Raw genomic sequence first — 72,089 nt, 5'->3', positions numbered from 1 at the left:
GCAGCAGAAACTAACACAACATTGTAAAACAACTATACCCCAACTTAAAAAAAAAAAGTCAATGACTGAACAAAAAGAAATGGTAAACTACATGACAGTGGATGCACCTCTGCAACGCCTACAAAGCTTTCCAAATAGTGTAATTATTATTTACTTATTTACTTCTTTCTCAATAAGGAGGACAATTTTATAAAATGAGACAGATCGTAAATGAAAAAAATAAAAGAAAACCCACCAAACTAGCTCAACTATTTTATATAAACAAACCTTGTTATGTGAAAATCATTTAACTATTTTATTACCTGTAGCTGCTGCTGTCTACCTACCTGGTTCCAAAGATGACCACAGCTTTTTTATCTTCATTTCCCAAAGCATTACTTGTTTACCTTCATGCACATTATAGCTTTATCAAAGTTTATGGACAGTGGAATACATTTACAGCCCTCTACAGAAAGGATAAAATTTCACACTAAAATTTATTTCCTAATCCTCATGACCACTTCCCACACATGGACCTCTTATTTGTTGGCCATGTATCTTGTTGAGGTCTGTCCTGATGACATGATTCTCTCCCATGTTTGTTCTCTTCATAACAAACACTTTCAAACATCCCAAATTCAGTTTTCTTAATTTTGCAGAAAAAGTAACCTCCCTATTTAAGTCAATCATCTCACCAATATATTAGCCCTAAAGGTCTTCCTTTCTTGACACAAGAAACCCATGAAACTGTTTCCCTAAAGATGCAAACAATGACAACAAAAGTAATACACAGCATGAGAGATAATCATATATCCCCCTGTAATAAATAACAGTCAAGCTACAAATTAAAAACATTACCTCATAGTACACTTTTACTGAAACAAATAGAATAGAATGAAGTGGATGTAAGTAGTATACAAAAGTAGTAGACCTGAAATTAGGAGGCTAACATTTCAGTCTAGATTTTTCTTTATGAATCTATGATTTTAAATCATTAACCATTCTGAACTTCATTTTATCATCTATGAAATAAATATATTATATGATCTGTCATGTACTGCTTTCACTGTAAAAAGGTAAAAAGGAAACACTTGCCAAAAGCTAGATGCAAAATATTCACAGATACAAAATGAATTGCAGTCAAAACCTTTATAGAAACTTCAATCTCTGGCATTTAAAGGAAACATATTCTTCCCTCTCAGACAAAGGAAACGTGGGAATAGAAGCAGAGTATCTGATTCATGCTTCTAATAGCAAGTGGTGGATAAGCACACCTCAATGAAACAATGTTACACTAGTGTTATCCAGCTGATTTTGATTATTGGTCTCTGATTATATCAAGGGTGTGTCAAATTTGATCACTTGGAGACCATTTTCTTTTTCCAGTAAAAATTAAAAGTTTGAAATGACATTAAAAAGATATAACAGAGATACTACATTTCTAATTTAATGTTATTGCTAAACATGAAAAATGGGAGATAGATACTGTGCAAATACTTAGGGAAAAAAAAAAGTCCCAGATGGAAAAATTGGAAACAAATCATGTAGAGAAAACTCAAATTTTCTTAATCATGTTATGAAAAAAAAAACCAGAATAATAGGGCTGCAACTAAAAATATTTTATTAAACACAGAATCGTTTTGTCACATAAATAACTGCACAGACAGATGCTCTTTGATCAAAACTTTCTCCTACTCAGAGTTTTTCTCAGAGCAAGTTTAATGTCTTTGTTCCTCAAGCTGTAAATTAAGGGATTCAGCAAGGGAACCGTATTGCTATAAAAGACAGAAGAGATTTTTCCCTCATCCATAGACACAGAAGAAGATGGTTTGAGATACATAAATGCAATTGATCCAAAGAAGAGAGAAACAGCAATTATGTGGGAACTTCAGGTGCCAAAGGCTATAGATCTTTCCTCTGTGGAGCTGAACTGGAGTATGTTGGAGAGGATGAAACCATAAGAGACAAAGATGGTAAGACTGGGCGCAGTGACATTGAAGCCTGCCACAATGAATACTACCAGCTCACTGACAGGTGCTTGAAGAGCTGGAGCAGAGGCATGATATCACGCATGTAATGATTAATGATATTTGCATCACAGAAGGTCAGTCTCAGCATGCATCCAGTGTGAGCCATGGCACCAAAAAATGCCATCAAGAACAAAGCAAGCATAAGGCTGGAATACACTTTAGGAGACCTGGAAATGTTGTACAAAAGTGGGTTACTGATGGCCACATAGCGATCATAGGCCATTGATGTCACCACATAGCATTCAGAAATACAAAAAAACCCAGAAAAAGTAGAGCTGAGTCATGCACTCAATATAGGAGATAATATTATTTTTTGACATGAAGTTAATCAGCATTTTGGTCGTAAACACAGTAGAATAAAAGAAATCTATGAAGGACAAGTTAAAGAGGAAAAAGTACATGGGGGTATGTAGGTGTGAATTCAGCCAAATTAGGATTCTCAACCCCAATTTCCCATCACAGTGAACATATACATTACTAGAAACAGAAAGAATGGGGGGAGTTGGAAATCTGGTTGGTCTGTTAATCCCACCAAAATGAACTGAGTCATGAAAGAGCCATTTGCAGGAGCCATTCTTCTCTAAGGGGATCTGCGAGCACAGAAGAAAATATTTAAATTGGGAAAAACATCTTTTCTCACAACATCTCATACATAGTGATGTATGCATAGGGAATGACTCAGACCAGCCCAACCTGGACACATAGAATTTCTTTACCATTGCCATGGAGATGAGACATATGAACTTTCCCTTGTAAGGTCTTTATAAAGTAAGTAGCATAAATCATCAAAGTATATTAGCCTACAGAATGAAGGGAACTGCTGCTATATGCAGACATAACTGTTGGAAAAACAAAGGATAAGGGAAAAGAAGTTTGAACCAGGACAGAATTTTCCTTCTCTCATCTCATCATTTCTTCTTCAGACACTTGGACCCTCCCCTTGCAGTGAAATTGGAGGCAGCAACCCCAAAAAGCCTGGTGCTTGCTTCTAATGCACATTAGACCTGAAGAGGTAGGAACCAAAGAAACTGTCATATCTTAGTTCCTCGGTCTTCATTTCAAACAAGGAAAATATAAATTTGAATGGAAGTCAGAAACTCCCCCTCCTTAAGCCAGAATCCCAGTGATTTCTTCTCATTGTTGCTATCCCCCTGGTTTAGGAAGGGCAATTTCAGGTTCAGAGGATTTGGTGTCTTTTATTCTAAGAAAATGCCACCTGCAATTAACGTCTGATATTCCCTGGAAATTCTTCAGAAATATAGGTCATAATCTTGATTATGACTTTGTGTCCTATCAAGAAGCAAAAAACAAACAATCTCTATTATTATCATTTCTGCCATAAGTTACAAAAGAATTCATGTGAGTGTAACAGCAAAATGTATTGTTATCAAAAAGGCAGCCGCTTGTTCAGTCTATTCCCCAGGGAAGAGTTTCTAGGTGTAACAGGGAACTAAGGGGGTTGTATTTATACCTAGACCACAACGTCATTAGTTCCTTATGGAATCAACATTTTACTTAAGTTTTTCTTTTACTGTAGGGATTGTTCATCCTCCAAGGAAGAGCCAAAATTAACTCCCATTTCCCATCAGCAAGATGGCAGAAGAGGAAGCCCTAGAATCTCCTTCCCTGCATGAACACACTAATTCAAAAACAATTTATGTACACAATCACTTAGAAATCTAAAACTTAGTTGAGTTGCACACAGTTTAAGCATGATACCGTTATGTTGAAACTATTAAGAAAACTTGAGATACACTCCTGCCATATACCTATGGTAGCCCAGAACCATGTGAAAAAATCCCCCCTCCCCCTGCTTCCCAAATTCTCCCTGGGGATTGAAAGAGATGTGCAACACATCCAAAGCCCCAACTTTTCTAGGGGTCATCCAGAAGATTGGCTTTCTGTGTCAGAAAGCTGCAGGGACACTGGATATGACATATTTAGCTGCCTGAGGAGAGAGAGCAGAGATAGCAGTTTGGGCTAGAATTCACGATAGCCCCTCCTCCTGGCTTAACACAGCTAGAAGTAGAAATCACTTTTCATACAGCTTCTCCTTGGTGAAGGACAATATGCACCAGGCATCCAATGAACCAACATGTCAAGAGGCTGCCTGAACAACTGACTTTAGTCTCCCCTATTTTTGGAGCCTGATGGAACCTGAAATCCTCCAGATGCCTGGGAGCCACTAAAAACAAAGAAAGTGGATTATACTATCACAAGGTTGAGAGGTCTGCTTTTTCTAGCCAGGCTTATTGATATGAGTCTTCTCCAGCACAAAGCCAGTTCATGAGGACTAAGATAGGTTTCTATTTTGTCTATGTGCAGACAGGAGCGCAGAAAGTCAAGGAAAAATGAAGGAAAGTCCAATTAAATTCCAAAACAAACAAACAAATTACAAAAAAAATAACAACAACAAAAAACCCTTCTAAGAAAGTGAGCCTAAAAAGTGGCCCTAATGAAATAGCTACATGACTTACCTGATAGAGAATTCATTTAACTGTCATAAAGATGCTCACTGTAGTCACAGAAGAATACCAGAAGAATACATGAACAAAGTGAGAATTTTAACTTTAAAGAGCACCAAGCAGAAATCGTGAAACCAAAGAACACAATCACTGAAATGAAAAAAATTCACTAGAAGGTCCAAATAGCAGGCAACGAACAGAGGAAAGGATTGTAAAATTTGAAGAAAAGAAAAAGGACATTTGAAATAATTCATTAAGTGGAGAAAAAAGAAAAAAGAATGAAAAATAATGTAGGAAGTCTAAGAGACTTAGGAAAGTATCACATGGACAATATAAACATTACAGAGATCCCAGAAGAAGTGGGTAATAAGCTAAAACATTTCTCAAACAAGAAACTAGCTAACACCCCCCACCCCAAATCTCTGTAAGGAAATGGATATCCAGAATGAGGAAACAAAAAGGATCCCAAACAAGATGGTCCCAAAGAAATCTACAGCAAGAAACATTACAACCAAGTTATCAGAAGTCAAAGACAGAGAGAATTCTTTTTTATTAAAGTATAGTTGATTGACCATTTTATGTGTTTCAGATGTACAATATAATGATTCAATATTTTTATAGATTATATTCCATTTAAAGCTATTATAAAATATTGGCTATATTCTCCATCTGTATAATGTATCTTTGTTCTTATTTTATGCAAACTGGTCTGTATCTCTTAATCCCCTACTCCTACATGGCCCCTTACCCCTTCCCTCTCCCCAGTCATAACCACTAGTTTTGTCTTTGTATCTGTGAGATGGTTTCTGTTCTGTTACATTCATTTTTTCTTTTCTTTTTTATATTCCACATATAGGAGATAACGTACAATATTGGTCTTTCTTTGTCTGCCTTATTTCACTAAACAAGGTTCTCTAGGCTTAACAACAGTATTTTATTTTATTTTATTTTTCCTTGTAACTTTTTATTTTATTTTACTTTTATTTCATTATTTTATTTTATTTTATTAAGCTCTTTATTGGAATATATTTGCTTTACACTCTTGTACCAGATTATGAGGTACACCAAAGTGAATCAGCTGTATTTATACATATATCCCCAAATTCCCTCCCTCTTGCGACTCCCCCCCCACCCTCCCTGTCCTGGCCCTCTAAGGCATCACCCATCATCGAGTTGATCTCCCTTTGTGATACAGCAACTTCCCACTAGCTATCTATTTTACAGTTGGTAGTATGTATATGTCTATGCTACTCTCTCACTTCGTCCCAGCTTCCCCTTTGCCTCCTGCCCCTCCAATCCCATGTCCTCCAGTAAATTTTCTGCGTCTGTATCCTTATTCTTGCTATCACTGGGTTCATCAGTAACATTTTTTTTTTTTTTTTAGATTTCATATATATGAGTTAGCATACAATATTTGTTTTTCTCTTTCTGGCTTACTTCACTCTGTGTGACAGACTCTAGGTCTATCCACCTCATTACATATAGCTCCATTTCATTCCTGTTTATAGCTGAGTAATATTCCATTGTATATATATGCCACATCTTCTTTATCCATTCATTTGTTGATGGGCATTTAGGTTGCTTCCATGTCCTGACTATTGTAAAGAGTGCTGCAATAAATATTATGGTACATATTTCTTTTTGGATTATGGTTTTCTCTGGGTATATGCACAGTAGTGGAATTACTGGATCATATGGTAGTTCTATTTGTAATTTTTTAAGGAACCTCCAAATTGTTTTCCATAGTGGCCATGCCAACTTACATTCCCACCAGCAGTGCAGGAGAGTTCCCTTTTCTCCACACCCTCTCCAACATTTGTTGTTTCCAGATTTTTTGATGATGGCCATTCTGACTGGTGTGAAGTGATACCTCATTGTGGCTTTGACTTGCATTTCTCTAATGATTAGTGATGTTGAGCAACTTTTCATGTGTTTGTTGGTTATCTGTATGTCTTCTTTGGAGAAATGTCTCTTTAGGTCTTCCACCAATTTGTGGATTGGGTTATTTGCTTTTTTGGTATTAAGCTGCATGAGCTGCTTGTATATTTTGGAGATTAATCATTTGTCCATTGCTTCGTTGTCAAGTATTTTCTCCCATTCTGAGGGTTGTCTTCTTGACTTGTTTATGGTTTCTTTCACTGTGCAAAAGCTTTTAAGTTTCATTAGGTACCATTTGTTTATTTTTTATTTTATTTCCATGATTCTAGGAGGTGGGTCCAAAAGGATCTTGCTTTGATGGATGTCATAGAGTGTTCTGCCTATGTTTTCCTCTAGGAGTTTTATAGTGTCTGGCCTTACATTTAGGTCTTTAATCCATTTTGAGTTTATTTTTGTATATGGTGTTAGGAAGTGTTCTCATTTCATTCTTTCACATGTTGCTGTCCAATTTTCCCAGCACCACTTATTGAAGAGGCTATCTTTTTTCAACTGTATATTCTTGCCTCCTTTGTCAAAGATAAGGTGGCCAGATGTGCTTGGGTTTAGCTCTGAGTTCTCTATTCTGTTCCATTGATCTTCTTTTCTATTTTTGTGTAACAACAGTATTTTAAATGGCAGGACTTCATTATTTTTAACAACTCAGTAATATATTATTTATCTATTACTCAGCATGTATTTTATATATATATATATTACTCAGCATATATATTACTCAGCCATTAAATATATATGTGTATGTATTTCTGTGTGTGTACATACATATATGTATGTGTGTGTGTGTATATATATATCTCCACATACAGATAATTTATCTGCTGATGGATACTTCGGTTGCTTCCATATCTTTGCTATTGAATATAATGCTGCTATAAACATTGGGTTGCATGTATTTTTTTGTATTACTATTTTCACTTTCTTCAGATATATACCAACTGTTGGATCATATGGTGTTTTTAATTTAAGTTTTTTGATGAATCTCTGTACTTTTTTCTGTAGTGGTTGCACAACTTTTATTCTCAGAGGTGTAAAGGGGTTTCCTTTTCTCCACATCCTTGCCAAGTCTTGTTATTTGTGTTCTTTTTGATGATAGCCATTCTAACAGGTGCAAGGTGATATCTCATCATTGTTCTCATTTGCATTTCTCTAATAATTACTGATACTGAACATCTTCTCATGTGGCTGTTTGTTATCTGTATATATTCTTTGGAAACTTGTCTATCCACGTCCGCCATCCTTTTTTTGATTGGGTTGTTGGTTGGGATTTGATGCCAAATTGTATGAGCTATTTATATATTTTATATATTAATCCCTTTTCTGTCATATCATTTGCAAATTTATCTCCCATTCAGTAGGCTGTCTTTTCATTTTGTCAGTGGAGTCCTTTGCTGTGCAAAAGCTGTTAAGTTTAATTAGGTCCCATTCACTTATTGTAGCATTTATTTATTTTGCCTTAGGAGACAGGTCAAAAAAAAAAAATTGGTGTGATTTATGCCAGAGAGAGTTTCCTTGTGTTCTCCTTTAGGAGTTTTATGGTTTAGGTCTTTAATTCATTTTAAGTTTACCTTTGTATATGGTGTGAGGAAATATTTATATCTCATTGTTTTACATGTAGCTGTCCAGTTTTCCCAGTTATTGAAGAGACTGTCTTATCTCCATGATATTTTCTTGCCTTTTTTGTCATAGATTAATTGATCATAGTTGTGTGCATTTATTTCTGTCTCTCTATTTTGTTTTCTGAATGTATATGTCTGTTTTTTAGGCCAGGACCATGCTGTTTTGATTGCTAGTAACTTTGTAGTATAATCTGAAGTCTGAGCATGTGATACCTCCACCTTTGTTATTTTTTTCTCAATATTTCTTTGGATATATGGGGTCTTTTGTGATTTCATGTAAATTTTAGTATTATTTGTTCTAATTTTGTTAGAAATATGGGCATTTTCATAAGAATTGCATTAACACTATAAATTGCTATCGAATATGGACAATTTAATAATGTTGATTCTTCCAATCCATGAACACAGGATACCTTTCCGTTTATTTGTCTCATCTTCAATTTTCTCCAACAATGTTTTAAAGTCTTCAGAGTATAGGTTATTCATCTCTTTGCTTAGGTAAGTTTATTCCAGAATATTTTATTCTTTTTGATACATTTTTAAACAGGATTGTTTTCTTGCTGTCTCTTCCTGATAGTTCCTCATTAGTGTATAGAAAAATAACAAATTTTTGTATACCAATCTTGTATCCTTCAACTTTACTGAATTGATTTATTACTTCTAGTGGTTTTTTGGAGGAGACATTACAGTTTTATGTATAGAGTATATCATGCCATCTGCAAAGTGTGATGGTTTTACTGCTTCTGACTTCCCATTTGGATGCATTTTGTTTCTTTTTCTTATATGACTGCTGTGACAAGGGCTTCCAAACCTACATTAAATAGAAGTGCTGAGAGTGGGCATCCTTTCTTGTTCATGAATTTAAAGGAAAGCCTTTCAGTTTTTCACTGTTGAGTATGATGTGAGCTGTGGGTTTATCATACATGGCCTTTATTATGTTAAGATATGTTCCCTCAGTATAAACGTTGATGAGGATTTTTATCATGACTGGATGTTGAATTTTGTCAAATGCATTTTTAAATCTATTTAGATGAGCATGTGATTTTTATTCTTTCTTTTGTGAACGTAGTGCATCACATTGATTTATGTAAAACAGTTTCCTATCCCATCCTGAAGGTGGTTTCTTACGTACAAGCATCCTTATGCAGCCTGTGTACACCAATGTCTCTGGTGGGAGAGCTGGATCTGAAGTGTGCATGGGCTGTGTGTACTTCTGGTCATGGTGGCAGCCACTGCACTGGTGGGATGTAGGACTGGAGTTGGAGGGACTAGAGCCAGAGCCAGGTCTGAACAATGGCTTCTCCTGTGCTCAATGGCTGTCATCACCCTAGCAAGGGCAGGTTTGTGACCCAAGGGTCTAGAACAAAAGCCTTGAGAAAGTGGGTTTTTCCTACACTTGATGGCAGTCTTGGACTTATTTCGGGACCTGACCAAGGCCTAAGGATTGGGGCTGCACTTCTGTGCTGGTTTCACTTTTTCCCCAGTGTGCATGCCTTGGTTAGAGGCTGGGTAGGACTGGAGGGGTTGGTGCCACACCACTGAACTGGCCCTGACCCTCCCAAGCGTTCATAGGGACATGTACTCTGGTGATAGAGTTCTAGTCCCTGGAGCTAACTTCACTCCTTCTGGAGTTTGTGCAGAAACACATGAATTGGCAATGGCTCAGTTGCAGGGTCAGTGTCCAAGTCACCTTTCTTCCCTCCTAATGTACATAGTTTCATTAGTAACGGTTGCCTCCCCCTTAGTGGGCAGCAGCCATAGGAGGAAGATGGGCCGGAGCAGGAGCTCATTTAGGGCTGCGGGGAGTACTGGGGTGGTCCTTGTCAGCTGGCCAGAGCCCAAAGCAGTTTTTAATCTGCTGCTGCCATGCTGTAACTGGGAGAGAACAAGTCTGTGCATGTGCTCTTCAAGAGCAGAGTCTCAGTTTCTTACAGCCCTCAGGTAAACCCCCACTGGTTTTCAAACCAGCAGAGTGGGTTCATCTTCCTGTTGTTAAAACCAGGGCTGGTGTGCCTAAACTCTGACCTGAACTCCTCGATCCTCAGAGAGGATTCCCTAGCCTGTGATATCCCCTCCCTTCTCTGTGTCCCAGGTTAGGGGACTTCTCTTCCCTTCCTACCAGACTCCATGTGGCGCATTCCTTTGAGACTTGGTTGCAGAACAGCTCTTCTGCTAGTGCCCAGGTTGCTTTCAGTAAGAGTTGCTCTATGTGCAGTTGTAGTTTGATATGTTTCTGAGTGGAGATGAGCCCAGCATCCTCCTACTCTGCCATCTTGATCCTCCTTTTTATTTTTGTACTTTTGATTGTTACAGGCAATCTGTGTGCTGAGGATCGGGCTCAGGTAAAAATTTAAGTTCTTCTCTGGTCTTTTTGAGCCTGCACCTTTCCCTGTACATGCATAGGGACTCTCTAATTACCTCTGTATATGCACTTGCTTTTTAAAAAGTCCCAGTCTCTGTGTCTGACACCCAGAAGACAAAAAAGAGAAAAATGAAGATGGGGGAGATAAAAGGTACTGGTCTTTAAATCCCCTGGAAGTCACCTCAACTAGATCAAGAAGGGCTTGCAATGATGGTGGGGAGATGCACCAACAATGGCTTCTCCCCACTCTGTCTGCACCTCTGATTCATAAGCAACAATTAGTAATCAGAACACAGACATCAGATACTTTGGGGGCAAGGCCCTACTGTCTCACCTTGACTCTCATAAGCTTTGTGTAAACTTCTCCTGGATATGTGCCTGCCTGCCTGTCATGGGGAAAATAGTGACATTAACCCTTGACACAGCATACTAAGGATCTTTAACATAGCATTTTTGCCTAAAAAAAAATAATAATTCAACATCTTGTCCAGTAAAGCCAGTGCCAAAATGTGTATATTGACCAAATATTTCTTTCAAGATGTCATTGTACTTCCAGCTGCACTTTGAGCTTCAGTACCTTAAAATCCACATGGAAGCAGCATGTGGAAGTCCAGAAAAACAAGTGATTTAGTTGTTCCCAGGTTCTGAAGTTCTGTTTGTTTATTTCAAAAATCAAATAACTTAACCTGGTCTCCTATCCAAGGAAACCCTGTGAGCTCAATAGCATTTCTAGGGCCTTCCAGAAAGGAATGGTGTCACATAAGTAGGGGCTTTCATTATCCATTATTTTATTCAAATATTCTTTCTTCCTAACTTGAGTTTCAATAACCCTTAGCCATTTTATCACCTGTAGCTGCTGCCCTCTTTCTGCCTAGTTCCATATGTGACCAAGCTTTTTCACCTTCACTTCCCAAAGCACTACTAATTTATATTCATGTACATTATAACTTTATCAAGGATATATGGACAGTGGATTACATTTATAGTCCTGTACAGGAAGAAAGGATACAATTTCAGAATAAAATTTATTTCCTAAGCTCCATGAACAGTTTTTACACAGGCATCCCTTATTTGTTGGCGATGTGTCTTGTTGAGGTTTGTCCTAATGACATGATTCTGGGCTCCTTTCTCTCCCATGTCCTGTTCTCCTAATAACAAACACTTTCAAACATCCCAAATTCAGTTTTCTTAATTTTGCACAAAAAGTAACTTCCTAATTGAGTCAATCATCTCACCAATATACTAGTCCAAAAGGCCTTCCTTTCCCAACCAAAGAAATCCATGAAACTGTTTGCCTAAACAAGCAAACAAAGGACAACAAAAAAGGAAACACACAGCATGAGAGAAATTCATTTATCTCCCTTGAACAAAGTCAAGCTACAGATTAAAATATTTTATCATAATATGGTCTTACTGAAACAAATATTTAAAATAGAACGAAGTAGATGTAAGTAGTCTACAAAAGTAGTAAACTTAAAATTAGAAGGCTAAGAGATTAGTCTAGATTTTTTTTAATGAAACTGTGACTTTAAATCATTAACTATTCTGATCTTCATTTTACCATCTATAAAATTAATATATTTATTAATCTGTCATGTGCTGGTTTCATTGTACAAAGGTGAAAAGAAAACACTTGCCAAAAGCTAGATGCAAAGTATTTACAGATGCCAAATGAATTATACTTAAAGACTTTATAGAACCTTCAATCTCTGGTATTTAAAGGAGACATATTCTTCTCAGAGAATGGAAAGATGTGAGTAGAAACTGAGTATCTGATTCATGCTTCTAACAGCAATTGGTGGATAAGCAAGCCTCCAATGAAACAATGTTACTCTAGTGTTACCGAGCTGGTTTTGATCATTAGTTGCTCATTATATCAAAGGTGTTTCAAGTTTGATCACTTGGAGACAATTTCCTTTTTCCAGTAATTATTAAAAGATTGGTTAAAAAATAACATATACTGCATTTCTAATTTAATACTGTTACAAAACAGGAAAAAATAGGAGAAAACATATTGTGCAAATAGTTATACATAAAAGACGTCCCAGACAGAAAAAACTGGAAATAAATTATTGAGAGAAGTTTCAAATTTTCTTTGCTATGTTATGAAAAAACTAGGATAACAAGGCTGTGACTAAAAATATTTAATTAAAGACAGAATCTCCTTTTACTATAACTATATGCACAGAAATTGTTTCTGATCAAAACTTTCCAATCCTCAGGGTTTTTCTCAGAGCGAGTTTTACATCTTTGTTCCTCAAGCTGTAAATTAAGGGGTTCATCATGGGAACCACATTGGTATAAAAGACAGAAGATATTTTTCCCTCATCCATGGACACAGAAGATGGTTTGAGATATACAAATGCACTTGATCCAAAGAACAGAGACACAGCAATGATGTGAGAACTGCAGGTGCTAAAGGCTTTGGATCTACCCTCTGTAGAGCTAATGTGGAGGAGGTTGGAGAGGATGAGGCCATAAGAGATAAAGATGGTGAAACTGGCCACAATGATGTTGATGCCTCCCACAATGAAAACTTCCAGCTCAATGATGTAAGTACTTGTACAGGAGAGCTGGAGCAGAGGATGGATGTCACACAAATAATGGTTGATGGTGTTTGCATCACAGAAGGTCAGTCTCAGCATGCATCCAATGAGGGTCATGGCATCACAAAATGCCATCAAGTATGAACCAAGCATAAGACTGGAACACACTTTAGGGGACATGGCAATGTTGTACAAAAGTGGTTTACAGATGGCCACATAGCGATCATAGGCCATTGATGTCAACACATAGCATTCAGAAATACCAAAAAAACTGAAAAAGTAAAGCTGGGTCATGCACCCTTTATAGGGGATAATATTCTCCTTTGATATGAAGTTAATCAGCATTTTGGGTGTAAACACAGAAGAATAACAGAGATCAATGAAGGACAAGTTAAAGAGGAAAAAGTACATGGGGGTATGCAGGTGTGAACTCAGCCCAATTAGGATTATCAAGCCCAAATTTCCCATTGCAGTGACCACATACATTACTAGAAACAGGAAGAACAGAGGGAGTTGGAGATCTGGATGGTCTGTTAATCCCACCAAAAAGAAATGAGTCATGAAAGAGCCATTCCCCAGAGCCATTTTTCTCTAAGGGAATCCGTGAGCACAGGAGAAAAGGGTTACATAGAAAAACAAAAACAAAAACAAAAACAAAAACAAAAACACAATGTTTCCCACAATATCTCCTTGTACAAGGCAGTGTATATGCTGGGAATGACTGTGACTAGCCCAACCTGGACCCATAGAACTTCTTTACCATTATTGTGAAAATGAGTGACATGAACTTTCCCTTATATCATCTTTATAAAATAAATGGGGAAAAGTAGAAAAAGTTAGCCTATGGAGTGAAGAGAACTGCTGTCATATGAAATCATAACTATTGGAAAAAATAAAGGACAATGGAAAAAAAGTCTGAACCAGGACCGAATTATCCTTCTCTCATTGCACCATCACTTTATTCACTTGGACCCTCTACTCACCAGTAAAACTGGAGGCAGCAACCCCAACACCTGTGCTTACCTCTAATGTTGCTAAGAGTTTACAGGGTAGAAAGCAAGAAGATCACTTCTAATTAAAAAAAGGGGGGAGGGAACAGTAGGCAAAGTCTAGGAGAGGTTAAGTCACTCTCCAGTCACAGAGTAAAAGCTATAAAAGTAAAAAAATGAGTATTCCATCCATGGAGAGGGAACTTAATGACTGAAAAACTGCACCCCCTGTGCCTCGTAATGATTCTGAACATTCCCTGCTCTCCCCTCAAACAGATTTCACTGCAAGATTCATTTGAGTCTCCGGACTGCAAAAGTAGGAAAGAAGATGTCATATTTTAGGTCCTCCATGTCCGTTTCAAACGAAGAAAAGATGAATATTAACAGAATTCAGGAACTCACCCTCCTTAAGACAAAAACTCCTAGTGCTTTCTTCTTATTGTTTTTATCCCCATGGTCTTGAAAGGGCAATTTCAGGTTCTGAGGCTTTGGTTTCATTGATTCTAAGAAAATACCACCTGTAATTAATTTCTGATATGCCCTGGAAATCTTTCAGAACAATAGATCATAATTCTGAATATGACTTTGCATTTTCTCAAGCAGCAGAAAACAATAAATGATCTCTATTATTATCGTTTTTGCCACTTAGTAAGACACGGAACATTTAATGCAAGTGCAATGATATAATGCACTCAGTTATAAACATGGCAGCAGCTTCCTCAATCACTTCCCCAGGGAACAGTTTCTAGGTGTAATAGGGAACTAAGGGGATTATACTTACAGTCTGTCTTTAGTTCCTTATAAACGCAATACTTTACTCAAGTTTTTCCTTCAGTGTAGGGATTGTTCATCCTCCAAGGAAGAACCAAAATTAACTCCTATTTCTCATCAGCAAGATGGCAGAAGGGAAAGCACTAGAATCTCCATCCCTAAATGAACATGCTGATTCATAAACAATTTATGTACAGATTCAGGTTGTAAGAAATCCAAAACTTAGTTAAGAGGATCCTGCACACACAGTTCAAGCATGATACCAGTAATGTTGAAGCTGTTAAGAAAATTCAAGATACACTTTTGCCATATACCTATGGTGGTCCAGAACCATGTGATTGGAACAAAATCCCCCAGTTCCCAGATTCTCCCTGGGGAGAGAAAGAGATAAAAAGTACATCCAAACCCCCAACTTTTCTAGGGGCCATCTAGAAAATTGGCTTCTGTATAGCCTGTGTCAGAAAGCTGAGGAGACACAGGATATGACACAGTTTACCTGCCTGAGTTAAGAGAGGGCAGATATGGCAGTTTGGGCTAGAATTAATTATAGCCCCTACTCCTGGCTTAACACAGCTAGCAGGAGAAAATACTTTTTCATACAGCTTCTCCTTGGTGAAGGACAAGATGCACTGGATATCCAATGACCCAACTTATCTAGAAGCTACCCAAGGAATTGACTTTAGTCTCCCTTGTTTTAGAAGCCTGTTGGGATCCTGAAATCCTCCAGGTGCCTGGGAGCCACTAAAAAACAAAGTGGAGTGTACTATCACAAGTTTAAGAGGTCTGCTTTTTCTAGCCAGGCTATTGATGTGGGTCTTCTCCACTACTCGGCCAGTTCATGAGGACTAAGATAGGTTGTTATTTTGTCTATGTGCAAACATGAAAGCGGAGAGTCACTGTAAAATGAAGGAAAGTCCAATTAAATTCAAAAAAATGAAAAAAAGAAAAACAAAACAAGCCCTGTCCAAGAAAGTGAGTCTAAAAAGTGGCCATAATGAAATGGATACATGATTTACCTGACAAAGAATTAATTTAAATGTAATAAAGAAGCTCATGGTAGTCACAGAACAATACAAGAACAGAGAATTTTAACTTTAAAGAATACCAAACAGAAATCATGAAGCCAAGGAACACAATAATTGAACTGAAAAATTGACTAGAATGTCAAAACAGCAAACTAAGCAAGCAGAGGAAAGGATTGTACAATTTGAAAAAAAACAAAAAGACATCTGAAATAATTCATTAAATGGAACAAAAACAAAAAAGAATGAAAAATCGTGTCAAGGAGATTCTTCCTTGGTGGCTCAGTGGTTAAGAATTCGCCTGCCAATGCGGAGGACACAGGTTGGATCTGTGATCCAGGAAGATCTCACATGTCGCGGAGAAACTAAGCCTGTACACCACAACTACTGAGCCTGCAGTCTAGAGCCTGTGAGCCACAACTATTGAGCTCGTTGTGCCACAAGAATTGAGCTTGTGTGCCACAATTACTGAAGCCCACACGCCTAAGGGTCCATGCTCCACAATGAGAAGCCACTGCAATGAGAAGCCTGGCACCACAACAAAGAGCAGCCCCCACTCACCAGAACTAGAGAAGCCCACACAGCAATGAAGACCCAATGCAGCCAATAAATAAATAAATAAATAAATAAATAAATAAATAAATAAATGTATTTATTTATTTAAAAAAAAAGACAGAAAAATAGTGTCGAAAGTTAAGCGACTTATGGAAAAGTACAACTCAATATCAAAATTTGGACCATATAGGCATTACAGAAGTCCAGAAGAAGAATATGAGTAATGATCTAAAAGCTTTCTCAAAGAAAAAGTGGCTAACCCCCCCCCCCCAAATCTGTGCAAGGAAACGGACATCCAGAACCAGGATACAAAAATAAGTGATCCCAAAAAATCCACAGTAAGAAATATTACAATCAAGTTATCAGAAGTCGAAGACAGAAATAATTTTTTTTATTGAAGTAAAGTTGACTTACAATATTATGTTATTTTTACGTGTACAATATACTGACTCAATATTTTTATAGGTTATACCCCATTTAAAGTTATAAAATATTGGCTATATTCTCCATCTGTATAATATATATATCCTTCTTGTTTTCTTATTTTATACATACTGGTCTGTATCTCTTAATCCCCTACTCCTATATGGCCCCTTACCCCTTCCCTCTCCCCAGTGGTAACCACAAGTTTGGTCTCTGTGAGATTGTTTCTGTTCTGTTATATTCATTTTTTCTTTTATTTTCTATATCCCACATATAAGTGACAACATACAATATTGATCTTCCTCTGCCTGCCTTATTTCACTAAATAATATTTTCTAGGTTCAACAACATTATTTCAAATGGCAGGACTTCATTATTTTTAATGGCTGAGTAATATGTTATATATATAATATACATATAATATATATATATATTTATCAGCATATATATTACTCAGCCATTAAATATATGTGTACATATTTCTGTCTCTCTCTATATCTATACATATATATATAATTAGATTATGTATATAACAATTATATATATAATTCTGTTGATGGTCACTTAGTTTGCTTCCATGTCTTTACTTTTGAGTATAATGCTCCTATGAACATTCGGTTGCATGTATTTTTTCATATTACTGTTTTCATTTTCTTCAGATATATATCAATTGTTGGATCATATGGTAGTTTTACTTTTAGTTTTTTGAGGGGCCTCTGTACTGTTCTCCATAGTGGCTGCACCAATTGACATTCCCTCCCACAGTGTACTAGGGTTTCCTTTTCTCCACATCCTTGCCAACATTTGTTAAGCTATTTTTTATGATAGTCATTCTAACAGGTGTGAGGTGATATCTCGTTGTTTGATTGCATTTATCTAATAATTACAAATGTTGAGCATCTTCTCATGTGCCTGATATATCTGTATCTTCTTTGGAAAATTGTCTATTCAGGTCTTTTGTCCATTTTTTAATTTGGTTGTTTGGGGGTTTTTTGATATTGAGTTGTGCGAGTTGTTTATATATTTTGGACATTAATGCCTTTTCAGTCATATCATTTGCAAATTTATCTCCCATTCAGTAGATTGTATTTTCATTTTGTCAATGCTCTCCTTTGCTGTGGAAAATCTTTCAACTATAATTAGGACCCATTCATTTATTTTTGGTTTTATTTCTTTTGCATTAGGAGACAAATCAAACACACACACACACACACATATTTATACACACACTCACACACATACATATATACACACATATGATTTATGCCAGAGAGAGTTCTCCCTATGTTCTCTTCAAGGAGTTTAATGGTTTAGGTCTTTAATATATTTTGAATTTTTCTTTGTATATGGTGTGAGGAAACATTCATATCTCATTGTTTTACATGTAGCTGTCCAGTTTCCCACACACCACGTATTGAAGAGACTGTCTTATTTCCATTGTATATTCTTGCTGCCTTTGTCATAGATTAACTGATTATAGGTTTGTGGGTTTACTTCTGGGCTTTCTGTTCTGTTCCATCAATGTATGTGTCTGTTTTTTGTACCAGGACCATGATGGTTTGATTGCTGTAGCTTTGTAGAGTAATATGAAGTCTGTGCGTGTGATACACCCACTTTTGTTATTTTTCTCAATATTGCTTTGGATAATTGGGGTCTTTTGTGATTCCATATAAATTTCAGGATTATTTCTTCTAATTCTGTTAGAAATGTCATGGGAATTTTCATAGGAATTACATTAAAACTGTAGATTGCTATGGTATATGGACATTTTAATAATATTGATTCTTCCAATCCTGGAACACAGGATATCTTTCCATTTCTTTGTATCACCTTCAATTTTCTCCATGAATGTTTTAAAGTTTTCTGAGTGTAGGTGTTCACCTCTTTGGTTAAGTACTTTTACTCCTAGCTATTTTATTCTTTTGTTGCATTTTGAAACAGGATTTTTTTCTTGCTGTCTCTACCTGATGGATCATTATTAGTGTATAGAAAAATAGATTTCAATATATCAATCTTCTATCCTTCAATTTTACTGAATTCACTTATTATTTCTAATAGTTTTTTGGTGGAGACATTTGGGTTTTCTATATTTAGTATTATGTCATCTGCATATAGTGTCAGCCTTACTTATTCCCTTCCAATTTACATTCCTTTTATTTCTTTTTCTAGTATGAGTGCTGTGGGTAGGATTTCCAACATGATGTTAAATAGAAGTGTTGAGAATAGGCAAACTTGTCTTGTAAAGGAAAGACTTACAACTTTTCACTGTTGAGTATGTTACCTGTGGGCCTGCCATACATGGCCTTCATTATGTTGAGATATATTTCCTCTATACAAAATTTGATGAGAATTTTTAAGCTTTTTATTGAAATATAATTGCTTTAAACATTTTTACTAGCTTTTGAGGTACACCAAAGTGAATCAGCTGTATTTATACATATATCCCCATATCCCCTCCCTCCCATGACTCCCTCCAACCCTCCCTGTCCTGGCCCTCTAAGGTATCATCCATCATCGAGTTGATCTCCCTTTGTTATACAGCAACTTCCCACTAGCTATCTATCTTACATTTGGTAGTGTAAATATGTCCATGCTACACTCTCACTTCATTCCAGCTTCCCCTTTGCCCCCTGCCCCACAAACCCCATGTCCTCCAATCCATTCTTAGCATCTGCATGTTTATTCTTAACCTGCCACTGGGTTCATCAGTACCGCTTTTTTGGATTCCATATATATGAGTTAGCATACGGTACTTGTTTTTCTCTTTCTGGCTTACTTTGCTCTGTATGACAGTCTCTAGGTCTATCCACTTCATTACATATAGCTCCATTTCATTCCTTTTTATGGCTGAGTAATATTCCATTGTATATATGTGCCACATCTTCTTCATCTATTCATCTGTTCATGGGCATTTAGGTTGCTTCCATTTCCTGGCTATTGTAAATAGTGCTGCAATGAATATTGGTGTGCATGTGTCTTTTTGAATTATGGTTCTCTCTGGGTATATGCCCAGCATTGGGATTGCTGGGCCATATGGACACTTGAGAAGAATGTGTAATCTGCTGTTTTTGAATGTAATGTCCTATAGATATCTATTAAATCAAGCTGGTTTATTGTCATTTAAAGCTCATGTTTCCTTATAAATTTTCTGTCTGGATTATCTGTTCATTTGTGTAAGTGGGGTGTTAAAGCCCCCTACTATTTTTGTGTTACTGTTGATTTCCCCTTTCATAGTTGTTAGCATTTGCCTTATGTATTGAGGTGCTCCTATATTGGGTGCATATATTTATAATTGTTATCTCCTCTCCTTGGATTGATCCCTTGATCTTTATGTAGTAACCTTTCTTGTCTCTTGTAACATTTTTTATTTTAAAGTCTATTTAATCTGATATGAGTATTGTTACGCCAGCTTTCTTTTGATTTCCAGTTGCATGGAATATCTTTTTCCATCCCCTCACTTTCAGTCTGTTTGTGTCCCTAGGTCTGAAGTGAGTCTCTTGTAGAAAGCATATATATGGGTCTTGTTTTTGTATCCATTCAGCCAGTCTGTGTCTTTTGGTTGGTGCATTTAATCCATTTACATTCAAGGGAATTATCAATATGTATGTTCCTATTACCATTTTCTTAATTGTTATGTTGTTGTTTTTGTAGCTCCTTTTCTTCTCTTATGTTTCCCACTTAGAAAAGTTCCTTGAGCATTTGTTGTAGGGTTGGTTTGGTGGTGCTGAATTCTCTTAGCTCTTGCTTATCTGTAAAGCTTTTGATTTCTCCATCCAATCTGAATGAGATCCTTGCTGGATAGAGTATTCTTTGTTGTAGGTTCTTCCCTTTCATCACTTGAAATATATCATGCCACTCCCTTCTGGTTTGCAGAGTTTCTGCTGAGAAATCAGTTGTGAACCTTATGGGAGTTCCCTTGTATGTTATTTGTCATTTTTCCCTTGTTGCTTTTAATAACTATTTGTCTTTAATTTTTGTCAATTTGACTACTATATGTCTTGGCATGTTTCTTCTTGGGTTTATCCTGCCTGGGACTCTCTGTGCTTCCTGGACATGGGTAGCTATTTTCTTTCCCATGTTAGGAAGTTTTCAACTATAATCTCTTCCAATATTTTCTTGGGTCTTTTCTTAGGCTATCTTCAGTTCTTTTCATTCTTTTTTCTTTATTCTTTTCCACGTGAGTGATTTTCACCTTTCTGTCTCCCAGCTCACTTATTTGCCATCCTGCCTCAGTTAATCTGCTATTGGTTCCTTCTAGCATATTTTTCATTTCAGTTATTGTGTTGCTTATCTCTGCTTGCTCTTTATTTCTTCTAGGTCTTTGGTAAACTTTTTAATCTTCACATCCAGTCTTTTTTCAAAGTCCTGGATCATCTTCACCATCATTATTCTGAATTCTTCTTCTGTAAGGGTGCCTATCTCCTCTTCATTTAGCTGTTTTTCTTTTTCTTTTCTTTAAAGTACTTTTATTGAGATACAGTTAACAGAAAATAAACAGCATATATTTAGAGTGTACAATTTGGTATCCCAATCTCCCAATCCATCACCTCCAGCCCTCCCCACTTTCCCCACTTGGTGTCCATGTGTTTGTTCTGTACATCTGTGTCTCTATTTCTGCCTTGCATTTCCTCTTTCATAGTTGTTAGCATTTGCCTTATATATTGAGGTGCTCCTATATAGGGTGCATATATATTTATAATTGTTATCTCCTCTTCTTGGATGGATCCCTTGATATTTATGTAATGTCCTTTCTTGTCTCTTGTAACATTTTTTATTTTAAAGTCTATTTTATCTGATGTGACTATTGCTACTCCAGCTTTCTTTTGATTTCCAGTTGCATGGAATATCTTTTTCCATCCCCTCACTTTCAGTCTGTATGTGTCTCTAGTTCTGAAGTGGGTCTCTTGTATAAAGCATATATATGGGTTTTGTTGTTGTATCCATTCAGCCAGTCTGTGTCTTTTGGTTGGTGCCTTTAGTCCATTTACATTCAAGGGAATTATCGATGTCAGTATGTTCCTATTACCATTTTCTTAATTGTTATGTTGTTGCATTTGTAGGTCCTTTCCTTCTCTTATGTTTCCCACTTAGAGAAATTGCTTGAGCATTTGTTGTAAGGCTGGTTTGGTGGTGCTGAATTCTCTTAGCTGTTGTTTGTTTGTAAAGCTTTTGATTTCTCTGTGGAATCTGAATGAGATCCTTGTTGGGTAGAGTATTCTTGGTTGTAGGTTCTTCCCTTTCATCCCTTTAAATATATTGTGCCACTCTCTTCAGCCTTGCAGAATTTTGGCTGAGAAATCAGCGGTTAATCTTATGGGTGTTCCCTGTATGTTATTTGTCATTTTTCCCTTGTTGCTTTTAATAACTATTTGTCTTTCATTTTTGTCATTTTGACTACTATATGTCTTGGCGTGTTTCTCCTTGGGTTTATCCTGCCTGGCACTCTCTGCGCTTGCTGGACTTGGGTAGCTATTTGCTTTCCCATGTTAGGGAATGTTTCAACTATAATCTCTTCCAATATTTTCTCGGGTTCTTTCTCTCTCTCTTCTCCTTCTGGGACCCCTATAATGTGAATGTTGGTGCATTTAACATTGTCCCAGAGGTCTCTTAGGCTGTCTTCAGTTCTTTTCATTCATTTTTCTTTATTCTTTTCTGCATCAGTGATTTTTACCATTCTGTCTTCCAGGTCACTTATCCGCCCTTCTGACTCAGTTAATCTGTTATTGGTGCCTTCTACTGTATTTTTCATTTCACTTATTGTGTTGCATATCTCTGTTTGCTCTTTAATTCTTCTAGGTCTTTGGTAAACTTTTTGATCTTTGCATCCAGTCTTTTTTTCAAAGTCCTGGATCATCTTCACTATCATTATTTTGAATTCTTTTTCTGGAAAGGTGCCTCTCTCCTCTTCATTTAGTTGTTTTTCTGGGGTTTTCTATTGTCCCTTCATCTGGTACAAAGTATTTTGCCTTTTCATTTTCTCCATCTTTCTGTGGCCGTGGTTTTCAGTTCCATAAGTTGAAATACTGCTGATACTGCTTGATACTGCTGTGTGCCCTCTTATGAAGGATGCTATCTAGGAGGCTCGTGGTTGCTTCCTGATTGAAGGGGCTGATGGTGGGTTGGGCTGGATGGGTGGAGCCCAGTAAAACTTTGATTCAGTGGGTGAGCTCAGTGAAACTTTAACCTGCTTGTCTGCCAATGGGTGGGGCTGTGTTCCCACATTGTTGTTTGTTTGGCCTGAGGCTACCCAGTACTGGAGCTTACAGGCCCTTTGGTGGGGCTAATGGTGGACTCTTGGAGGGCTCATGCCAATGAGCACTTCCCAGATCCCCTTCCATCAGTGCCCCTGTCTCCTTGGTGAGCCACAGCTGCCCCCCACCTCTGCAGGCAACTCTCCAACATCAGCAGGTAGGTCTGGTTCAGTCTCCCATGGGGGTCACTCCTCCTTCCCCCTGGGTCCTGGTGAGCACACTTTTTTGTGTACCTTCCAAGAGTGGAGTCTCTGTTTCCCCCAGTCCTGTGGAGGTCCTGCAATGAAATCCTGCTGGCTTTCAAAGTCTGATTCTCTGGGGATTCCTTCTCCCTTCGCTGGACCCCCAGGTTGGGAAGCCTGATGTGGGTCTCAGAACCCTCACTTTGGTGGGTGGACTTCTGTGGTATAACTGTTTTCCAGCTTGTGAGTCACTCACCCAGCATTTATATGATTTGACTTTACCACTATTGCACCCCTCCTACAGTCTCATTGTGGCTTCTCCTTTGTCTCTGGATGTGGGGTGTCTTTTTTGTGAGTTCCAGTGTCTTTCTGCCAATGATTGTTCAGCAGTTAGTTGTAATTGTGGTGCTCTTGCAAAAGGGAGTGAGCACACGTCCTCCTAATTTGCCATCTTGATCCTTCCCCATTTTTTTTTATATTTCTATAGTACCACCTCAGTGTCTGTCACTTTGCTCTCTTGATGTAATGAAGTGATGGTACTGGTTGAACTAAAGTAATTCCAGATATACTGTGCAAAGTTCATTTAATGTTCAAAGTTTATAATTTTAGAAATAAGAATATGAACAAGTTATTAGTTATTGTCAGCCATACCTAAGCAATAAAGGGTTCAATTTAGAGTTTGAAAAACTAAAGGGATAAATAGCCAAATCAGAAAATTTTCTGTGAGATATTGCCATCCCTATCTTAATAGCTATTAGAACAGCAGACAAAAAATAACTTCATATGGAAAACCCAAACAACATAATTAGCGAAACAGATATTATTGAATTATACATCATAGGACCCACAAAAGAAGACAACATATTTTAAAATGCATTGGGAATACTTATAAAAACTGACCTTATGTTTTAGTACAAAGAATTCTCAGCAATTTGCAATAATCTAGATAACACAGATTATATTTATTGACCACAAAGAAATTAAGATTGACATTCAAAAACACAAATAGCCTAAATAAATAAATAAATAAATAAATAAATAAATAAATAAAAAGCCCAACTTCTGGAAAGTTAAAATTCACTTCCACATAATCCATGGGACAATAAAAATTGAAACAAATTGTAAATTATTTTAACTGAAGATATTGTAAATTTAATATATCAAAACTTGTGAGATAGAGCTGAAGTGGGGCTTAGAGAGAAATTTATACATTATATGTATATATTAAAAAAAATAAAAGTTAAAGATATTGATTTAAGCTTACATTTCAAAAAGTTATGAAAAGAACAGAAAATCATACCAAAGAAATGACTAAGAATAAAATAATGTTATTACAAATAATTTAAAACAGAAAATAAATACATGATTTATAAAATCAACATAGACAAAAGTTAGTTTAGTTAATTAATAAAACTGAAAACTTCTAGAATGAGAGATCAAGCGAAAAAGAGAAGAACCATAATTTACTGATTTCAGGAATGAATAAACAGAAACCTCTACATAGTCTACAAACATCATTTTAAATGTTAAAGAAATCATTATGAAAAAGCCAGTGAAACACATTTAGGAATTTTCAGAACGGGTGAATGCGTTGAAATATCAACTTTGGAAAACTGAAGAGAAATATAATATCTGAATCAGAGATAGCTGTTACATAAATCCAATCCCTAATTAAAAATTCTCACACAAAGAAAACCACCTGTCTACATTACTACCCTGGTGAATACTTTTAAATGTTTAAGTTAATTTTGTGTAATTTATTCTAAAATAATTCACAATATTTTTGTGATTTGTTTCATTGCATGTGTTTGTGATTTATTCTATTTTTTTTAATGCTGAGCAGTATTCTGCTCTCTCCCTATATGTGTATGTGTATCTACATTTATATATAACACAAATAAACATATATATACACATATGTGCATATGCATATATTTGTGTATGCATGTATACTACAACTCATTCATTTATCCATCAGTTGATAAACATACATTTAAATTATTTCCAATTTTGGATTGTTATGAATAAAGCTGCCATGCACACTTTTGTGCAAGTCTTCCTGTATACAATTGTTTACATTTATTTTGGTTAAATACTCAGGAGAAGAATTATTGTACTAAACAGATCAGTCTTAATTCAGATTTAATTAAATTGTTGGATTCACTGTCCCTTGAAATTTTTAAGACATTGCCAAGCTGTTTTCCAAAGTGGTTGAACAATTTCACATCCCCCACCAGTTTTGTGGGTCAAGTCCAATTTCTCCTCAACAACATTTGGTATTGCCAGGGGTCTCTTTGGTTTGTTTATTTGCTTTACCTGTTCCAAAATAGGTGTGTAAAATTGTCTCATTATGGTTTTAATTTTCATTTCCTTGAGGACTGAAGACATTGAGCATATTTTCATATACTTACTGACTTTTCATATATCTTTTTGTAAGGTATCTGTTCATATATTTTAAACATTTAAAATCTGCTTGTATTTAATATTAAAAATTGTAAATATTATTTACATATTTTGGATACAAGCCCTTTGTCAGATACAGGTATTGCCTTGGGCTTACCTCTCCAGTTTCTTGATACTGTTTTTGAAGAGCAGTTTTTTATTTTGATGAAGTACAATTTAACCATTTTTATGGTTAGTTTTGTTTGTTTGTTTTGCTTTTGTTTTTATTTATGTGTGTGCTTGTATGTCCTTTATGAAACATCTTAAACTACTCCATGATCTCAAAGGATTTTCCTTAGTGTTTTCTTCCAGATGTTTTATAGTTTAGGATTTCTTCTCAAATCTATGATTTCAGGTTTATTTTGGTGTATGAGACTGAAATTTTTAGATTTTCTATATTTCATGTTTGTTTTTTATAATTCAACTCTAATCCATTTGAAAATTTTACTTTGGTCCATGCAATGATTAAATTACTTACTCACTAAGTAATTGAAAAGGACCCATGCTGATATTCTATATTTCCTAATTGTATGCCTCTGCTTTGCACAAAAGATAAAAGAGGAGAAAGAATGATTGAGATATTAAGATTCTTGTTTCTGTAATTTGAAGTGAGTAATTATAGCTTATTTCCAATTGATAAAATGTTAACAGGTAATAACAACAGCACAGTAATGATCACGTTCACCTTCTGACTGATAAGTCTCTCCCAATTTCATTACAAGGTGGGTAATGCTGATTATGTCTCTTTTACAAATTTGGAAGTCAAGACACAAAGAAGCTGTTTACATGTCCCAGGGTATCAGCTAGTAAATGATGGGGTCAAAATCTGAATGCAGGCACTTTAAACTTAAGGCCTCTCCACTTAACCACTACTCACGTTGCTTTTCTCAGCAACGGCAGAAGTACTTGGTCCAAAGATAGCAAAACCACTAAATGTGGGCTAACCAAGCTGCCCCTCGGTAGTTTGCACAACGATTGTTGTGGGTGTCGTTTCATCTTAATAATAATTTTTGAACATCTACAGATTCTGTATACTAATTTGGATCTCCTAACAATTCTTTTAAAAATTGAAAGATCTAAAAGTAATAAGGTTTCTATTCTGCCTCCCCACCAGAAATTAATTCCAGGTTATTAAAGGCTTTTACACTTAGGAAGGGTTTTCTCTCCCCAAGTTGTCACTCAGCTAGTTTTACTCATTTACATTGGTTTCCCTAAATATTCAAGTTTGTGTGTCTCAACTTAGAAATGTTGGCTTGAAGAACACTGAAATGTTTATAATAAGAACAGGCACTTAGAAAATTTCAATGATTATAAACATGGCTAAAGTTTTTTAATAGAAAATACATTTATTATATTTGAAAATTAGGCTTTATAAATATTAAACTGAGCTGAATTTTGCTTGCATGAATAGACACAGAGCTAAAGGATCATATAGATCAAGAGGATGTGTAAACCATGAATCATTGTTATGGGGCATTCTACTCTAAAGGAAGAAAAATAATGAAGTCCCTCCAACAGCCCTGTTTTTCTCTCTCCCCTTCAGAAACTACCCAGAAGGAAGTGGTGGCAGGAAATCATTCCCTAGTGACTGAGTTCACCCTCTCTGGGCTAATAGAACAGTCACAACTCCAGCTGCCCCTTTTCTTCCTCTTCCTGGGTATCTATGTGGTCATGGTGGTGGGGAACCTGGGCATGATCATACCGATTGGGCTCAGCTCTCACTGCACACCCCCATGTACTATTTTCTCAGCAATTTGTCCTTCATTGACCTCTGTCATTCCACTGTCATTACCCCCAAAATGCTAATGAACTTTGTGACAGGGAAGAACATCATCTCCTACCCTGAATGCATGGCTCAGCTCTATTTCTTCCTCTTTTTTGCCATCTCAGAGTGTCACATGTTGGCTGCAATGGCATATGATCACTATGTTGCCATCTGTAGCCCCTTGCTTTATAATGTCATCATGTCCCATCAGGCCTGTTTGTCCCTGATTTGGGGAGTGTAATTATAGGCCTGATGTGTGCATTCTCTCACACAGGCTGCATGCTTAGGGTGCATTTCTGCAAATTAGATGTGATCAACCATTATTTCTGTGATCTGCTTTCTCTCTTAAAACTCTCCTGCTCTAGTACATGTGTCAGTGAATTACTGATTCTAATCTTTAGTGCAATTAATATCCTAGCCCCCAGCTTGACCATCTTCAGCTCCTATGTCTTCATCATTTCCAGCTCCCCTGCATTTTCTCCACTGAGGGCAGGTCCAAAGCCTTCAGCACATGCAGCTCCCACATGTTGGCAGTTGTGGTCTTTTACAGATCTGCTGCATTCATGTACCTGCAGCCACCACCAGTCAGTTCCATGGGCCAAGGGAAAATGTCCTCTGTGTTTTATACTACTGTTGTGCCCATGCTCAATCCCCTGATCTACAGCCTATGGAATAAAGATGTCAATGTTGCCTTGAAGAAAATGCTAGAGAGAAGAAACAATATGATCAGAAATAATATGAAATGTTTTTTTTTAACTTTTTATTTTTTTTATTTTTTACAATAAACTGCATATATCTAGAGTGCACAATTTGGTATCCCATTCTCCCACTTCATTCCCCCCGCCAACCCTCCCCACTTTCCCCACTTGGTGTCCATATGTTTGTTCTCTACCTCTGTGTCTCTATTTCTGCCTTGCAAACCAGTTGATTGGTACCATTTTTCTATAGTCCACATATATGTGTTAATATACAATGTTTGTTTTCTCTTTCTGACTCACTTCACTCTGTATGACAGTCTCTAGGTCCATCTATGTCTCTACAAATGTCCCAGTTTCATTGCTTTTTACAGTTGAGTAATATTCCATTGTATGTATGTAACACATCCTCTTTATCCATTCATCTGTTGATGGACATTTAGGTTGCTTCCATGTCCTGGCTATTGTAAATAGTGCTGCAATGAACATTGGAGTGCATGTGTCTTTTTGAATGATGCTGTTCTCTGGGTATATGCCCAGTAGTGGGACTGCTGGGTCATATAGTAGTTCTATTTTTAGTTTTGCAAGGAACCTCCATACTGTTTTCCATAGTGGCTGTATCAATTTATATTCCCACCAGCAATGCAAGAGCATACCCTCTTCTCCACACCCTCTCCAGCATTTACTGTTTGTAGATTTTCTGATGATGCCCCTTCTAACCAGTGTGAGGTGATACCTCATTGTAGTTTTGATTAGCATTTCTCTAATAATTAGTGATGTTGAGCAGCTTTTCATGTGCCTCTTGGCCATCCGTATGTCTTCTTTGGAGAAATGCCTATTTAGATCTTCTGCCCATTTTTTGATTGGGTTGTTTATTTTTTTGATATTGAGCTGGATGGAGATTAATCCTTTGTCTGTTGATTCATTTGCAAATATGGAGGGTTGTCTTTTCATCTTGCTTATAGATTCCTTTGCTGTGCAGAAGTTTTGAAGTGTCATTAGGTCCCACTTATTTATTTTTGTTTTTCTTTCCATTATTCTAGGGGGTGGATCAAAAAAGATCTTGCTGTTATTTACGTCAAAGAATGTTCTTCCTATGTTGTCCTCTAGGAGTTTTATAGTGCCTGGCCTTACATTTAGGTCTTTTGTCCATTTTGAGTTTATTTTTGTGTATGGTGTTAGGAAGTGTTCAAATTTCATTCTTTTCCATGTAGCTGTCCAGTTTTCCCAGCACCACTTATTGAAGAGGCTGCCTTTTCTCCATTGTATATTCTTGCCTCCTTTGTCATAGATTAGTTGACTATAGTTTATCTCTGGGCTTTCTATCCTGTTCCATTGATCTATATTTCTGTTTTTGTGCCAGTACCATACTATCTTGATCACTGTAGACTTGTAGTATAGCCTGAAGTCAGGAAGCATGATTCCACCAACTCGGTCTTTCCTTCTCAGGATTGCTTTGGCTATTCAGGATCTTTTGCATTTCCATACAAGTCGTAAATTTTCTTGTTCTAGTTCTGTGAAAAATGCCATTGGTAATTTGATGGGGATTGCATTGAATCTGTAAATTGCTTTGGGTAGGATAGTCATTATCACAATGTTGATTCTTCCAATCCAAGAACATGGTATGTCCCTCCATCTGTTTGTATCATCTTTGATTTCTTTCATTAGTGTCTTAGAGTTTTCTGAGTACAGGTCTTTTACCTCCTTGGTTAGGTTTATTCCTAGGTATTTTTTTCTTTTTGTTGCAATGGTGAATGGGATTGTTTCCTTAATTTCACTTTCTGATCTTTCATTGTTGGTGTATAGAATGCAAGAGATTTCTGTGTGTTAATTTTGTATCCGGCGACTTTACCAAATTCATTGATTAGCTTGAGTAGTTTTCTGGTGGCCTCTTTAGGATTTTCTATGTCTAGTATCATGTCATCTGCAAAGAGTGACAGTTTTACTTCTTCTTTTCCAATCTGGATTCCTTTTATTTCTTTTTTCTTCTCTGATTGCTGTGGCAAGGACTTCCAAAACTATGTTGAATAGTAGTGGTGGGAGTGGACATCCTTGTCTTGTTCCTGATCTTAGAGGGAAGGCTTCCAGTTTTTCACCATTGAGAATGATGTTTGCTATGGGTTTGTCATACATGGCCTTTATTATGTTGAGGTAGGTTCCCTCTATGCCCACCTTTTGGAGAGTTTTTATCATAAATGGGTGTTGAATTTTGTCAAAATCTTTTTCTGCATCTATTGAGATGATCATGTGGTTTTTATCCTTCAGTTTGTTAATGTGGTGTATCACATTGATCGATTTGCATATATTGAAGAATGCTTGCATTCCAGGGATAAACCCCACTTGATCATGCTGTATGATCCTTTTAATGTGTTGTTGGATTCTGTTGGCTAGTATTTTGTTGAGGATTTTTGCATCTAAATTCATCAATGATATTGTTCTGTAGTTGTCTTTTTTGTAGCATCTTTGTCTGATTTTGGTATCAGGGTGATGGTGGCTTCATAAAATGAGTTTGGGATTGTTCCTTCCTCTGCAATTTTTTGGAAGAGTTTGAGAAGGATAGGTGTTAGCTCTCCTCTAAAAGTTTCATAAAATTCACCTGTGAATCCATCTGGTCCTGGACTTTTGTCTGTTGGGAGATTTTTAATCACAGTTTCAATTTCATTACTTGTGATTGGTCTGTTCATATTTTTTATTTCTTCCTGATTCAGTCTTGGAAAGTTATAATTTTCTAAGAATCTGTCAATTTCATCCAGGTTGTCCATTTTATTGGCATATAGTTGCTTGTAGTAATCTTTTATGGTGCTTTTTATTTCTGTGGTGTCCATTGTAACTTCTCCTGTTTCATTTCTAATTGTATTGATTAGAGTCCTCTCCCTCTTTTTCTTGATGATTCTTGCTAGAGGTTTATCAATTTTATTTATCTTCTCAAAGAAGCAGCTTTTAGTTTTATTGATTTTTGCTATTGTTTACTTTGTCTCTATTTCATTTATTTCTGCTCTGATCTTTATGATTTCTCTCTGTCTACTCACTTTGGGTTTTGATTGCTCTTCTTTCTCTAGTTTCTTGAGGTGTTAGTTTAGATTGTTTATTTGGGATTTTTCTTGTTTCTTGAGGTAGGATTGTATCGCTATAAACTTCCCTCTTAAAACTGCCTTTGCTACATCCCAAAGGTTTTGGATCATTGTGTTTTTATTGTCATTTGTCTCTAGGTATTTTTTGATTTCCTCTTTGGTTTCTTCAGTGATCTCTTGGTTATTTAGTAGCGTATTGTTTAGCCTCCATGTGTTTGTGTGTTTTACACTTTTTCCCTGTAATTGATTTCAAATCTCATAGCATTCTGGTCAGAAAAGATGCTTGATACAATTTCAATTTTCTTGAATTTACCAAGGCTTGATTTGTGACCCAAAATGTGATCTATCTTGAAGAATGTCCCATGTGCACTTGAGAAGAATGTGTAATCTGCTGTTTTTGGATGTAATGTCCTATAGATATCTGTTAAAACATGCTGCTTTATTGTGTCATTTAAAGCTTGTGTTTCCTTATTAATTTTCTGTCTGGATGATCTGTTCATTGGTGTAAGTAGGGTGTTAAATTCCCCCATTATGATTGTGTTACTGTCGATTTCCCCTTTCATAGTTGTTAGCATTTGCCTTATGTATTGAAGTGCTCCTATATTGGGTGCATATATATTTATAATTGTTATCTCCTCTTCTTGGATTGATCCCTCGGTCTTTATGTAGTGTCCTTTCTTGTCTCTTGTAACATTTTTTATTTTAAAGTCTGTTTAATCTGATATGAGCATTGCTACTCCAGCTTTCTTTTGATTTCCAGTTGCATGGAATATCTTTTTCTATCCCGTCACTTTCAGGCTGTATGTGTCCCTAGTTCTGAAGTGGGTCTCTTGTAGAAAGCATATATATGGGTCTTGTTTTTGTATCCATTCAGCCAGTCTGTGTCTTTTGGTTGGTGCCTTTAGTCCATTTACATTCAAGGTGATTATCAATATGTACGTTCCTATTACCATTTTCTTAATTGTTTTGGGTTTGTTTTTGTAGGTGTTTTCCTTCTCTTGTGTTTCCTACTTAGAGAAGTTCCTTTAGCATTTGTTGTAAGGCTGGTTTGGTGGTGCTGAATTCTCTTAGCTGTTGCTTGTTTGTAAAGCTTTGATTTCTCCCTCAAATCTGAATGAGATCCTTGCTGGGTAGAGTATTCTTGGTTGTAGGTTCTTCTCTGTCATCACTTTAAATATATCATGTCACTCCCTTCTGGCTTGCAGAGTTTCTGCTGAGAAATCAGCTGTGAACCTTATGGGAGTTCCCTTGTATGTTATTTGTCATTTTTCCTTTGTTGCTTTTAATAACTTTTCTCTGTCTTTAATTTTTGTCAATTTGACTACTATATGTCTTGGAGTGTTTCTCCTTGGGTTTATCCTGCCTGGGACTCTCTGTGCTTCCTGGACTTGAGTAGCTATTTCTTTTTCCATGTTAGGTGAGTTTTCAAATATAATCTCTTCCAGTATTTTCTCAGGTTCTTTCTTTCTCTCTCTCTTCTCCTTCTGGGACCCCTATAATGCGAATGTTGGTGCATTTAACATTGTCCCAGAGGTCTCTTAGGCTGTCTTCAGTTCTTTTCATTCTTTTTTCTTTATTCTTTTCCACATCAGTGATTATCACCTTTCTGTCCTCCGGCTCACTTATTTGTCCTTCTGCCTCAGTTAATCTACTATTGGTTCATTCTAGTGTATTTTTCATTTCACTTATTGTGTTGCATATCTCTGTTTATTCTTTAATTCTTCTAGGTCTTTGGTAAACTTTTCTTGCAACTTTTCAATCTTTGCATCCAATCTTTTTTTCAAATTCCTGGGCCATCTTCACCATCATTATTCTGAATTCTTTTTCTGTAAGGGTGCCTATCTCCTCTTCATTTAGTTGTTTTTCTGGTGTTTTATCTTGTCCCTTTATCTGGCACAAAGTCTTTTGCCTTTTCATTTTCTCTGTCTCTCTGTGGCTGTGATTTTCAGTTCCTCAAGATGAAATACTGCTGATACTGCTTGATTCTGCTGTCTGCCCTCTTGTGGAGGAAGCTGTCTAGGAGGCTTGTGGGTGCTTCCTGATGGGAGGGACTGATGGTGGGTTCCGCTGGGTGGGTGGAGCTCAGTAAAACTTTAATCCGATTTGGTGGGTGGAGCTCAGTGACATTTTATTCTGCTTGTCTGCCAATGTGTGGGGCTGTGTTCCCACCATGGTGGTCATTTGGCCTGAGGCAACCCAGCACTGGCACTTACAGGTTCTTTGGTGGAGCTAATGATGGACTCTGGAAGGACTCATGCCAATGAGCACTTCTCAGAACCTCTGCTGTCAGTGTCCCTGTCTCCTTGGTGAGCCACAGCTGCCCCCCACCTCTGCAGGCAACTCTCCAACACCAGCAGGTAGGTCTGGTTCAGTCTCCTATGGGGTCACTGCTCCTTCCCTCAGGTCCTGGTGAGCACACTTTTTTGTGTGCCCTCCAAGAGTGGAGTCTCCGTTTCCCCCAGTCCTGTGGAGGTCCTGCAATCAAATCCTGCTGGCTTTCAAAGTCTGATTCTCTGGGGATTCCTCCTCCCATTGCCTGACCACCAGTTTAGGAAGCCTGATGTGGGGCTCCCAACCCTCAGGACTGCTGCGCTATAACTGTTCTCCAGTTTGTGAGTCACCCACCCAGCATTTATGGGATTTGATTTTAACATGATTGCACCCCTCCTACCATCTCATTGTGGCTTCTCCTTTGTCTCTGGATGTGCGGTGTTTTTTTTTTTTTTTTTGGTGAGTTCCAGTGTCTTTCTGTCGATGGTTGTTCAGCAGTTAGTTGTAATCCCGGTGCTCTTGCAAGAGGGAGTGAGCGCATGTCCTCCTACTCTGCTATCTTCTGAAAATGGTTTTTGTAATCATTGGCTATTATATTGTATAAATTGATGTTTAATTTTAGCCCATATGTCAACATATATGAGTATTTATCAATATATATTTATATATTTATTGGAATTCTATTGACATTATTTCTTATTCCTATTGCCTGTGATGCCATTTCTCTCTGTGTTTTTTTCTCTCTCTCATAAATATCACTGAGACACAGATTAAAAGAAATAGTAAGGATGACTTGGATACATGGACCAACTAATGCCCTCAATGTCACCTCCTCCCCTTTCCTTCCAAACAATTGATAAAAACCCTCAATCACTAAAAATATCTTCTAGCAGTTACTACCAATGTCCATTCTTCTATCCAATAAAAAACAACAATACCCATAGGAATATGATGTAATCTTTACCTTTGTACATCTCTAGTCTGGAAAACTCTCTTTCCCATCATATCTCTTGCCACACCTTCATTTTCTGAGCTATTTTGTTTATTGCCTACTTAGGAAGCTGACTCAGATCTTTGAAATCTGAGTTACAGACCCCCCATATGTTGTTACTGTGCCCAATCCAATACCTCCCTGCTTTAACATCTATTATTCTAGTTTGTGTCTGTTTATTGTTAAAATCCACACTGGACTGTAGTCTACATCAGTGTATCCTCCTGTACATATGGTTCACTGCCAGAATGCCTGCTACCTAGTAGGTCTTTGATAATTTTTTTGATATGTATTTTCCTCCTATAAAATATTTGTGTGAAAACCATTATATATACAATGCAGTCTGCATACTTTAACCCCTTCAAGTGCTATAAAATTTTAGTTCAAATCAATTATGTGTAAATTTGGAGAATTCTTTAAGGATCTGTAAGAGAGCTGGTAAAACATTGTTTCTATACAAGGATTAAGAAATACTGATCCTGGGGAGGAAAGATGGTGGCAAAGTACAGGGACGTGGGATGCATCCCTCTCTACAGATGCATTGGGAATGCACCAAAAGACGCAATAATTCCAACAGAGAACCATCTGAACACCAGCAGATGACCTAGAACACCAGAAAGGACTGCAAAGGTCGTGACATAACTGCCTTTTTAAATATTTCTATTTCTAGCTAATTTTTTTTGTAGTGCTGACTATATATCTCTCCTACCTTCTTTTCATCTCTATCTTTTATACATTTCTATATCTTTCTTTTTGTTTTCATATTTCCAGTCACACTATGCACTTCTGTTGCCCTGTCTTCTATCCTTTTTTAAGTTTATTTTATCTTAACATACTTATAAGCAACATTATTGATCTGCTCAGTCTCCCTGCTTTATTCTCCAGATGACAAACTGCCTGGTGTTTATTATTAGATTTTTGTCTTTATCTTAGTTCTTAGTATAATTGTCTAATTTCATTCTGAGAATCTCCAGTCTGTCTGGTGGTACTCTAGTTCTTTTTTATATTTGATCCTAGCTTTCAGTATCTCCCTGGATTTGTGTTTGTTTGTGTGTGTGTGGTGTTATTTGTTTGTTTGTTTGTTTTTGCTTTTGTTTCTGTTTTGTTCTGTTTTGGTTTTGAATTTCTTTTGGTTTCTTCTTTGAATGTCTGATAGCACACTGGGGTTCTTCTGTCAGGTCTTTCTAGTACCTTATGTTCTATTGGATTCAGTATTTGTGTGTCTTATACATGTATGTGTTTCCTTGACTTAGTATTTGTTTGACTCAACACTCTGACATTAGCCTGAGGCTTGGCCAGTCTTCTTTAAACCCCTTTATTGCTGGGACAAACAACCCCTAAAGTTTGGACTACCATGAGGAAACAAAGAAACACCATGCAGGCAAAGGAGCAGGAAAAAAAAAACCAACAAGATCAAATAAATGAAGGGGAAATAGAAAAAAAGGTCTGAAAAAGAATTCAGAGTAATGATAGTAAAACTGATACAAAATCTAGATAACAAAATACATAAAATACAAGAAACAGTTAATAAGGACTCAGAAGAAATAAAGAACAAACAAAAAGCAATGGTCAATAAAATAACTGAAATTAAAAATACTCTAGATGCTATAACCAGCAGAATAACAGAGGCAGAAGAATGAATAAGTGAGTTGGAAGATAGAATGGGGAAAATAACTGCCACAGAGCAGGAAAAAGAAAAAAGAATAAAAAGATTAGAAGACAGTCTCAGAGACCTCAGTGATAACATTAAGTGAACCAACATTCGAATAATAGGCATCCCAGAAGAAGAAGAAGAAAAGAAAGGGCCTGAGAAAATATTTGAAGAGATTATAGTGGAAAACTTCCCCAACATGGGAAAGGAAATAAATAACCAAGTCCAAGAAGCACAGAGAGTCCCATACAGAATAAACCCAAGGAGACATACACCAAGGCACATATTAATCAGACTAATGACAATAAAACACAAAGAAAAAATATTAAAAGCAGCAAGGGAAAAGCAACAAATAATATATAAGGGAAAACCCATAACAGCTGACCTTTCTACAGAAACTCTGCAGGCCAGAAGTGAATGGCAGGATATACTGCAAGTCCTGAAAGAGAAAAACCTACAGCCAAGAATAGTCTACCCAGCAAGAATCTCATTCAGATCCGATGGAGAAATCAAAGCTTTCCAGACAAGCAAAAGTTAAGAGAATTCAGCACCACCAAACCAGCCTTACAACAATTGCTAAAGGAACTTCTCTAAGTAGGAAACACAAGAAAAGGAAAACACCTACAAAAACAAACCCAAAACAATTAAGAAAATGGTAATAGGAACACATATGTCCATAATCACCTTAAATGTAAATGGATTAAACACTCTAACCAGAAGACAGAGACTGGCCGAATGGATACAAATACAAGACCCTTCTATATGCTGCCTGCAAGAAACCCACTCCAGACCAAGGGATACATATAGACTGCAAGTAAAGGGATGGAAAAAGATATTCCATGCAAATGGAAGTCAAAAGAAAGCTGGAGTAGCAATACTCATATCAGACAAATTAGACTTTAAAGTAAAGACTATTACAAGAGACAAGGAAGGACACTACATAGTGATCAAGGAATCCATCCAAGAAGAACATATCACAATGGTAAATATCTATGCCCCCAACATGGGAGCACCTCAATACGTAAGGCAAAAGCTAACAGCCATAAAAGGGGAAATCAACAGTAACACAATAATAGTAGGAGACTTGAACACCCCACTTACATCAATGAACAGATCATCTAAACACAAAATAAATAAAGACACACAAGCTTTAAATGATACATTAGACCATCTCGACTTAATTGATATTTATAGGACATTCCATCCAAAAATGACAGAATACACCTTCTTCTTGAGTGCACACAGAACATTTTCCAGGATAGATCACATCTTGGGTCACAAATCAAACCTTGGTAAATTCAAGAATATTGAAATCATATCAAGCATCTTCTCAGACCACAACGCCGTGAGACTAGATATCAATTACAGGAAAAAAAAACTGTGAAAAATAAAACCACATGGAGGCTAAACAATACAGTATTAAAAAACCAAGAAATCATTAAAGAAATCAAAGAGGAAATAAAAAATATCTAGAAACAAATGACAATGAAAACACAACAACCCAAAACCTATGGGATGTAGCAAAAGCAGTTCTAAGATGGAATTTTACAGCAATACATTCCTATCTTAAGAAATAAGAAAAATATCAAATAAACAACCTAAACTTCCACCTAAAACAATTAGAGAAAGAAGAACCAAGAAACCCCAAAGTGAGCAGAAGAAAAGAAATCATAAAGATCAGATCAGAAAAAAATGAAAAAGAAAGGAAGGAAACAAGAGCAAAGATTAATGAAACTAAAAGCTGGTTCTTTGAGAAGATAAACAAAATTGATAAATCATTAGCCAGACTCATCAGGAAAGAAAAGGGAGAAGAAACAAATCAACAGAATTAAAAATGAAAAAGGAGAAGTCACAACGGTCACCACAGAAATACAAAAGATCATGAGAGACTACTACAAGCAACTCTATGCCAATAAATTGGATAACCTTGAAGAAATGGGTAAATTCTTAGAAAACTACAATCTTCCAAGACTGAACCAGGATGAAATAGAAAATATGAACAGACCAATCACAAGTATGGAAATTGAGACTGTGATTAAAAATCTCCCAACAAACAAAAGCCCAGGGCCAGATGGCTTCACAGGTGAATTCTAGCAAACATTTAGAGAAGAGCTAACACCTATCCTTCTCAAACTCTTCCAAAATATAGCAGAAGGAGGAACACTCCCAATTTCATTCTATGAGATCTCCATCACCCTGATACCAAAACCAGGCAAAGATGTCACAGAAAATGAAAATTACAGACCAGTATCACTGATGAATATAGATGCAAAAATCCTCAACAAAATACTAGCAAACAGAATCCAACAGCAAATTAAAAACATCATACACCATGATCAAGTGGGGTTAATCCCTGGGATGCAAGGATTCTTCAATATATGCAAATCAATCAATGTGATACGTCATATCAACAAATTGAAGGATAAAAACCATATGATCATCTCAATAGATGCAGAAAAAGCTTTTGACAAAATTCAACATCCATTTATGATAAAAACTCTCCAGAAAATGGGCATCAAAGGAAATTACCTCTACATATAAAAGCCACATATGAGAAACCAAAAACTAACAGTTTTCTACATGGTGAAAACCTGAAAGAATTCTCTCTAAGAACAGGAACAAGACAAGGGCATCCACTCTCACCATTATTATTCAAAATAGTTGTGGAAGTTTTAGCCACAGCAATCAGAGAAGAAAATGAAATAAAAGGAATCCAAATTGGAAAAGAACAATTTGCAAAATTGTCACTCTTTGCAGATGACATGATATTTTACACAGAGAACCCAAAAGACCCTACCAGAAAACTGCTAGCAGTAATTGATGAGTTTAGTAAAGTAGCAGGATACGAAGTTAATGCACAGAAATCTCTTGCATTCCTATACACTAACAACGGAAGAGCAGAAAGAGAAATTAAGGAAACTCTCCCATTTACCATTGCAACAAAAAGAATAAAATTCTTAGGAGTAAACCTGCCTAAGGAGGCAAAAGATCTGTATGCAGAAAACTTTAAGACACTGATGAAAGAAATCAAAGATGACACAAACTGATGGAGGGATATACTCTGTTCTTGGATTGGAAGAATCAACATCGTGAAAATGTCTGTACTACCCAAAGCAATTTACAGATTCAATGCAATCCCTATCAAATTACCAATGGCATTTTTCACAGAATTAGAACAAGAAAACTTACGATTTGTATGGAAACACAAAAGATCCCGAATAGCCAAAGTAATCTTGAGAAGGAAAGACGGAGTTGGTGGAATCAGGCTTCCTGACTTCAAACGATACTACAAGGCCATAGTGATCAAGACAGTATGGTACTGGCACAAAAATAGAAAGGAAGATCAATGGAAGAGAATAGAGAAATCAGAGGTAAACCCAAGCACATATGGGCACCTTATCTTTGGCAAAGGAGGCAAGAATATACAATGGAAAAAAGAGAGCCTCTTCAATAAGTGGTGCTGGAATAATTGGATAGCAACATGTAAAAGAATGAAATGAGAACACTTCCTAACACCATATACAAAAATAAACTCAAAATGGATTAAAGACCTAAATGTAAGGCCAGACACTATAAAACTCCTGGACGAAAATATAGACAGAACACTCTACGACACACATCAAAGCAAGATCCTTTTTGACCCACATCCTAGAATCATGGAAATAAAATCAAGAATAAACAAATGGAATCTAATGAAACTTAAAAGCTTTTGCACAGCAAAAGAAACCATAAACAAGACAAGCAGACAGCCCTCACAACGGGAGAAAATACTTGCCAATGAAACAATGGACAAAGGATTAATCTCCAAAATATACAAGCAGCTCATGCAGCTTAATACCAAAAAAAGCAAATAACCCAATCCATAAATGGGCAGAGGACCTAAATAGACATGTCTCCAAAGAAGACATACAGATGGCCAACAAATACATGAAAAGATGCTCATCATCACTAATCATCAGAGAAATGCAAGTCAAAGCCACAATGAGGTATCACCTCACACCAATCAGAGTGGCCATCATCAAAACATGTAGAAACAACAAATGTTGGAGAGGGTGTGGAGAAAAGGGAACTCTCCTGCACTGTTGGTGGGACTGTAAGTTGGTACAGCCACTGCAGAAAAAAGTTTGGAGTTTCCTTAAAAACTAAAAAGAGAACTACCATATGATCCAGTAATCCCACTCCTGGGCATATACCCAGAGAAAACCATAATCCAAAAATAAACATGTACCATAATGTTTATTGCAGTACTATTTACAATAGGCAGGACATTGAAGAAACCTAAATGCCCATCACCAAATGAATGGATAAAGTAGATGTGGCACATATATACAATGGAATGTTACTCAGCTATAAAAAGAATGAGATGGAGCTATATGTAATGAGGTGGATAGACCTAGACTCTATCATACAGAGCCAGAAAGAGAAAAACAAATATTGTATGCTATATTTATATATTCATATATATGGTAGCTAAAAAAAAAAAGAAAAAAAGGGTACTGATGAACCCAGTGACAAGACAAGAATAAGGATGCAGATGCAAAGAATGGACTGGAGGACACAAGGTTGCGGTGGTGGGGCAGTGAAGAGGGAGCTGGGATGAAGTGAGAAAGTAGCATAGACATTATATACTACCAACTGTAAAATAGATAGCCAGTGGGAAGTTGCTGTATAACAAAGAGAGATCATCTCGATGATGGATGATGCCTTAGAAGGCCAGTACGGGGAGGGTTGGGGGGAGTAGAGGGAGGGAGGTAATATGGGGATATGTGTATAAATACAGCTGATTGACTTTGGTGTACCTCAAAAACTGGTACAAGAGTGTAAAGCAATTATATTCCAATAAAAAATTTAAAAAAAAAGGAAATACTGATCCTGAGTTCTTTCTGTGGTAAATTCCAACACAGATGTGGTAACTTGTGATTTCTTAAGTCATTAAATTGTGTTGACAACAAAAATCTGACTAGGAAAAAAAAATTTCTAGATATGACTCCAAAAGCATAATTCATGAAAAATTGATAGTGTGGATTTCATCATAACTAAAGAATTTTGCTTTTCAAAGTCATTGTTAAGAGAATAAAAGACAAGTCACAGAACATATTTGCAAGCCATATATCTGAAGAAAGTCTTGTATTAGAATATATATAAACTGTTGCAACTTAACAATAAGAAAAAAAAAAAACCCTAACATAGACAAAATAATCTGAATTACCACAAAAGAGATATGGATGCCAATAAGCACATGAAGAGATGTCACTACACATCCATTAGAATGAGTAACATTCAAAGCTTCAGCAAGAATATGGATTGACTGGAACTATTATAATCTTCTGGGGGCGGGGATCTAAAATGAGACAGTCAGTTAAAAAAAAACATTTTTACAGTACCTTAAAATGTTAAACATAATCTACCATATTATGCAGTCATTTCTCATGAAAGTATTTAACCAAAGGAAATGAAACCATAAGTTTATAAAAAGATTTATACATGAAGATTCACAGCAGCTTTATTTACAAAAGCCCAATACTGGAGATGACACAAATGACCATCAATAGAAAACAGTGTGTGGTTTATTATCAAGTGGAAAGCTGCTCATCAGTAAAAGCAATGAACCACTGATATGCCCAGCAACATGGAGGAATCTCAGAATAATTACACTGTTGAGAAGGAGCCAGACACCCATCCTCCAAAAAAGTACATTTATATGATTCAATCTATATAAAATTCTAGAAAAATTAAACTAGTCTGTATTGACAGAAAGGAGATCATTGTTCCCCTGGGGACAGAAGCGGGGATTACAAGGAGACAGGAAAAAACGTTTGTGCATTACGGGTATGTTCATCAGCTTGATTGTGGTATTGGTTTCACATGAGTGTATACATTTATTTTTTTACAGATACACATATATGTAGACAGATAGATAAACAGCACTTCCCTAGTTGTGTGTTTTTAAAATGAATGAATAGGACACATATAGAATTATTCATAATGAAATGTGGAAATAACAATAGCAAACACTTACATGGGGCTTCCTAGGTAGGAGGCATTAACTGAAGCAAATATATTTATTAACTCATTTAATTCTCATAACTAAGCTGTATGGCAGATGTTAATATTATCTTCATTCTACATCTGAGGCATGGAGAGGTTAAATGCCTTTTTAAATGTTACATACTCAGGAAAAGGCAGAGACAGGATTAGAGCCCAGTCAGTCTGACTTCAATGAACCCCCACTTAACCCCTGCTTCAGAGAACTGTAGCTGTGACATCCACACAGATGCGATGAGTGCAGAGCAGTGAGTTATGACCTCCGCCCGGGGGCTCTAGGATGGCTTTGCAGGAAAGGTTAGTTGAGAGTCAGACCTTTAATGATGAACACAATCTGTGAAGGAACAGGCAAAACGAAAGGATAAATGAATGTCCATCAAACAGGAAGTACTTACCAGCCAGAGGGAGATGAACAACCCCAATGGTGATGTATAACAGGAAGACAGGAGATAGTGGTGGAAAGAAAACAGGAGAGTTGAGTTTCATAAAATAGAGGACACTGTGTAAAGCTGAGGAGTCTCAACTGAAGAATAGGCTGTGGACAACAGGGATGCATTCCTGCTGTTAAAGCAGAGAAATGACAGGTAAGATTAGTCTGCACTGACAGTACCTGGACAGGCTGGCATCACATTTGCATTATATTAGCATAATAGAGACAGCTCTGCTCTCAGGCACTGCTTCACACTTCCTATCCACTAAACTTTGCATTTGGCCCAGACCAGAGCAGAGGCCTCCTTTTCCCTGCAACTTACCTCCTAGGCCCTTTCTCTTCTATTTTCTGAGTTCATGCACCAAACATGAGATGAAGCTGGGGCAAATCATAAGATTTCTGGTTTCTTTGTTTTCATTCTTTCCTGTATATCACATATTTTTCCTCAGTCAGAATTATTTTCTATATACTATTACCATGCTGACTGATACACCTCTAGAGCGGTTTAATTTTCTAAAGCTCAGTGCACAAGTCCTATGCATGTTAATCTACATAAAAGCTAAAAAGTGACAGAGGTAAAAAAAAAAAGAAAAAAAATAGAGGTAATAAGCATCAAGAGAAACAGAGAACGATCCTTAGAAAATTATCCTTATTCTGAGTGAGCGACAGGCTGGAAGAACCTGGAACGATCCTGAAGGAGCAGGTTGAGAGACATTCCCTTGCACTGAGTGGGAACTGTCATGGTCAGCAGGGTGTGACTGAGCCTCATGCATCTGGACCACGTGGCCACTGCGTGATGATCAGTAAAACACCAAGAGTCGCATCATCTGTTCACAGATCCAAATGATCGGTATCACTGAGCTTCCTGCAACCAATGAAATTCTCCAGCCTATGGTTTGCCATCGTGCAGCCCCTTATTCTATGTTCCATCCCAATGTTAGTAAAATGTTCTGTCCAGTGACTTCCAAGCAAGCAAATATAAATGCCCTCTAGAGGTGATTCTCTTGCTCAGACTCCTTGTGCAAAGAGCCCTATAATTCGCTCCTCAAAACTTCTCCATCTCCTTGCCTGTCTCCTCCTCCTGCAAACCACCCTTCTGTGGAGTCTTTAATCTTTCTCTCAATCATATCATTTTTTGAACTTTTTAAAAGGGAATATACAAGTGAAATTGCGATAAGGCATCTGGAGTGATAATTTATGGGGTAAAAATATATTGTCAGAGAAATTACAAATTATCCTGTGTGCACACCCTCTCTATTTTGTTTTCTTAAGTGACACTTTTTACAATAAATGAAAATCCTCTGACCTACTATAATTTATTACCCAGTTTAGTGCATCATATATTCCTTTTAAGTCTTTTTACAGTATCCCTTTTTTGTTAATGCTAGGTGATACTTAAATAATCCTGGAGTTTGCCTTGGTTTTGATGTGTGGCTGGACTATACTCTAGAAAACAAGTGTGAATCTATTCTATATTTTTAGCACTAAGATACTGGGAGCACCAGGCTTGCCCTTACCAAGTTAATGGGTTTCTAAGGCAGATAAGCTCAGTGTTACAAGATGAAGATGCTATCACTGGATGAGATCCAGAAAGAAGAGCATCAACCCTCTCTTTCTTAGCTTAATAATGGCCTTAATTGCTTTTTCACAATCAGTTATTTATGGTGATGAGAGAGAGCTGAACAGGAAGTGAATTTTCAAGGTCATTTTGACATATGAAGGATGTTAACTGCTATAAATTATTTGTGAAAGTTTGTTCCCTGAAGCTGGCCTTAGGGTGTTTAAATGCCCATACTCTTGATTCATAAACCATCATGGATTCAACCAAATCTAATGAAAATATGAAAGGTAGACAATTTCATTTCTGTACTTTCTGTGTTACCTGATAACTCAAGGGGCCAAAACCACTGGGGCTTCAGAAATTTAATCAGAACCAGAAGGAAAGTTAATATTCTCACAAAATTGGACTAAAATGCATTGATGGAAATAAATCTTCTTCCTTCAGCTTTCTCATATTCTAAGAAGGGTTTTGTATGTTAGGTCAGTCATACCCATCCATAAATCTTTTATTATATAAATATAACTTCTGTGATCTTCAAAGTGCATAGAATATATAGATCTATATAAATGTACTCGGTATAGAACTGGAGTACAGATCTATAAACTTGAAAAGTAACTTGACTATTGCCTAATTGATATAAGAAAACAATATACTTTATAATAAATGCTACACAATTAGATCTGCACACTATGAAAAATTATTTTGGACCAATTATGTGTCAGGAATTGTTGGAAATGTTGACACATTTGATATGTTATAGATTATGAAATGTGAACAGAGGGTGGCTTATAAAAGGCAAATACCAATATTTGCCCTTGCAGCCTCTTTTGTTGATGAAAGTAGACATTTATTATTAGAAATGAATTGTTACAATGACAAAATAAGAGACATTTAGGAAAGATAGTGCTATAACAATTAATAAAGGTTTATATTTAAATATTTGTGAAAGTTTCCTTTTTTGAATTGTGCAAGAGACACTTCATTTAACTGTTCCCATGACACTGGTTAGAATCATCATAAAATAACATGTCTTATGATGATTTAGCCAGATAAGCCCATCTTCTTTTTGTTTCTCAGGAATGCTTTACGTCTATAAACCACAGGAAGGAGAGCTATGGTATCAGTGCTACAGCATGCTCCTTCAGAGGTTCAGCTCTTACATTGAGGAGGATAATATTCAAGTCTATACCATCAGCCACAATATCTAGAGTGAACCCTAGATCTTCCTTTACAAACTCCTGTTGGACTTGCATATGCATAACCTGAATCATATGCAAAAGTATCCTTCCCTCCAGAGTTACATTTGATTCATCAATCTTTGAGGTATCGGGGTTCAAAGAGCCATGCTTGACTTTTCCTCTTTGGTTTCTTGACTGTCTTCTACCACCCATCCATGCACACACACACCAATATGTGAATACTTATTTCACGTAAATGCTTTTTTGTTAATATAAATACACAGACTTGCAAAAGTAAAACTTCAACTCCCAATTAAAGAGGTGGGATTTATTTCTATGAGTGAGACCATTTTAGTACAGTTGGGTGGGGGAAAAATCTGCAAGCTTACTAAATATTGGAACCCATAAATAGAAGTTAACTAAAGAGGCAGGCTGTTATTTCTGAATGATGAAAATTTTCATTTATGTAAAACCCTAACCTGAGATATGCTCTTGGGGATTGTTCTCAGGAAATGAAATTTCTCTGTAGCTAGCTGTGGGACCTACTGGGATATAATATGATCTTGAGAGACTCACCTCCCTCTCTGGAGCTATAATCTAGTACCATAAAGTTTTCAGAGAATAGTCCATAAAGACAGTTAATGGCTATGGGGGTGCCAGGAAGACTTCTCCAAATATGAAGAATGACTATGTGAGTGGTTTTTCCCCTCACAAAGGGGCAATTGCTTTCTGTATTGTTTGTTTCTTTGTTTGTTTTTTGAGGGCTTTTTTTTTTTGGCAGTGAAGACATAGTGAAAAGAACACTAAACTTGGAGTCAGAAGATTTGGGTATGACTTGCTCTACAGTTTTTAGTTTTAGAAAAGTTTCTAACTCTCTGAATTGCAGTGCTCTTTTTGGGAAATTGGGGTTAGTTACCACTACTTTACAAGGATTTTGTGAGAATTAAGAAATCATAAAATTACATTATAACAATTAAATAATATAAAAATTACTTTAAAATTACTATTATTTATGAATGAATGTTAGAAATTCAGAATTAGTAACTCAGAAGATGTTCCTTTTTTTCTTTGTGTGAGATCCAACTCTATCTAACAGATGTAGGAACTCAGTCAATCTCCTTAAACACTTTGTGCCTCACTTTCCTAATGTAAATGGGAACTAACAGTACCTGTCTTGTAGAATTGTGGTAAGGACTAAAGGCATTAATGTACACCAGCATGGTGTTTGGACATATTTATATTAACATAACTCAGGTTTCTGTCTTTTTTTCTTTTTAACTACAGACCATACATAAAAGCATCCCAGAGAGTTTGTGTCATTTTAAAGGACTCTTGCTCAGTGGCATTCCGGCCTCCCCATGGCATGTGTCTCTCTTCTATTAAGATACATTAAGAATGGTATTAAGCTTATTGTAACTCATAGAGCTATATTCATAACTCTTATTGTTATACAGGTGAATAGATTTATCATATTGAAATCAAAGCCACCTGTTCACTAGGAGAACAATTTGTTAAGCTTTATTATGACTTTTCAGATATATTTGAAAAAATGAACAATGTAATAAAGTCAAAATTTTCAGATCATGTTAAATGTGCACGTAGGATAATTTTGCACTCAAATTGGGACTGCACGGTCTTCACATCTCTGAAAGAATATCATCTTACCCATAGTCAAACCCTTACTGTGATGAGAACACACTCCTTCACAAGGCGACTTACCCATTAATTCTTTCTCTACTGAAATAAAACCTAACTTTTTATTAGTTCCACTTTTTTTTTTTTTTTTTTTTTTTTTTTTACCAGATATTCGCCATGGAAAAGCATACAGCACATCTACATAGCAGCTCTTCAAGTATTTGAAGATGAGTGTCAGGTCTCTGCTTCTCTAAGCAAAATTTCCTGGAAGCTTTCACAGTAAAAGGGTTAGATGTTTGGCTGTGCAACTGGACCTGAGTTTTAACCTCAGATCAGTTACTTTCTACCTTTATGATGAAGTAATTGAACTCTGTGTTTCTATTTCCTCTTTCACTTAATAAGGTTGTTCTTGAGACTTAAATTTAAAACTAAAAGAACATAAAAAGAAGTTAGCATAGCACTTGCAAATGCTCAGTCAATATTAGCTATTATTTTTATTAAAACGTTTTTGTATGGGATGATTGAAAGTCACTTTACATATGTATGATCTTCCTTTAAAAGTATTTAGGTTATTAATGCTGCTTTGTAAGTTACACTTGCTAGCTGGACACATAAGGTGGTAATCAAATAATTGCTTATTATTTATTAAATAGCTTCTCAGTTTAACATCAATAGTCACACTCTGCAGACCTGTGTTCTATTTTAAAGTCCAACATTCTAACAAAGATGAGGAATGCCTCAGTGGTGACCGAGTTTATTCTGATGGGCATCCCACACACAGAGGATCTGGAGACCTTGCTCTTTGCTCTGTTTTTGTCCATCTACATCTTTACCTTCACAGGAAACCTGCTCATCCTACTGGCAATTGTCTCCTCCACTCGGCTTCACACTCCCATGTACTTCTTCCTGTGTAAACTGTCTGTGTGTGACATATTTTTTCCTTCTGTGAGTTCCCCCAAGATGCTCTTCTACCTCGCAGGGAACAGCCAAGCCATCTCCTATGCAGGCTGTGTGTCCCAGCTCTTCTTCTACCATTTCCTGGGATGTGCTGAGTGTTTCCTGTACACAGTAATGGCCTATGACCGCTTTGTGGCCATACGTTACCCTCTGCGCTACACAGTCATCATGAGTCACAGAGTGTGTGCCATCCTGGCCATGGGGACCTCATTTTTTGGCTGCATTCAGGCCACCTCTCTAACTACTCTCACCTTCCAATTGCCCTACTGTGGCCCCAATGAGGTAGACTATTACTTCTGTGATATCCCAGTGATGCTGAAGCTGGCTTGTGCAGACACCTCAGCCCTGGAGATGGTGGGGTTCATCAGTGTAGGCCTCACAACCCTCAGCTCCTTCCTCCTCATCCTCACCTCCTACAGCTGCATTGTTTTCTCCATTCTTCAAATCCGCTCTACTGAAGGCCGACATCGTGCCTTCTCCACCTGCAGTGCCCACCTCACTGCCATCCTCCTCTTCTTTATGCCAGTGGTTCTCATCTACCTGCAGCCCACACCTAACCCCTGGCTTAATGCAACTGTTCAGGTCCTGAATAACCTTGTCACCCCCATGCTGAACCCCTTGATCTACAGTCTGAGAAATAAGGAAATGAAATATTCTCTGAAGAAGGTGCTACAGCAGGTGGCCTTCCTTGCTGAGAAGTGATAGAGACCACATCACATTGCTTATGAAAGGAATTTGTGCAGATACTATCACTGGTCCCTTTTACAGATGAAGACAGTAAGATTTCAAGACATGAAGTGAATTGCTCAAGGTCACATAACTAAGAAATTATCCTACTCAGGAGGGATAATAAGATATCCTATTATTTCCAGTTGGCAATAAAATAGCCTAGACCTTCTGTCCCTCCCTCTTTGTGTTCCTTTGCGCCTAATCCTCTCCTCTTCCCTTCTTCCTTACCCTAGCACTTCCTCATTTTGACTGGCATGATCATATAATCAACCTTTCTAATGCCTACATGACATAAGCTCTCATTTGATGGTCTAAGGGTTGCAGAAAAATGTGAAAGTTTCAACCATATGGCTCCCAATGGCACTCTGTGACTTCTGATATGAAAAGAATTTGTGTAAGGGAAAAAGGCTTCTGGATGAGACCTCAAGCAGGTCTCTTAATTAGTGAATCATAGGTAACAATGTGCTGTATCACCCAGGAAGCCTGTCTGTTGGTCTTAAACATGAAAACAAGCCTTGATTAGGAGCTAAACTGTGGATGAAAGAGAATGTGAAGAAGGTAGCCAGGGAGAGTCTGTGAAGGGGTGACTAGTTCTGTTGTTTTGCAGTATTAGCAATTTTAGTCTGTCTTTATAATCCCAAGCACAACCAGGGGTCAATGCCAAATCTGAGATGCTAATGTTCTGTGGTCTGGGATACTTTGCATACCAGAAAGCTGAGACTTCAGTGCTGTCCCCTAACTTTCCTTTGTTCTTTTGCCTAATGAGCTTGGCATGAGATACATGCTATTTCAATCCAGGCAGCAATTTGAAGGAAAGTGAAAAGGGAGATGAGAAGACAAAGGGGTGATGGTGAGAGCTCCTGGGGCTGACCTGGCCGGGGGAAAGGTGGAAGGACTGGAAAATGTGATTTATCCTCCTTCATTCTTTAGGATTGATTCTTATGACTCTCCTTTGTAATCCTGATTGTAAACCAAGGTAATGATGACTTGGGATGTCACAGATCACTGAGTAAAGAAATTCCTTGTTCTGATGACTATCACGACCCTTCTGGGGCACAATCCATCCTCAGGCTAAGGCATCACTTTTGGTAATCAGTCTACTGCTGTTGTAAATTCCTATAGAAAGAAGTAATTCTTTAGGTTAGAGGTTGGGGTTATAATTAACTCCTCCTTTGGGGGTACATAAGTCACCCATGTACGACCCCTTCTCGGGTCTCTCCACCCCCTCCTGGTGTCTGTGCCAGAAGCTATTGTACTCTTCTCTAATAAACTGTTACTCTGTGACTTAAAACCTGAGCGACGGCCTGTTATTGATCCCGAGGAGAAATTCTTCTCCATCGGAGATGACGAATCCACTCCCATGGACGGATTTCATGGCATCAATGGGAAGAGAAGGGGTGATGAGAAGAGAAAGGGGTGATTAGAACAGGGGTGATGGAAAGAGAAAGGTGTGATGGGAAAATAAGGAGATAAGGAAGAGGCAGTCCTGTTCTCCTTTTGTTTATTTTCAGGATAAGAGTTCGGTCAGCAAATCTGCCACACTTGAACTAGCCACATTGTGTTTAGCAGCTCATGTCAGGGTGATGAGATGATGCATGTTTTTGAAGGGAAGAACATTTCCCCTGCTCACTTCTCTTAAACTCTGTGTCTGTTATTCTCTCTACCACAAATGCTCCTTCCAGAGTCTCCAGCTGAACAAATTCATTCTTATCATTAAAGAACAAAGTAAAATGTCATTTTCTGGGTGAAACCTTCCTTATATTAAGCAAGTCACATTCTCATTTCTCTTTGTTTTGAATCAGACTTTATGAAATCATCACTCCTTTGTGCTAGGATAAGTGGATAAGTTTTAACAAAGCATATTCCAAGAGTAAAAGTAAAGTAGGTTCAGGGATGCTAAAGAGAAAAACAACAGTCAGTTGAGGACTGACTGTACAGGATTGACAGTTCATTTGTTGAATAGATGAAATTCTGAGTCTCAGATGAGTTTAGTTGTGGTTGAGGAAGCAGAACCTCAGTAGCCTCCCATGTGTCAGTTATTTCTTATCTATCAAGTATCTCCAGAGTGGAAAGGGCAGATTGATCTTCTGGCTCTAGGGATGAAGCTTCAGTGGTAGTCACAGCCCTTGTCTTTTAAAGAGTTTTTATCAAACAAAGGAAACATGGCAACAATCTCATTTTCTACTCATTCAGCAATGATTTTTAGATACCACATTCCTAAATTGCTTTCCTAGGCTAGAAGGTTTGCCCTCATTCCCAACTGGAACTCTTCCCAGAACTGGGCTTCTCTCTTCTGTATCAGACCTTTAAGGAGCTAGTGTCCTGATCCTTTTCTTCAGACTCTATTGTTCTTCGTTAATTTTACTCTGTGCCCTGACCATGAATCTTGGTTTATTACACCTCTGGAGTCAAACTCTTCTAACCCTATCACCGCCTCTCTTCTCAGACATCCATTTGGAAGCTATCAGCTGTCACTGTCATTTATCATCTACCTATTTGAAATGTATTTGGTTGCTTACTCTTAAGGTTATGTAAAACACCTGCTCCAACCAAACAGATTACTCTTAGCCTTTTACTAAGTGTTCTACCCACTTGTAGCCCTTGTTCAGGTTGCAACAGAGGTATTTAATGCAGCTTGTTAAATGAGGCATGTTAAACTCTAAAGTACTATGTAAGATAGAACTACAACATGACTGTTAGTATTGTACTAGAAGGAGTTCTATAAAGGAAAGGGAAAAATAAACTACATTGTTTAGTGTCTAACTTTGTGCCAAGAAGTTCTCTTTAAGAACTTTATATAACATTATTACACCTTTATATTAACACCTCAGAATATGCATTATCCTCCACATGTTTTCAGATGTGGGAACTGAACTCCGGAATGGGTAAGTAACATCCTTAAGATCATGCTGAATCTGAGGAACTGTAGTTGAAGGTAGGATATATCTTACTCCAAATTCAAGATATTTTGCTGATTCTATGTAAAACACTAGTGCATAAATAAAATGATGTTGAAGAAGTACATAAATTTTGTCTATGATCTTAATTTGTGTGGTTACATGTGGTCAAGCTACTTGAGAGTTTGCAAAGCGAGTGGACAATATAGATAACAAAATAAAGTACAGTTACTTGACATTTACATCAAAGTCCTAGTTGATCAACATATGAAACATATATATATAATAATATTTCATAGTTAGATAATTTTAAAAATAAGTAACATTTCTCAAGTAATGTCCACCAGCCAATATACTAAATACTCTATTTTTCTCATTTAATTCTTGTAAATACTTTGTGGAGTGAGAAGTATTACTATTCAACATTTAAATGATCAGGGCATCAACGTTTAATAGACTTAGTTTAAAAAAAACTCAGCAGTGCTCAAAATTAGGAGGTGTAAAACCAGTTGTCATGCACAGGTATGTCTAATAATAATGTTGGCTGCATTCTACAGTGTTCCTTACACTATAAGCCAGGATAGGAAATTTATCACCTTCCTTTTCTGCTGTTTCTTTGAAGATTAAAGTAGGTCATATATTTATTATTAAAGAGGAAAAGTCATTTTTTAAAAAAATCTGAGCTATATGTAATGAGGTGGATAGACCTAGAGTCTGTCATACAGAGTTAAGTAGTCCAGAAAGAGAAAAACAAATACTGTATGCTAACTCATATATATGGAATCTAAAAAAAAAAAAAAAAAAATGGTACTGATGAACCCAGTGACAGGTCAAGAATAAGGATGCAGATGCAGAGAATGGACTGGAGGACATGGGGTTGGGGGGTGGGGGGCGAAAGGGAAGCTGGGATGAAGTGAGAGAGTAGCATAGATATATTTACACTACCAAATGTAAAATAGATAGCTAGTGGGAGGTTGCTGTATAACAAAGGGAGATCAACTCGATGATGGGTGATGCCTTAGAGGGCCAGGACAAGGAGAGCCAGAGGGAGTCACAGGAGGGAGGGGATATGGGGATATATGTATAAATACAGCTGATTCACTTTGGTGTACCTCAAAAGCTGGTACAAGAGGTGGTAAAGCAATTATTTTCCAATAAAGAGCTTGGAAAAAAAAACTGAATGGTAAAATTAGGATACAACAATGTAATAATTTAAAACAGTGCATCAGTGGCATCATATGGCACTTGAATGACCATAACATCAGTGATGTCACACAGGAATCAGAGGAAAAAGAGGTTTCCATTTATGAATGAATAACTGTTATGGGAACTTACAGAACTTGCTCGATCTCTTTAAACTACTAGAAAGTTGAGAAACCACGCTTTTGATATACAAGGGTATTAAAAGGAAGCACAAATCCATGACACGTGAGAGAAGCAAAAAACAAAAACAAAAACAGTTAGATGAACCAATGAGAATTCTGATCAATCTAGCTTTTTGCTTTGATGGAATTTCTGAACTTTGGCACAGGAAGGGTGGTTCCAAAAACTGCAGAGAAGTCTTGCTACATCAATGAGACAGAATTCAGAGTTCAGAGATAGCAAAATGGCTAGTATTTGTGGGGCAGAGCATTAAAGAATTAGAGAGGTGGGAGGTATTCAGAGAAGGTGCTCCAGAAATCAGCACAGGGTCCTCCTGAGTAAATGGCTAAATACTAATTTGTGAACACATAGGGTAAAATTCCCCACATCTAGGCAAAGAAAAATGCTGAAACAATTATAACAAGTAAGAAGCTATATGCAGAAATATTTCAAGCACTCACTTAGAGCTGGAAATTATTTAGTTCTGACCTTCCCAAGTAGAGATGATATGGGACATCTGGTAGAGATCCAAGACCAGTTACACTTTAGGACTGGGGCTAAATTAGCCCCAAAGGAAAGCTATTCTAGGCAGATAATAAAGAAGCCTGAAATTAAGGCTTTGATTAATCAAGATGATCCAGAAATAACATAACTACCTATCAGAACAAGCTCCAACTCTCTAAAGAATACCAAAATGAAGCACTCCCATGAGGGCCTTAGAGCTGAGAATAGTTTGATATTTCCATCATCCAGAGTGGAAAACCTTTATGTTACACAGAGCACTGGGTAGAGTATGAAGGTTTTATCTCAGCAGTGGAGCTAAACTATCAGCAGATTAAAGGCTGATCAGATCCTACCTGAGAAAACATAATAGCAAATCTTGAAAGAATCAAGCTTTCCCAAATAACTGCATCATCGAATCAAAAATATCCAAACATATAAATAAGCAGAAACATAAGGCCCATAATTATAGCAAAATTAAATCAATATACAAAGACTCAGAAAAGTGACACATGGTGGAATTAGCAGACAAGGACATTAAATAGATTCTTTTAATTATTTTCTGTATGTTCAAAAGGTAAAGGAATCATAAGCATCATGAGAGACATGGATGACTTAAAAAATCACCTAAATCCAAGTTCTAAAGAGGCACTGTCTCCATGGAGGTCTGGATCTCAGCCCAGGCAGGAGGAGTGCTCTTCCTTGAGTCTCCGTATGGCCCCAGAGAGAGGATTCCTCCTCATATCTACTACTCCTGCATTCTTTAGGATTCTCTGTGCTCTCATGAGCTAAATTCCTGTTACTCTAACCCCCCATTAAAAGTGTTTATATTGAATTTTCCCTGTTCAAATTATTTCATGGTCTTCATCTCTCAACTAAGACATTTTCCACCTAAAGTCAAAAACAAAGCAAAGATCATTGTTCTGACCACTTCTATTCAATATTGAGGAGTCCAGCCAGAGCAAAAAATTAAGAAAAAGAAATAAATGCATCCTTATTGAAGCGAAGAAATAATGTTCTTTATTTGCAGACTATATGATCATTTTTGTGGTAAATCCTATGGAATCTACCAAGAAGCAACTAAAAATAAAAAGCAAATTTAACAAAGTTTCAGTTGTTCTATGTACATAACAAGTATACCACAAAATGCAGATGTGTGTGTTGGGGGCAGATATTGGCCAATTATATTTTAATATTTCTATATTTTATGTGAAGTAGGATATTATTAACTGTAAGAGGACTGTGAAAATTTAAGGATGTACCTACTGATATTAAGGACAAAAATTTGCTCCTATCCCTTTGCAGTCAACCCCCAAATGCCCCAGCCCAGGTAACAGTCTGTTTTCTACATCTTTGTTTTGTCTTTTCTACAGTTTTATATGAATGGGATCTATAATGTAAACTCTTTGGTGTCTGGACTTTTTCACATAGCGAAATGGTTTTGATGTGCATCCCTTTTCTGGTGTATATTTAAATTCACATCCTTTTTATTGTTGAGAAATATGTCATCTCTTGGAAATAACACACTTTGCTTATTCACTTGTTGATAAGTATTTCGGTGGTTTCTGTGGGAAAACATTTAGAAGCCTTTCTGAAACTTTGAAACTGTTACTAAAAGTAATTAAAGTATGTGGGCCGAGCAACTGGATGCAGGATGTCCTGCTTGAGCAGCAGAGGAACTAAGGGTGCTGGGCGTGGAGGCCATGGGGGCATAGGCTACCGTGGAAACAATATTGACCCTCTCTGGGGGCGCAGCCCCTTCCTCACTTGCACACCTCATCACCCTGTTTGGCCCCGGAGGATGGCTGGTTAGCCAGAGACGGGTAAGATTCCTCAGGGGAGGAACAACCTAAGACTGGCACAGTCGCAGAGGGGCCAACAAGGGTGGGGCACAGACCCTTACTTCTTCTGAGAGAGGCCTCCTGCCCCCAGGGCTGCTTTGCTTCCCACGCCCAGCTCAGATCGGGACCCAGGAGGCAAACAGAGACCTAGCTAATAGCAGTCGCCCTCCTTCTGCTGTTTTTGCAAAACATCACTGCCCCCAATTATATGAGGCCTTTGTTTGGTTATTTCAAAGTAAAATCTTGACTGTGGGACAAAACTGGGAGTGTGAGAACCTTATGCTATCTTGCTTCTGGAATGCCCAGAGCTCAATAAAAACAACGTGGGGTGAAGCAGCGGGGCTTTTGATCCTAGAGGTCTTGAGTCCCCCAGTCCCATCTTTCTCTTAAATCTGTGTCTGTGTTTCTTTAAGCTTGGGGCACCCATCACTCGCGGAGCTGGTCTTGGCAGGTTTCCACTTTTTTACTGTTCTAAATGAAACTGTCATTCACACTTACATACTAGTCTTTGTTGAGTCATGTTTTCATTTTGGAGGGTAAATATATGGGAGTGACATTGTTGTGTCTTATAAAAATATATATATAACTTTAGAAGAAGCAGCCTAACTATTCTCCACAGTGGTCATGGATTTTACAGTCCCACGTGCAATGTATCAGATTTCCATTTGCATGCTAACAGGAGGAGTCATTCCTCTAAACAGCTTTGCATAATGCAGGTGCTCACAAATGTTAGTGTGGTTTATGATGACAGCATATTTTAACCTATGTTTATAAAGATATTATTCTATATTTCTGTTATCTGTGAGTAAAGTTTTGTTCCCTGTTATAATTCTACATATTTCTTCCTCCATGTGACAATCCTCATGAAACTAACTGAAATGCTAAAACTTTAAATATGATTCCCCCCCTACCCTGCCCAATGATTAGTGTTGGGATTAGCTAATGTCAACATTCACATGTATTTGAATTTTAGTCAAAATTTACCAAATATAAGGAAATAAAGTTTCGGTACAAAGCCTTACTAACAAAAGAAGAAGAAAAGTAGGGGTAACACATAAGATTAATTTGCTGCAATAAAATAAAAACAAAGACCTTAGAAAAGTAGGAGAAATGACAATATCTTGAGGCTTTTAGCAAAGCAATTCAGGACCAAGAAAAAATATAGGGTTAACTGTAAAATTAGACTGAAGACAAATTGGATAACAGGGTCAGCTAACAGACTTGTTCAAATTTAACCATATTTTAAAATGGATAAATTATATCATTTAGGGAGTGCTTAAGATACAAAAAACAAAAACAAAAACAAAAAACAAAAAAAAACCTGGAAAGTGAAATTCTGTTACAATAATAGTAGTAGCTAATATTTTTAGATCATTCCACCTGTGAAAAGCTCTGCATTAAACACTATGCATTTATCATTTATTTAATCCATGTATTATTTTTGTAAGGTAGGGATGTCCCTCATTTCATAGATATGAAATCTGAAGCTGATAGATTCAGTGATGTGCTCAAGGTCACACTTCTAGTTAATGGTAGAGCTGGAATATGCCTCCAAATGTGTCTTATTCAAAAAACCATGGTCTGTGCACTGCTACTGTGATGGCAAACATGTGCCACGTATAATATCCAATATTGATAACAAAGTGTACTCTCTAGGCTTATTCCAAAATGACAAATGAAAATCAGTACTGTACAAATCAACACCATTTCAATAAGACTCAGGAAAATGTCCTTGTTTCTTAAAATTACCACCATGATAACCTTTAGTGAGAAATTTAAAGTAACTTTTGTTTCCATCTACATCATCCTATAAGAACTCTCTAAATTAGGTAATCTCTGAGAAAATAACATTTTGGTTAATTAATCTCAAAGGTCCTCATTTACTTGTTATGTCAAGATCAGACTCCCTGGCCTCATTATGATATCTGATTATTTTACCTCTTGATGTCTGCCCCCCTCCTCCCCCCCCCCAGAGAGTTTTGTAATGGGACAAGGTGGATTGATCACCTTGGGAACTGGATGAAGCAAGTTTGGGACTTTATTAAAATGATGAGTGTTGAATTCTCTCTGGTGTTATTCTAAGGCAAAACTGAATACCAGTGTAACACATACACATTTAATGACTACACACAAGTAAACATAGACACCATTCAGACTGATTTCTCCAGCACCTCCAAAATGAAGCTGATTCCTCCTAAGTCCCTGCATTAAAAAGGAAAAGTGAAATCTTATAGCATCTACCTCTCTCATGGGTGTTAGTAAAACATACGTCTTACACAAGTTTCAAATAGCCTTTATTCACTCTGACAAGATGCAACAGTGAAAAAGGATTTCTTGATGCCAGAGTTCCAAATGGCTGCATGTTCTGGATGTGTAATCTCACTGGCAAAGAAACTGGGGAAATCTGCCAATCACATTTCTGTTAAGGCAGTCTCTGTGCTCAGAGCAGACATTACCTAGTGCATAATGAAGAGTAGAATTGATCAAAAGAAGTTCACCTGAGCAACAGAGGCAGGGTAAACTATTTGAGCCTCAGAACAAATTTCAAGAGAAAACATAGAGGGCTAAATTTATCAAATTGGCGAATACATTCATCTTGTATTTACCGGATATTTGCTGGTTCTTTCCATTTGTGTATGTGTTGCAGACATAGCTCAGTTCATCCTCAGTCTTGTGAAACACACATTTCAGGCAAATATTATGTTTAGTGATTAAATGACACTAGGGAGCCTCTTCTTGAAAGTTTTATGCCTCAATTACTACATGCCTTGAACAACAACAAAGAACACACACAAACTGAAACACACATAAACACACACTCACACACACTTGTACCACAGCAGAATCAATGGGAAGGAGAGTAATGTTTTTGATAATATACCATAAAATATCTTATTTTTATAAAATTGCATAAAATCTTGTAAAACCACTTGAGAATATGCCTCCTATAACAATATAATAAATGATTTATTTCATCTTAGAAAATTGTAGGTGGATGGAACTTAAAGATCATGTAAAGCATTCCCCTTTTGTGTCTTGAAAGAATTACAAGACACAGGGAGGCTAAATGGCCTTTATAAAATAACATGAAAAGCCATCGGAAGAGCAAAATCTAAAATGAGGTCCTCTTTAAACAATCCAGTGTCAGTCCACAGTAAACACATATACTATATACATATAGATAGATAGATATCTAACTTTAGATTTAAAATTGTAATGATCTTGTCTGCTTTCAGAAAAGGATGTGTAGTATTTGCTTTGGACCTCTTATTCAATTTATAGTTTGAAATTTCCCTAGTAAGAGGGCCATGTGCTAGTACTCGGAGTGGCTTTATACTTGTAGAATGAGGGCCTAAATAAGACCTGAACATCAGTGATTTTTTTTTTTTTTTTGTCTTCTGAATTTTTTTAAAGTTTTTATTGGGGTATCGTTGATTTACGTTGTATTAGTTTCAGGTGTACAGCAAAGTGAATCTGTTATACATATGCATATATCCACTCTTTATTAAGACTCTTTTCCCATATAGACCATTACGAAGTATTGAGTAGAGTTCCCTGTGCTGTAGAGAAGGTCCTTATTGGTGATGCTTCTTAAACATTTAAAAAATCGAATTACGATGCCCAGTCCACAGACAATTACCTCATTTGTATAGCTGAATCTTAGCAATTGTGCATTATTAGGGAGAACACACAAAGACAGCCTCTGTTGTCAAAGTTAGTTTAAATGGATGTCAACCTCATTGAATTTTTGTTGTGAAAAGCACACATTTTTAGCATTTCAAAATGAACAATTCAGTGGCATTTAGTACATTCACAATTTTCTGCAGCTATCACCACTATTTATTTCCAGAACATTTTCATCACTTTAAAAGGACATGTGTTAACATATATGTGGACTATAGAAAAATGGTACAAATCAACCGGTTTGCAAGGCAGAAATAGAAACACAGATGTAGAGAAGAAAGATATGGACACCAAGTGTGGAAAGCCGGGAGGTTTGGGGGGGAATGAATTGGGAGATTGGGATACCAAATTGTACACTCTAAATATATGCTGTTTATTGTCTGTTAACTGTATTTCAATAAAAGTCCTTAAAGAAAAAAAAAAGGACGTGTGTTAAGCAGTTGCTCCCCATGTACCTATTTCTCAGCTCCCAGGAATCACTACACTGCTTTCTGTCTCTATGGATCTTCCTATTCTGGATAGTTTATAAAAATAGGATCGTATGACATATGGCCTTTGGCGTCTGGCTTCTTTCACTTCACATGATATTCTCATGGTATATATATGTTATAGCATATATCAGTATTACATTTTTTTATCATTAAATAGAAATTTGTAGCTCAAAGCATCTAGTGTTTTTGACCTCAAAAAATTTCTGATAAAAGAGGTCCTACCCCACCCCATGGAGTGCCAGGAAAAGGGCACATGATCCTAGGAGTTCCAGAACAGTCTGGTTTGCCACACTCAGAAGTAAAAAGTTTGCCTAGTTGAATTTGCAATTTAGATAAATGACGATTTTTATTGTGTGTGCCTCAAATATTGTTTATATAAAAGCATAAAATTCAAATTTAGCAAGTTTCCCCCTTCAATTAGTTTAAGATGAATAAGAAGAATGAAAGTACTGCCCCCCCCCACTGAGGTAATAAATGTCTCCATCAGCTCCAAAAGATTTTCCTGTCCCTACTCCCACTTTGAGTGTGCGTGTGTGCAGTAAAACCACTAGCTGGCTCTGCAAAACTGAGAGAAAGCAGAGATCCTGAATCTTATTTCCTAAGAGGGCAGAGAAGAGCAGAACAAGTCTCCAGCATCCCTTGTCTTCCATGCACCACCTGAGGGGTAGGTTTCTATCTCGCCCCACACAGAGCACTGATGGGACTGTGTCTCTTATAAGGACACTGGTGGTGGCATTTATGGTCTCCCAGAATTAACCAGGGTGTACTCCTCATCTCAAGATCCTTAAATTAATTACATCTGCAAGGATTATTTTTCCAACTAAGTTCCAAGGATTAGGACTTGATACCTACGGGTAGCCTTCATTCAACCTACAACACCATGGGACAGTGAGTGACATTATGGCACATATTGCATGGTATAAGCATGATGTTACTTGATCTAACAAACCATCAAATTAGATGTACATAGTCACATTCCACTGTCTAGTGACCAGGCTAAGCAGTCCAGAAAGTACAAGAAAACTGTATACGCAGGTCACTTGGATTCCCAACGTGGTTGATTCTATGGTTTCTCTGACTCTCCCACAGGCCCTGTTTTCTGATGAGTCTATGTGGTATAATGGCACCAACTAGAAATGGCCAGCTGTTGCACTACAGACTTACTTAGAGGTGGACGTGGAAGACAGCAGTGAAAAGAAACCATCCCAGAGAGCAGCACTTGAGGCACCACAGGAGAAATGCCTTACAGTGCAGATCTGCCCTGATACCCAGCCCACTAACATCCACATGCTTACAAAGTGTCATGTCGTGCCATCACACCCGGGAAAATATCGCCACCAATCACAGGAGTCGTTTCACAGGAAAGGAGGTAGAGCACTGGGTACACACCTAGGGAACTGTCATGTGCATGCCTAGGCATGGCTGGTGTAACAGCCCCCGTGACTAGAGGAATCAGGTACTACACCTGAGGACTTTGCTCTTCAGGATGCATATGAGGGTGCAGAAGCCTCAGACACACAGGCATCATCTTGGAGAAGAACTGCCATAGTGGAAGGGGGCTTGGGGAAAGATTGGGCAACATGGAAGACTATTGTTCCCAAGAGAACCTATTGAAGATTTGTTAAGTCAGCAATTTTTTTTTTTTTCTGTCAAGGGCCATATAGTGAATATTTTACACCTTGTTGGCCATCCAGTCTCTGTTGTAATTACTTAACCCTGACATTGTAGTCAAAAGCAGCCTCTACACTGTGTGAAGGAACAGGCATGTCTGTGTTCAATAAAACTTTGTTTACAAAAGTAGGTAGTGGGACAGATTCAGCCAGCAGGCTATAGTATGCTGATCTCTGGTCCAAAAGACTGCACAAAGATTCAAATAAAGTTCCATAAAATGCACCAGATTTTTTTTTCCAGATAAGCAACACATGGAACTTCTTGAGAATGATCAGATCAGTTATAGAGAATATAAATAATTTCTATTTTCTCTCCTCATATGAATTAGATGTGAGTGAATGTATGATCCTACTGTATTTATTTTATTTGGAAGATATGAAAAGGTCAGACAATAAAACAAGAAATTATGACATATTCTGTGTTTGGAGAACTGAATATATAATTTATGCCATCTAAGTATAAATAATGCATGCATGACAAAATATTACCATCCTTTGTATTTCTATTTATGCCACAGACACTGTCAAGGTCTTAGTCACTCAACATCACCCTACTGTAAGCACCATGTCTCTCTGCCTGAGGACTTGCTTTCTCCTGACCGATGCAAAGAATAGGATGAAGGTGGTTGAGACATAATGTTCCTGGGAGAAACACAGAACAACTGACAGTTATGAGTTAGATATAAACAAGCCAGTTCCCTCAGCCATATGGTGAAAAGACTGAATAAATGCCAGAAGTCCCTTCTGGGTATTTTTTACAAGAGTAACCTGCTCATTTAATACCCCCATGTTATCTTCCTTTCCTGCCCTGTTTCATATTTCTTACTCTTGTATTAGTACTTCCCTACTTTTAACAATAACTTCTGGCCCTGGAATTCTTCCCTCAGGATCTACTGTGGGAGAACTCAGCCTAAGGCTGTGTGCTCATTGTTTTCTCTAAATTTTATATACATATATATATATATATATATTTATATATATACACACACAGTAAAACCTTGGATTGTGAGTAACTTGTTCTGCAAGTTTTCCGCAAGATGAACAAACATTTCTAATAAACTTTAACTCGATAAATGAGCGATGTCTTGGAATACATGTATGTGTTGCCGAATGTCACATGATCACAACTGAGCCAGGGGAGCTGACCACTGACGAACTGATTGATCTGCATCAAGAGAAACAGCAAGAGGTTATGGAGGAGATCTTGTCTGCAAAGGAGGAGGAGAAAAAGGTGGAGGAATCCCTCACTTGAAATGAGATTAGGGAGATGTGTAAAATGTGGGAAAGTGCAAAATTTTGTAGAAAAACACCATCCAAGTAAGGCTGTAGCAGTGCGAGAGATGAATCTAACTACAGTGCAATGTCACATTTCTGAGAAATACTCAAAAGGAGGCAAAGCAAGTGTCATTGGATAGGTTCCTTGTTAAAGCTGCACGAAAAGAAGATTCCACTGAGCCAATAGACAGCAGTGATTCCGTTAGTGATAGTGAAAGTCATCCTACACAATAACCCTCCTCTCTCATCTCCCTCACACCAGCCACGAAGGTTTTAAAAGGGAAGTGCAGGTTAATTTGTTTATTTTTCTTTGTATTTTGTATTTTCTTTATTATTTTGTATTATATTACTGTATTGTAATCATTTTTATGTGAATATTTTTGGGTTGTGAAGCGAATCATCTGAGTTTCCATTATTTCTTATGGGGAAATTCACTTTGACATACAAGTGCTTTGGATTGTAAGCATGTTTCTGGAATAAATTCTGCTTGCAAACCAAGGTTTTATTGTGTATATATATATAAATACATTTATGCTTTATATTTATATTTCTTAATATAATTTATATTTCTCTTTCTCCTTTCTCTCTCTGTCTCTCTCTCTCTCATCACATAGCTATCTCTAGTCATTAGGACTGTTCACGCATGTCTGAGTCTCCTCCTCCTGAGTTCTTGGTAATATTGCATTTCCCCACCCTTGAAGTTAGGAATGGCCACATTTAACATATTTCTTCCCCTGCTACAGAGAGACATGTCAACATGGATGCTCTCAGTTATGGTTCCTCACTGTGATTACCAAAATTTTCCTGCCCTCCCTTGTTGGATATGCAGCACGAGTTAGGGTGAAAATACAAATCTTTGCCCTTGATTATTGGGATTATTTGCTCCACAGCATAAATTAGCCTTTTCTGATTGGCATGGAAATCATCATATTAATTTTTACCAATAACTATAAGAGGTAGATATAGGAGAAGTATTTGGCAATGCATTTCTTATTTAGGGAAACTAACATTTTATAAAAGATCACCCCCACTTAGTCAAAAGAAATAAAACATTATAATTTTCAGTCCAATGTCCAGTCTTTCTTAAACTGGAGATCTTTGGATTAAGAATTTAAAATTTTATATTTATATATTTTGATTATCTGAAAATCAATAACATCTTATTACCGATAACTTAGCTACTTTCTAAATAAATATTTCCACTTAATTTTATTGCTTATATTTGGGTTTGTGTTGAAAACTCTGATTAAAGGAATTTGTCCTTTATATCTAAGTTGTCAAATGTATAGAGACAGAGTTGTTCATATTTACCTTTTATTACCCTTTTAACATTTGTAATGTGTATACTGATAATCTCTTTATCCTGATTTGAAATTTGTGTCTTCTCTCTCTTTCTTCTTGATCATTCCAGTGAGTAGTTTATCAAAGTTACTAATTTTTTAAAAAGTAATTCACTTTTAGCTTTTTATCACTATTTTTTTTCTCATCTAAATGCCTTTAATTCTATTTTTATCTTTACTATTGCCTTCCTTTTGCTTACTTTGGTTTCAATTTGGTCGCTCCCTTTTTGAGTTTTATAGTGCAAGCTTAGATAATTGATTTGAGAGTTTTCTTCTTTCTTCATATAAACACTTAATGCTACACATTTCTCTCTGAGCATTGTTTTCACTGCATCCCATAAAATTGGAAATGGTGCACTTTTATTTTCAACCAATTTAAAATATTTTCTAATGTCTGTTGTGTTTCCCTCTTTTCCTGTGCACTATTTATAAGTGAGTACTTTGATTTCAAAATATTTGGGAATTTTCCAGATATCTTTCAATTATTTATTTTTAGTTTAATCTATGTCCTGAGAAAATATTCTGCATAAGTTTATATTTTGCATAATTTTAATCCTTTAAAATTATGAAGTTTATTTTCATGTTCTTGACTACAGCCTATCTTGGTGGATAGTCCATGTGCTTCTGAAAAGAATACATATCCAGTTATACAAATTGTTCTATTAATGTCCATTAGATCAGCTTGAGTTTATACTGTTTTTTGAGTCTTCTTTTTTACTAATATTCTGTCTACTGTTCTATCAGTTATGAATGTGGAGTGTTGATGCCTTCAATCATAATTGTGGATTTGGACATTTCTCCTTTTATTTTTATCAGTTTCATATTTTGTTACCTTTAGGTGTGTACACATTTATGTTTTTATGACTTCTTAGAGAATTCACCACTTTATCACCACTACACAATGCCCTCTTGTTTCCTGACCTAACATCTACTTTGTCTGACATTAGTATAGCCATGTTACTATCATTTTCCTTCCAAGCTTTGTGTCTTTGACTCTAAAGTGTGTCATTTTAGCATGTAGTTGCATCTTGTTCCACACACAAATTATGCATATGTGTACTCTTAAATCAAAAGTGTTTCATATCTTGTTTTTTTAATCCTTCTTCCCATTCTATGTCCTCAGATGGGTGAATTTAATGTGTTTTCATTTAAAGTAGTTATTGATTGGGAAGGATTTACTGTTGCAAATTTTTAAGTTTTATCCTTTTCTTCTAGTTCTTTTGTCCCTCTTTCCTTGTTTTGATATCTTTCTTTGGGTTTCATTGATTATCATATTGATATACTTTGTTTTCTTTTTCTATTGTATAATTTCTATACATATTATTTTTTGGTTACAACATGGCTTATATAAAATACCTTTCAGTTACAACAGTATTTTAATTTGGTAAGAGCTTAACTTCAATCACATACAAAAACTCTATGCTTTTGCACCTTCCACATTTTATGTAGTTGATGTCACAATCTACATGTATTACAACTAGTTATACATGTTTAAATCTAGGACACACCCTACTTGTTCATTTACTCAAATATATCTATGGGACTCTATCTTTGATTCAAAGGAATATTTTTGACATATTGCTTTTGTCATTTAATAATGCTTTAATTAGTACTTATATGTATTGTTTATATGTTAACATATTTTGTTATATTTATTTTAATACTCTTGTCTTTTAACTTTTATATCAGAAATTCAAGAAATTTACCCACCACTTTTAAAATTTTACAACTAATACAATGTTCTGTAAAGGTAAAGTGTGTTTACCTTTCTCAATTCATTTTAGACTTTCTTAAACGAATGTGTTATTGTTTAGTGTAATTTTTTTCACCTTGAAGAACTTGCTTAAATATTTCTTATAAGGAAGATCTAATGGCAATGAATTCTTAAATCTTTTGTTTGTCTGAGAATGTCTTTACCTGTCCTTCCTTTTGAAGGTTAGTTTTGCTGGATATATTATTCTTAGTTGACCATTTCTTTTTTCTTAGCACTTTGAATATATCATCCCACTTCTGGCCTGCAAGATTTCTGATAAAAAAGCCACTAATATTCTCATAGGGGTTCCACTGTATGTGATGAGTTGCATTTCTCTTGCTGCTTTCAAAATTCTCTCTCTTTCTCTCTCTTGACTTCTGATAATTTGATTATAATGTGTGTTGCTGTAGACTTCTTTTGGGTCATCTTATTCGGGATCTTTTTTGTTTCCTGGTTCTGGATGTCCATTTTCTTGTACAGATTTGAGGATCTTTCAGCCATTTTTACTCTGAGAAATCTTTCAGATCATTTCTCACACTCTTCTCCTTCTGGGATCCCAGTAATGCATATATTGGTCCATGTGATATACTCCATTAAGTCCCTTAGGCTTGCTGAACTATTCTGCATTCTTCTTTTCTTTTTGTTTCTCTGACTAAATTCTTTCAAATGACTTTCTTTCTTTTAAGTTCTACAGTCCTCTGTTTTGTCAGTTTAGTCTGCTATTGTAAACTTACAGTAAATTTTTCAGTTCAATTGTGATCTTTGGCTTCAGAATTTCTGTTTGGTATTCCTTAAAGTTAAAATTCTCACTTTGTTCATGTATTGTTCTCCAACTACAGTGAATATCTTTATGATAGTTAAATGAATTTTATGGCAGGTAAATCATGTATTACCATTTCATTAGGGTTACTTTGGAGAAATTTATCTTGTTCATTTTTGGATTTTATTTTTATATTTCTTCATTTTCCTTAAATTTCTGTGTTCATGTCTGCACATAGACAAATAGAAATCTATTTTAATCTTCATAGCCTACTCTTATACTGGAGAAGACCCACACCAATAAGTCTGGCCAGAGCCTGGGGACCTCCCAACCTTATATCACTCCAATCCACTTTCTCTTTTCTTATTGGTTCCCAGGGATATGGAGAATATCAGGATCCCATCAGCATCCTAAAACAAGTGAGACTGAAGCCAATCCTTCAGGCAGCCCCCAGGTAAGCTGGGTCATTGGATACACAGTGCACCTTTTCCTATACCAGGAGAGGCTGTAGGACAAGGGTTTTCTATTGTTAGCTGTGTTAAGGCAGGGGGAGAGGCTATAGTGAATTCTAGCCCAAACTACTGTCTGTCTTCTCTCTCACCTCAGGCAGCTAAACTATGCCATGTTTCATGTCCACTCAGTTTTCTGACACAGGCTCTACAGAAGCCAGTCTTCTGGATGGCCACCAGAAAAGCAGGGCTTTGGATGTACCGTGCATCTTTTTTTCTCTCCCCAGAAAGAATGTGGGAACTGGGGGATTTTTTTTTTTCCCAATCACATGTTTCTCTGCCAGCATAGGTATATGAAAAGAGTATATCTTCAGTTTTCCTAAAAGCTTTACTATGACTGGTTTTTTGCTTGAACTGGGTGCAGGATCCTCTTAACTAAGTTTTGGCTTTCTTACAAAGGGAATCTGTATGTAAATTGTTTTTGAATCAGTGTGTTCATGCAGAGAAGGAGATCCTAGGGCTTCCTCTTCTGCCATCTTGCTGATGGGAAACAACAGTTAATTTTTGTCTCTTCCTTGGGTGATTTATAGTCCCTACAGTGAAGGAAAAACTTGAATACAATACTGAGTCTATAAGGAACCAAAAATAGATTGTGGTCCAGGTGTAAATACAATTGCCTTAGTTACCTATTACACCTGGAAACTGTTCCCTGGGGAAGTGATTGAGGAAGCTGCTGCCATGTGTTTCACTGAGTGCCTTATACCATCACACTTGTATTAAATCTTCTGTGACTTACTAAGTGGCAAGAATGGTAATAATAGAGACGGTTTATTTTTTCTGCTGCTTGATATGACTCAAAGTCATAATCAAGATTATGATCTATAGTTCTGAAAAATTTCCAGGGCATATCATAAGTTAATTTCAGGTGGCATTTTTTTAGAATCAAAGAAACCAAAGCCTCAAATCTGAAACTGTCTTTCCTGGACCAGAGGGATAAAAACAATAAGAAGAAAGCATTGAGGTTTTCCGGCTTAAGGAGGGTGAGTTTCTGAATTCCATTTATATTCATGTTTTCCTTGTTTGTGACAGAGAAAGACCTAAGATATGACAGTTTCTTTCCAGTTTTTGCAGTCCTGAGACTCAAGTGAATCTTTCAGAGAAATCTGTTTGAGGGGAGAGCAGGAAATGTTCAGAATCATTAAGGGGCACAGGGGATTCAGTGTCTCAGTCAGTAAGTCCCCTCTTCATAGATGGAATTTTCATCCTTCTACATTTATAGCTCTTACTCTGTGACATGGGGAGTAACTTGTCCTCTCCTGGACTTTAGTAACCACCCCCTCTTGGCTTCATTTTTTTTGATTAGAGACAACTTTCTTGGTTCCTACACCACCAGATCTAATCTGCATTAGAGGAAAGCACCAGGCTTTTGGGGTTGCTGCCTCCAATTTTACTGGTCAGAGGGGAGTCCAAGCAAATGAATAAGAAATGGTGAGAGGAGAGAAGGAAAATACTGCCCTAGTTCAAACTTCTTGTCCTTAATCCTCTGGTTTTTCCAACAGTTATGATTGCATATGGCAGCAGTTCCCTTCACACTGTAAGCTAAACTTTGATGCTTTTTGCTGCTTAATTTATAAAGTCTTTAAAAGGGAAAATCCATGTCACTCACCTCTATGGTAAAGAAATTCTATGGGTCTAGATTGGGCTATTCTCAGTCATTCCCAGCACAGACATCACTTTTTGTGAGATGTTGTGAAAAATCTGTTTTTCCTCTATATAAACCTTTTCTTCTGTGCTTACAGACTCCCTTAAAGAAGAATGGCTCCTGCAAATGGCTCTTTCATGACTCAGTTCATTTTGGTAGGATTAACAGACCAACCAGATCTCCAACTCCCCCTGTTCTTTCTGTTCCTAGTTATGTATGTGGTCACTGTGATGGGAAATTTGGGATTGATAATCCTAATTGGGCTGAATTCACATTTACACACCCCTATGTATTTTTTCCTCTTTAACTTGTCCTTCATAGATTTCTTTTATTCTTCTGTGTATACGCCCAAAATGCTGATTAACTTCATATCAAAAAAGAATATTATCTCCTACATGGGGTGCATGACCCAGCTTTACTTCTTCAGTTTTTTTGGTATTTCTGAATGCTATGTGCTGACATCAATGGCCTATGATCGCTATGTGGCTATCTGTAATCCACTTTTGTATAACATTGTCATGTCTCCTAAAGTGTGTTCCAGCCTTATGCTTGCTTCATACTTGATGGCATTTTCTGGTGCCATGGCTCACACTGGATGCATGCTGAGACTGACCTTCTGTGATGCCAACATCATCAACCATTATTTCTGTGACATCCTCCCTGTGCTCCAGCTCTCCTGCACAAGCACCTATGTCAATGAGCTGGAAGTTTTCATTGTGGTGGGCATCAATGTCATTGTACCCAGTCTCACCATATTTGTCTCTTATGGTTTAATCCTCTCCAATATCCTCCAAATCAGCTCTAAAGAGGGCAGATCAAAAGCCTTCAGCACCTGCAGTTCCCACATAATTGCTGTTTCTCTCTTCTTTGGATCAATTGCATTTATGTATCTCAAACCATCTTCTTCTGTGTCCATGGATGAGGAAAAAATCTCTTCTGTATTTTATACCAATGTGATTCCCATGATGAACCCTGTAATCTATAGCTTGAGGAACAAAGACGTTAAACTTGCTCTGAGAAAAACCCTAAGTAGGAGAAGGTTTTGATAAGAGAATATCAGTCCGTGCAGTTAGTTATAGAACAAGGCGATTCTATGTGTTTAATTAAAATATTTTTAGCTACAGGCTTTTTATCCTATTTTTTCTTAACATGGTTAAAAAAATGTATGCCTTCTCTTAATAATTAGTTTTTGGTTTTTATATCTGAGACTTCTTTTTTTCCTCGTCATTTGTACAATATCTATTGCACTATTTTTCCTGTTTAGTAATAACATTAAATTACAAATATATTATCTCTGTTTTTTTTTCTATTGTCATTTTGAACTTTTTATTTTTCCTGGAAAAAGAAAATGGTCTCCAATTTATTGAGTTTGAGACAACTTTGATCTCATAAGAGATCAATGATCAAAATGAGTTTGGTAACACTAGATAGAGTGAGACTGTTTCATTGGCAGTATTATCTGCCAATTGCTACTAGAAGCATGAATCAAATACTTTGTTTCTACCCCCATCATTTTATTCTAGGACTGGGAAGAATATTCTTCCTTTAAATGCCAGAGATTAAAATTTTCATAGACTATTCAGTACAATCCATTTTGCATCGTAAATATTTTGCATCATGCTTCGTTGGGCAGAGTTTTCTTTTTGACCTCTGTACAGTGAAACCAGCACGATCAATATAGATTCATTCATAGATGGTAAAATGAAGCTCAGAATGGTTAGTGATTTACTTAAAGTCACACAGCTTCATAAATAAAAGTCAACACTAAACTGTTAGCCTTCTAATTTCAAGTCTACTATTTTTGTAGTCTACTAACATACACTTCATTCCATGCTATTTGTCTCAGTAAGACTGTACTATGAGAAAATATTAATTTGAAACTTGGCTGCTGTTTATTACAAAGGGATACATGAATTTCTCTCATGCTGTTATTTTGTTGTTGTTGTTTGTTTGTTTAGGCAAACTTTTTCATGGGGCATTTGTTTGTTTGGAAAGGAAGACCTTTTATGCTGCTATATTGGTGAGATGATTTGCTCAAATAAGGAGCTAACTTTTTCTATAAAATTAATGTTTTTATGTTTGCAAGTGTCTGTGATTCAGAGAACAGAGCATGGGAGAGAAAGAAGCCCAGAATCATGTCATTAAGATAGACCTCAACAGGACATAAAGCCAATAAATAAGAGGTCCCTGTGTGGGCAGTAGTCATGAGCTTTAGGAAAAAAATTCTATTCTGAAATTCCATCCCCTGTACAGGACTGTACATGTATTACACTGTCCATAAATATTTGATGAAACTGTAATGCACATGAGTATAAATTAGTAATGCTTTGGGAAATGAAGGTGGAAATCTCTGGTCACATTTGGAACCAGGTAGAAAGAGGGCAGCAGATGCAGGTGATAAAATAGTTAAGGGTAATTGAAACTTAAGTTAGGAAGAAGAAATTTAGAGAGTAAAATGATGAATAATGAAAGCCCCTGCCTATGAATTTCCTCTCCTTTCTGGAAGGCCCTAGAAGTATTATGGAGCTCACAGGGCTTCTCTGGATAGGATGAAAGCCTAAGTTATCTGATATTTAAAACAGTGAAACCAACAGAGCTGGAGAACCTGGGAACAACTAAATCACTCTTATTTTTGTTAACTTCCATATGCTACTTCTATATGGATTTTAAGGTACCAAGCCTCAAATTACACCTGGCAGTATAATGACAACTGGAAAGAAATATTTGTTGAATACACCAAATTTTGGCACTAAATTTACTGGAACGGATATTGGATTATAATTTTTTAAAGGAAAAGTGCTATCTTAAAAATCCTCAGTAAGATGTATCATGGGATAATGTAAATATTTTCTAAGATACTCTTATTATTATATACCACTTTCCTAATCTCCACTCAATATTTAGATATTTTCAAATTTAGCATAGATGGCTAGTTGGCTTATTTGCTTTTTCGGTGTTCAGCAAGGCTAAATCCCTGTCTTATGGTTAAAATGACCACTATCTCCCATCCCCTAACCCCCAATATCAACATGCTTCTTTTTCACTTTACAAGTCCTATTTATATAAAATAGTTGATCTTGGTTGGAGTTTTCTTTTCTTTTTCCTTGTCCTTTTTCCTTTATATTTTTTACTTTTTCCTTTACTTACTGTTTCTTTTAATAAACTTGTTTTCCTTATGGAAACAAATGTGTATCTAAAGAAAGAAATATGTCTAAGCCATTGGGAAACCTTTGTAGACATTGTGGAGCTGCATCCTCTCTGTTATGTATTTTATAATAATTTGAGGTTTCCCAAGAGAGGGTCAATGTGATCACTAATGTTTCATTTCATAGGCCTAAAAATTCAAATAAAATCTGTTCATTTTCAGAAAAGGTATACTCTCTTCAAAATTAATTTTATATTTGACAAAATGAAAAAAATATAAAGTGTTCGTAACAATTAAGCTTGGCAATTTAAATTTAAAAGAGGTAAGTTTGCTGATAGTTAAGTAATTTAAGCACTTTTTATTTAGCAATAAGTGCTATGTCTATCATTTGGATTTGCTTCAAAAGGAAGACTATCAAGGCAGGGTATTTTAGATGCATGACATAGTTATTCTCAGTCTTTTTGTTGTTGTTGTTGTTGCTTTTTTGAGTTATATGAATGGCACTGACATGTTTTGAGGGAAGGTATGATTCTATTGAAGTCACCACAGCTGAGAATCAACCTGGTAAGACATGGGATTCCCCTGTATCCCTGTACTAGGATAGAGTTCTTTCTAAGTCAGTGCAAACACTTCAATTTTCTAAGCTTAACTGAAAATGGTCCTCCAAGTTAA

General features: G+C 36.7%; 3 protein-coding genes and 1 pseudogene across 3 annotated transcripts; 3 read left to right on the top strand and 1 right to left on the bottom strand.

Annotated features, from left to right (window-relative positions):
• Positions 1-12,588: 12,588 nt before the first annotated feature.
• LOC130861099 (olfactory receptor 8B3-like) lies at positions 12,589-13,518 on the bottom strand. Its single transcript, XM_057749617.1, has one exon. It carries the CDS (start codon positions 13,516-13,518, stop codon positions 12,589-12,591), a length of 930 nt encoding a protein of 309 aa, XP_057605600.1.
• A 13,505-nt stretch (positions 13,519-27,023) lies between these two features.
• LOC130860936 (olfactory receptor 8G1-like) lies at positions 27,024-47,067 on the top strand (annotated as a pseudogene).
• A 520-nt stretch (positions 47,068-47,587) lies between these two features.
• Positions 47,588-48,520, top strand: LOC130829081 (olfactory receptor 149-like). Its single transcript, XM_057695250.1, has one exon. It carries the CDS (start codon positions 47,588-47,590, stop codon positions 48,518-48,520), a length of 933 nt encoding a protein of 310 aa, XP_057551233.1.
• A 19,856-nt stretch (positions 48,521-68,376) lies between these two features.
• LOC130860615 (olfactory receptor 8B3-like) lies at positions 68,377-69,318 on the top strand. Its single transcript, XM_057749061.1, has one exon. The coding sequence runs from the start codon at positions 68,386-68,388 to the stop codon at positions 69,316-69,318; it is 933 nt and encodes a 310-aa protein (XP_057605044.1). The 5' UTR covers positions 68,377-68,385.
• Positions 69,319-72,089: the final 2,771 nt, after the last annotated feature.

The sequence above is a fragment of the Hippopotamus amphibius genome, chromosome 9 (assembly GCF_030028045.1).
Source record: "Hippopotamus amphibius kiboko isolate mHipAmp2 chromosome 9, mHipAmp2.hap2, whole genome shotgun sequence".
Lineage (NCBI taxonomy): Eukaryota > Metazoa > Chordata > Mammalia > Artiodactyla > Hippopotamidae > Hippopotamus > Hippopotamus amphibius.
Note: the sequence above shows the minus strand (reverse complement) of the source record. Positions and strands in the feature narration are given on the sequence as shown.

Coding starts and splice junctions, on each gene's coding strand:
- LOC130861099 (XM_057749617.1), bottom strand. CDS start 13,518: ATGGCTCTGGGGAATGGCTCTTTCATGACTCATTTCTTTTTGGTGGGA.
- LOC130829081 (XM_057695250.1), top strand. CDS start 47,588: ATGAGGAATGCCTCAGTGGTGACCGAGTTTATTCTGATGGGCATCCCA.
- LOC130860615 (XM_057749061.1), top strand. CDS start 68,386: ATGGCTCCTGCAAATGGCTCTTTCATGACTCAGTTCATTTTGGTAGGA.